This window comes from Lithobates pipiens, unplaced genomic scaffold, assembly GCF_037356315.1.
Source record: "Lithobates pipiens isolate NorthernLeopardFrog02 unplaced genomic scaffold, aLitPip1_a1.2 Scaffold_13, whole genome shotgun sequence".
Classification (NCBI taxonomy): Eukaryota; Metazoa; Chordata; class Amphibia; order Anura; family Ranidae; genus Lithobates; species Lithobates pipiens.
The window spans coordinates 537,056,698-537,128,786 of NW_027507718.1; the positions used below are offsets into that span (position 1 = coordinate 537,056,698).

General features: G+C 52.0%; 1 protein-coding gene and 1 long non-coding RNA gene across 2 annotated transcripts in view; one reads left to right on the plus strand and one right to left on the minus strand.

Annotated features, from left to right (window-relative positions):
* Positions 1 to 27,344: 27,344 nt before the first annotated feature.
* LOC143975737 (uncharacterized) lies at positions 27,345 to 39,066 on the plus strand. Its single transcript, XR_013272412.1, has 4 exons — positions 27,345 to 27,675; positions 30,958 to 31,358; positions 32,220 to 32,303; positions 38,654 to 39,066. It is a non-coding gene; the product is annotated as an uncharacterized LOC143975737 (long non-coding RNA).
* Positions 39,067 to 62,495: 23,429 nt separating this feature from the next.
* Positions 62,496 to 72,089, minus strand: part of LOC143975739 (uncharacterized) — a 165,285-nt gene continuing 155,691 nt past the window's right edge. Inside the window, exons 8-11 of the mRNA XM_077478239.1 lie at positions 69,190 to 69,379; positions 68,715 to 68,877; positions 63,348 to 63,459; positions 62,496 to 63,239 (exon numbers count right to left, since the gene is read on the minus strand). Coding sequence (XP_077334365.1) covers positions 62,820 to 63,239; positions 63,348 to 63,459; positions 68,715 to 68,877; positions 69,190 to 69,379 — 885 coding nt within the window. The 3' untranslated portion in view covers positions 62,496 to 62,819. The remainder of the gene's footprint in view (positions 63,240 to 63,347; positions 63,460 to 68,714; positions 68,878 to 69,189; positions 69,380 to 72,089) is intronic.

Consider the following 72,089-nt stretch of genomic DNA (forward strand, 5'->3'; position numbering starts at 1 on the left):
CTTGGGGGTAGATGAGTGGGTGTAGCGGAGCCTGAGAGGCATTTTGACCCTTGGGGGTAGATGAGTGGGTGTATTGGAGCCTGAGAGGCATTGCCACCCTTGGGGGTAGATGAGTGGGTGTAGCGGAGCCTGAGAGGCATTGCCACCCTTGGGGGTAGATGAGTGGGTGTAGCGGAGCCTTAGAGGCATTGCCACCCTTGGGGGTAGATGAGTGGGTGTAGCGGAGCCTGAGAGGCATTGCCACCCTTGAGGGTAGATGAGTGGGTGTATTGGAGCCTGAGAGGCATTGCCACCCTTGGGGGTAGATGAGTGGGTGTAGCGGAGCCTGAGAGGCATTTTGACCCTTGGGGGTAGATGAGTGGGTGTAGCGGAGCCTGAGAGGCATTGCCACCCTTGGGGGTAGATGAGTGGGTGTAGCGGAGCCTGAGAGGCATTGCCACCCTTGAGGGTAGATGAGTCGGTGTAGCGGAGCCTGAGAGGCATTGCCACTCTTGGGGGTAGATGAGTCGGTGTAGCGGAGCCTGAGAGGCATTGCCACCCTTGGGGGTAGATGAGTGGGTGTAGCGGAGCCTGAGAGGCATTTTGACCCTTGGGGGTAGATGAGTCGGTGTAGCGGAGCCTGAGAGGCATTGCCACCCTTGGGGGTAGATGAGTGGGTGTAGCGGAGCCTGAGAGGCATTTTGACCCTTGGGGGTAGATGAGTGGGTGTAGCGGAGCCTGAGAGGCATTGCTACCCTTGGGGGTAGATGAGTGGGTGTAGCGGAGCCTGAGAGGCATTGCCACCCTTGGGGGTAGATGAGTGGGTGTAGCGGAGCCTGAGAGGCATTTTGACCCTTGAGGGTAGATGAGTGGGTGTATTGGAGCCTGAGAGGCATTTTGACCCTTGGGGGTAGATGAGTGGGTGTAGCGGAGCCTGAGAGGCATTGCCACCCTTGGGGGTAGATGAGTGGGTGTAGCGGAGCCTGAGAGGCATTGCCACCCTTGGGGGTAGATGAGTGGGTGTAGCGGAGCCTGAGAGGCATTTTGACCCTTGGGGGTAGATGAGTGGGTGTATTGGAGCCTGAGAGGCATTGCCACCCTTGGGGGTAGATGAGTGGGTGTAGCGGAGCCTGAGAGGCATTTTGACCCTTGAGGGTAGATGAGTGGGTGTATTGGAGCCTGAGAGGCATTGCCACCCTTGGGGGTAGATGAGTGGGTGTAGCGGAGCCTGAGAGGCATTTTGACCCTTGGGGGTAGATGAGTGGGTGTATTGGAGCCTGAGAGGCATTGCCACCCTTGGGGGTAGATGAGTGGGTGTAGCGGAGCCTGAGAGGCATTGCCACCCTTGGGGGTAGATGAGTGGGTGTAGCGGAGCCTTAGAGGCATTGCCACCCTTGGGGGTAGATGAGTGGGTGTAGCGGAGCCTGAGAGGCATTGCCACCCTTGAGGGTAGATGAGTGGGTGTATTGGAGCCTGAGAGGCATTGCCACCCTTGGGGGTAGATGAGTGGGTGTAGCGGAGCCTGAGAGGCATTTTGACCCTTGGGGGTAGATGAGTGGGTGTAGCGGAGCCTGAGAGGCATTGCCACCCTTGGGGGTAGATGAGTGGGTGTAGCGGAGCCTGAGAGGCATTGCCACCCTTGAGGGTAGATGAGTCGGTGTAGCGGAGCCTGAGAGGCATTGCCACTCTTGGGGGTAGATGAGTCGGTGTAGCGGAGCCTGAGAGGCATTGCCACCCTTGGGGGTAGATGAGTGGGTGTAGCGGAGCCTGAGAGGCATTTTGACCCTTGGGGGTAGATGAGTCGGTGTAGCGGAGCCTGAGAGGCATTGCCACCCTTGGGGGTAGATGAGTGGGTGTAGCGGAGCCTGAGAGGCATTTTGACCCTTGGGGGTAGATGAGTGGGTGTAGCGGAGCCTGAGAGGCATTGCTACCCTTGGGGGTAGATGAGTGGGTGTAGCGGAGCCTGAGAGGCATTGCCACCCTTGGGGGTAGATGAGTGGGTGTAGCGGAGCCTGAGAGGCATTTTGACCCTTGGGGGTAGATGAGTGGGTGTAGCGGAGCCTGAGAGGCATTGCCACCCTTGGGGGTAGATGAGTGGGTGTATTGGAGCCTGAGAGGCATTGCCACCCTTGAGGGTAGATGAGTGGGTGTAGCGGAGCCTGAGAGGCATTACCACCCTTGAGGGTAGATGAGTGGGTGTAGCGGAGCCTGAGAGGCATTTTGACCCTTGGGGGTAGATGAGTGGGTGTATTGGAGCCTGAGAGGCATTTTGACCCTTGGGGGTAGATGAGTGGGTGTAGCGGAGCCTGAGAGGCATTGCCACCCTTGGGGGTAGATGAGTGGGTGTAGCGGAGCCTGAGAGGCATTGCCACCCTTGGGGGTAGATGAGTGGGTGTAGCGGAGCCTGAGAGGCATTGCCACCCTTGGGGGTAGATGAGTGGGTGTATTGGAGCCTGAGAGGCATTGCCACCCTTGGGGGTAGATGAGTGGGTGTATTGGAGCCTGAGAGGCATTGCCACCCTTGGGGGTAGATGAGTGGGTGTAGCGGAGCCTGAGAGGCATTGCCACCCTTGAGGGTAGATGAGTGGGTGTAGCGGAGCCTGAGAGGCATTGCCACCCTTGGGGGTAGATGAGTGGGTGTAGCGGAGCCTGAGAGGCATTGCCACCCTTGGGGGTAGATGAGTGGGTGTAGCGGAGCCTGAGAGGCATTGCCACCCTTGGGGGTAGATGAGTGGGTGTATTGGAGCCTGAGAGGCATTGCCACCCTTGGGGGTAGATGAGTGGGTGTATTGGAGCCTGAGAGGCATTGCCACCCTTGGGGGTAGATGAGTGGGTGTAGCGGAGCCTGAGAGGCATTGCCACCCTTGAGGGTAGATGAGTGGGTGTAGCGGAGCCTGAGAGGCATTGCCACCCTTGGGGGTAGATGAGTGGGTGTAGCGGAGCCTGAGAGGCATTGCCACCCTTGGGGGTAGATGAGTGGGTGTAGCGGAGCCTGAGAGGCATTGCCACCCTTGGGGGTAGATGAGTGGGTGTAGCGGAGCCTGAGAGGCATTGCCACCCTTGGGGGTAGATGAGTGGGTGTATTGGAGCCTGAGAGGCATTGCCACCCTTGGGGGTAGATGAGTGGGTGTATTGGAGCCTGAGAGGCATTGCCACCCTTGGGGGTAGATGAGTGGGTGTAGCGGAGCCTGAGAGGCATTGCCACCCTTGGGGGTAGATGAGTGGGTGTATTGGAGCCTGAGAGGCATTGCCACCCTTGGGGGTAGATGAGTGGGTGTAGCGGAGCCTGAGAGGCATTTTGACCCTTGAGGGTAGATGAGTGGGTGTAGCGGAGCCTGAGAGGCATTGCCACCCTTGGGGGTAGATGAGTGGGTGTAGCGGAGCCTGAGAGGCATTGCCACCCTTGGGGGTAGATGAGTGGGTGTAGCGGAGCCTGAGAGGCATTGCCACCCTTGAGGGTAGATGAGTGGGTGTAGCGGAGCCTGAGAGGCATTTTGACCCTTGGGGGTAGATGAGTGGGTGTAGCGGAGCCTGAGAGGCATTGCCACCCTTGGGGGTAGATGAGTGGGTGTAGCGGAGCCTGAGAGGCATTGCCACCCTTGGGGGTAGATGAGTCGGTGTAGTGGAGCCTGAGAGGCATTGCCACCCTTGAGGGTAGATGAGTGGGTGTAGCGGAGCCTGAGAGGCATTGCCACCCTTGGGGGTAGATGAGTGGGTGTAGCGGAGCCTGAGAGGCATTGCCACCCTTGGGGGTAGATGAGTCGGTGTAGCGGAGCCTGAGAGGCATTGCCACCCTTGGGGGTAGATGAGTGGGTGTAGCGGAGCCTGAGAGGCATTGCCACCCTTGGGGGTAGATGAGTGGGTGTAGCGGAGCCTTAGAGGCATTGCCACCCTTGGGGGTAGATGAGTGGGTGTAGCGGAGCCTTAGAGGCATTGCCACCCTTGAGGGTAGATGAGTGGGTGTAGCGGAGCCTTAGAGGCATTGCCACCCTTGAGGGTAGATGAGTGGGTGTAGCGGAGCCTGAGAGGCATTGCCACCCTTGGGGGTAGATGAGTGGGTGTAGCGGAGCCTTAGAGGCATTGCCACCCTTGAGGGTAGATGAGTGGGTGTAGCGGAGCCTGAGAGGCATTGCCACCCTTGGGGGTAGATGAGTGGGTGTATTGGAGCCTGAGAGGCATTTTGACCCTTGGGGGTAGATGAGTGGGTGTATTGGAGCCTGAGAGGCATTGCCACCCTTGGGGGTAGATGAGTGGGTGTATTGGAGCCTGAGAGGCATTGCCACCCTTGGGTGTAGATGAGTGGGTGTATTGGAGCCTGAGAGGCATTTTGACCCTTGAGGGTAGATGAGTGGGTGTATTGGAGCCTGAGAGGCATTTTGACCCTTGGGGTAGATGAGTGGGTGTAGCGGAGCCTGAGAGACATTGCCACCCTTGGGGGTAGATGAGTGGGTGTAGCGGAGCCTGAGAGGCATTGCCACCCTTGGGGGTAGATGAGTGGGTGTAGCGGAGCCTGAGAGGCATTTTGACCCTTGGGGGTAGATGAGTGGGTGTAGCGGAGCCTGAGAGGCATTGCCACCCTTGGGGGTAGATGAGTGGGTGTAGCGGAGCCTGAGAGGCATTTTGACCCTTGGGGGTAGATGAGTGGGTGTATTGGAGCCTGAGAGGCATTGCCACCCTTGGGTGTAGATGAGTGGGTGTATTGGAGCCTGAGAGGCATTTTGACCCTTGGGGGTAGATGAGTGGGTGTATTGGAGCCTGAGAGGCATTTTGACCCTTGAGGGTAGATGAGTGGGTGTATTGGAGCCTGAGAGGCATTTTGACCCTTGAGGGTAGATGAGTGGGTGTATTGGAGCCTGAGAGGCATTTTGACCCTTGGGGTAGATGAGTGGGTGTAGCGGAGCCTGAGAGGCATTGCCACCCTTGGGTGTAGATGAGTGGGTGTATTGGAGCCTGAGAGGCATTGCCACCCTTGGGGGTAGATGAGTGGGTGTATTGGAGCCTGAGAGGCATTTTGACCCTTGGGGTAGATGAGTGGGTGTATTGGAGCCTGAGAGGCATTGCCACCCTTGGGTGTAGATGAGTGGGTGTATTGGAGCCTGAGAGGCATTGCCACCCTTGGGTGTAGATGAGTGGGTGTATTGGAGCCTGAGAGGCATTTTGACCCTTGGGGGTAGATGAGTGGGTGTAGCGGAGCCTGAGAGGCATTTTGACCCTTGGGGTAGATGAGTGGGTGTATTGGAGCCTGAGAGGCATTGCCACCCTTGGGGGTAGATGAGTGGGTGTATTGGAGCCTGAGAGGCATTGCCACCCTTGGGGGTAGATGAGTGGGTGTATTGGAGCCTGAGAGGCATTGCCACCCTTGAGGGTAGATGAGTGGGTGTAGCGGAGCCTGAGAGGCATTGCCACCCTTGGGGGTAGATGAGTGGGTGTATTGGAGCCTGAGAGGCATTGCCACCGTTGGGGGTAGATGAGTGGGTGTAGCGGAGCCTGAGAGGCATTTTGACCGTTGGGGGTAGATGAGTGGGTGTAGCGGAGCCTGAGAGGCATTGCCACCCTTGGGGGTAGATGAGTGGGTGTATTGGAGCCTGAGAGGCATTGCCACCCTTGGGGGTAGATGAGTGGGTGTATTGGAGCCTGAGAGGCATTGCCACCCTTGGGGGTAGATGAGTGGGTGTAGCGGAGCCTGAGAGGCATTTTGACCCTCGGGGGTAGATGAGTGGGTGTAGCGGAGCCTGAGAGGCATTGCCACCCTTGGGGGTAGATGAGTGGGTGTAGCGGAGCCTGAGAGGCATTGCCACCCTTGGGGGTAGATGAGTGGGTGTAGCGGAGCCTGAGAGGCATTGCCACCCTTGGGGGTAGATGAGTGGGTGTATTGGAGCCTGAGAGGCATTGCCACCCTTGGGGGTAGATGAGTGGGTGTATTGGAGCCTGAGAGGCATTGCCACCCTTGGGGGTAGATGAGTGGGTGTAGCGGAGCCTGAGAGGCATTGCCACCCTTGGGGGTAGATGAGTGGGTGTAGCGGAGCCTTAGAGGCATTGCCACCCGTTTTGGGTCTGGGGAGGGGCAGTTGATCTAGAGGAAGGCGAAAAACCCCCAGCATAGCGTGAGCCAATGTGCTACAGCTGGGGGAAAATTCCTTCCTGACCCCTCCGAGAGGCGATCGGCTATTCCCTGGATCATCACCCAGACAGGTAGGTGGGGCTTGGGGTAAGGAGGGGGGTGGGCAATTGGAGCCACACCCTCGGTGGTAGGTAGGTGGGTGGGGATGTGGGTGTCAGTGTGTGGATAGCGGGGGAGGAGGGACCATCCCCCACACAGAGCTCCGGGGGAGGAGCCATTGGACTACAGCCGGGTCACGTGGTGTCTGTGTGTCGGGGAACCTGCTGCCTCTGCTCAGGATCTGAGGAACTACAACTCCCAGCATGCACTGTGTAAGTGACGGGGGTTCAGCTCCCGGCCTGGAATAGGACGCTGTGGGACTACATATCCCAGCATGATTTTCTCTATGGAGATATTACAGGTGCCAGTGATCTCTACATACCCCAGTCCGCTCCCCTCCCCCTCCCCAGGGGGAATTGCACCGCCTCCAGCCCCCCCTCCCCACTCATCTCCCAACACCCATTCTTCCCCCCTCAGGCCCAACCCGCCCACCTCTAACCCGGGGGGGTAAGAGACCCACCACCGCTTGTGGGAGATGAATGCGGGGTGCGATTACGCCTGAGGAGGGGGAGGGGAGAAGGCTGGGGTATGTAGAGATTGCTGGCACTTGTAGTACATCTATAGAAGAAATCATGCTGGGATATGTAGTCCTGTAACATCTTATTCCAGGCTGGGAGCTGAAACCCCATTGCTTACACAGTGCATGCTGGGAGTTGTAGTTCTTCAGATCCTGAGCAGAGGCAACAAGTTCCCCGGACCCACAGACACCACGTGACCCCGCTGTACTCCGGACAATAGCTCCTCCCCCAGAGCTCTGTGTGGGACGTGTTTCCTCTTCTGTGCTCTCTAGTGATGTCCAGTTCATGAACGGATCGTTCTTTTGAACCGGTTCTTTTTAGTGAACTGATTCTTTTGAAACATTTCACTATGACCTCAGTACATAGCAGAGCAGCAGAGCTGGCAGTGGTAATATGATCCTAGAGTGAGAGCTCCGCCCCTCCCTGCAACCAATTAGCTGACTCTAAGCACAGTGACACTCAGGAACTGGATACAAACTTAAAACAAGAGCCAGGAGTACACAGCACACCGAGTTAAAGAATCGTACTTGTTACCGAGTTAAAGAATCATACAAGTTACCGAGATAAAGAATCGTACAAGTTACCGAGATAAAGAATCGTACAAGTTACCGAGATAAAGAATCGTACAAGTTACCGAGATAAAGAATCGTACAAGTTACCGAGATAAAGAATCGTACAAGTTACCGAGATAAAGAATCGTACAAGTTACCGAGATAAAGAATCGTACAAGTTACCGAGATAAAGAATCGTACAAGTTACCGAGATAAAGAATCGTACAAGTTACCGAGATAAAGAATCATACAAGTTACCGAGATAAAGAATCGTACAAGTTACCGAGATAAAGAATCGTACAAGTTACCGAGATAAAGAATCGTACAAGTTACCGAGATAAAGAATCATACAAGTTACCGAGATAAAGAATCGTACAAGTTACCGAGATAAAGAATCGTACAAGTTACCGAGATAAAGAATCGTACAAGTTACCGAGATAAAGAATCGTACAAGTTACCGAGATAAAGAATCGTACAAGTTACCGAGATAAAGAATCGTACAAGTTACTGAGATAAAGAATCATACAAGTTACCGAGATAAAGAATCGTACTTGTTACCGAGTTAAAGAATCGTACTTGTTACCGAGATAAAGAATCGTACAAGTTACCGAGATAAAGAATCGTACAAGTTACCGAGTTAAAGAATCGTACTTGTTACCGAGATAAAGAATCGTACAAGTTACCGAGATAAAGAATCGTACAAGTTACTGAGATAAAGAATCATACAAGTTACCGAGTTAAAGAATCGTACTTGTTACCGAGTTAAAGAATCGTACTTGTTACCGAGATAAAGAATCGTACAAGTTACCGAGATAAAGAATCGTACAAGTTACCGAGTTAAAGAATCGTACTTGTTACCGAGATAAAGAATCGTACAAGTTACCGAGATAAAGAATCGTACAAGTTACCGAGATATAGAATCGTACAAGTTACCGAGATAAAGAATCGTACAAGTTACCGAGATAAAGAATCATACAAGTTACCGAGATAAAGAATCGTACAAGTTACCGAGATAAAGAATCGTACAAGTTACCGAGATAAAGAATCACACAAGTTACCGAGATAAAGAATCGTACAAGTTACCGAGATAAAGAATCGTACAAGTTACCGAGATAAAGAATCGTACAAGTTACCGAGATAAAGAATCGTACAAGTTACCGAGATAAAGAATCATACAAGTTACCGAGTTAAAGAATCGTACAAGTTACCGAGTTAAAGAATCGTACTTGTTACCGAGTTAAAGAATCGTACAAGTTACCGAGATAAAGAATCGTACAAGTTACCGAGATAAAGAATCGTACAAGTTACCGAGATAAAGAATCGTACAAGTTACCGAGATAAAGAATCGTACAAGTTACCGAGATAAAGAATCGTACAAGTTACCGAGATAAAGAATCGTACAAGTTACCGAGATAAAGAATCGTACAAGTTACCGAGATAAAGAATCATACAAGTTACCGAGTTAAAGAATCGTACAAGTTACCGAGATAAAGAATCGTACAAGTTACCGAGATAAAGAATCGTACAAGTTACCGAGATAAAGAATCGTACAAGTTACCGAGATAAAGAATCGTACAAGTTACCGAGATAAAGAATCGTACAAGTTACCGAGATAAAGAATCGTACAAGTTACCGAGATAAAGAATCATACAAGTTACCGAGATAAAGAATCGTACAAGTTACCGAGATAAAGAATCGTACAAGTTACCGAGATAAAGAATCGTACAAGTTACCGAGATAAAGAATCATACAAGTTACCGAGATAAAGAATCGTACAAGTTACCGAGATAAAGAATCGTACAAGTTACCGAGATAAAGAATCGTACAAGTTACCGAGATAAAGAATCGTACAAGTTACCGAGATAAAGAATCGTACAAGTTACCGAGATAAAGAATCGTACAAGTTACTGAGATAAAGAATCATACAAGTTACCGAGATAAAGAATCGTACTTGTTACCGAGTTAAAGAATCGTACTTGTTACCGAGATAAAGAATCGTACAAGTTACCGAGATAAAGAATCGTACAAGTTACCGAGTTAAAGAATCGTACTTGTTACCGAGATAAAGAATCGTACAAGTTACCGAGATAAAGAATCGTACAAGTTACTGAGATAAAGAATCATACAAGTTACCGAGTTAAAGAATCGTACTTGTTACCGAGTTAAAGAATCGTACTTGTTACCGAGATAAAGAATCGTACAAGTTACCGAGATAAAGAATCGTACAAGTTACCGAGTTAAAGAATCGTACTTGTTACCGAGATAAAGAATCGTACAAGTTACCGAGATAAAGAATCGTACAAGTTACCGAGATATAGAATCGTACAAGTTACCGAGATAAAGAATCGTACAAGTTACCGAGATAAAGAATCATACAAGTTACCGAGATAAAGAATCGTACAAGTTACCGAGATAAAGAATCGTACAAGTTACCGAGATAAAGAATCACACAAGTTACCGAGATAAAGAATCGTACAAGTTACCGAGATAAAGAATCGTACAAGTTACCGAGATAAAGAATCGTACAAGTTACCGAGATAAAGAATCGTACAAGTTACCGAGATAAAGAATCATACAAGTTACCGAGTTAAAGAATCGTACAAGTTACCGAGTTAAAGAATCGTACTTGTTACCGAGTTAAAGAATCGTACAAGTTACCGAGTTAACGAGTGAAAGAATCATATCAGTTTTTAGAACACAGTACACTAAAAGAACCATGAGTCACCACCAGTAGAGAACACTACACTAAATCAATGATCAGCTAGCAGTAGTACACTTACAGACTGCTTTATAGACAGAGAGGACAGAGTCAGGATAAGAAGATATCCTCATTCAGATTAATTATTTAACCCTTTAATATTTAGTTGGTTTATGCTAAAGAAGATATTCATGTTAAGAAGGACAGGAATGCCTTCTGGGACATGTGTCTAATTTAGTAGCTATATAACTGAATGAGAGAGCTGTCTAATTTTTATAACACAAAAATACATTTTATCCTGCTTTATGGTAATATTTTTCTGCGTTCTAGTCCTGAGATTTCTATGCCCCCTGGATCCTTAGATTATTATTTATTTTTTTTAATTCCTCCAACCATGACCATTTTTTAAATAGTGGTATAAAAAATAACACAGACAAAATAGGAAAAAAATCAACAGTTTTTAATAGAACAATATAAAACTATTTGAAAGTACTGGAATAATTACGATAAAAAAAAACATTTATTCACATGCAGATATCAGGGTTGGTGGGGATGGTTTTAGTTTTTATTTTATAAATTTTTCACTTAACAAGCCCCTATGTGATCGTTTGTTGAAGTGACAGGTTCTCTTTATTGCATATGGGGTCTGGTATATGATTATATGAGTATAGGATTGTGCTCAGTGACCTGGGTAGCAGGTGTTCTGTCAGATCAAGCGATCTATAGGAGCAGCCAATATTGCGACTTTCGGTGATGCACAAACAGTCGTGTAAATGAAAAGCGTGTTTTTGTGTGTATTTTCTGCATTCTGATGGGCCAACTTCACAGGTAAGATTGCTAGCTATCAGATTTGTCCGTAGTCTTTACAGTGCATAATGAGGCTCCTTTTACACTTGTGTGACTTATCATGCAACTTGGGACTACAAAGTCGCATGACAAGTCGTACCCCAAGATTTCCAATGAGTACCGTTCATATCTGTGGGTCTTCCAGTCACAGCGACTTCAAAGTAGTTACTGCACTACTTTGGTACGATTTTGATGCGACTTGAGGCAGAGACCTCAAGATTACATAAGTATTCCTTCAAGTCACATCAAAATCGCATCAAAGTCACGGTAAAAATCGTGGCAAAAATTGCATGACTTTCAAGTCGCACAAGTGTGAAAGGAGCCTAACGATTGGATTTTACTACCGTGGACACTTCGCCTGCACGCGGAAGTAAAATACAATCATTTTTCCTGTGAATGCGCTGTAAAGAGAACGGAAAAATATGTCTAGCAATGTTAACTGTGTAGTTAGCCCATCATATGCACAAAAATCCGCTTTTCATTTTCACAGCTTTATGTGTCACCAAAATTGATGACGCGGCTGATCTGACAGAATAATAGGATTGTGCTACTAGCAAGGAACTAAATGCAAATAAACCTCCCAGGACCTGCCAACCTTCTGAGAAGAATCATTCTTTTGATTCTAATCATTTAAGAAGGCTGAGTCAGAGCTTCAGTTCTCTTGCTTGTCAGTAGACTCAGCAAGTGAACCGAAGAACCGAAGAATCGGTTCATTGAATCCGTTCATTTCACTGAGTAGTTCGAAATGAACCGATTCAGTTAAAAGATCCGGACTTCCCATCACTAGTGTCCAAGATGGCTACTATACCCCTTGACCCTTGGCATCACTCCTGGGTGGAGCCAGCCTTAAAGTGGCAGTACATGTGGAACCCTTCAGGTATAACACTGTTCCTCCTCCCACTGGCCACCAGTGATGGGGCACTGTTCCTCCTCCCACCGGCCAACAGTGATGGGGCACTGTTCCTCCTACTGGCCACCAGTGATGGGGCACTGTTCCTCCTCCCACTGGCCACCAGTGATGGGGCACTGTTCCTCCTCCCACTGGCCACCAGTGATGGGACACTGTTCCTCCTACTGGCCACCAGTGATGGGGCACTGTTCCTCCTCCCACTGGCCACCAGTGATGGGGCACTGTTCCTCCTCCCACTGGCCAACAGTGATGGGGCACTGTTCCTCCTCCCACTGGCCACCAGTGATGGGGCACTGTTCCTCCTCCCACTGGCCACCAGTGATGGGGCACTGTTCCTCCTCCCACTGGCCAACAGTGATGGGGCACTGTTCCTCCTCCCACTGGCCAACAGTGATGGGACACTGTTCCTCCTCCCACTGGCCACCAGTGATGGGGCACTGTTCCTCCTCCCACTGGCCACCAGTGATGGGGCACTGTTCCTCCTCCCACCGGCCACCAGTGATGGGGCACTGTTCCTCCTCCCACCGGCCACCAGTGATGGGGCACTGTTCCTCCTACTGGCCACCAGTGATGGGGCACTGTTCCTCCTCCCACTGGCCAACAGTGATGGGACACTGTTCCTCCTCCCACTGGCCACCAGTGATGGGACACTGTTCCTCCTCCCACTGGCCAACAGTGATGGGACACTGTTCCTCCTCCCACTGGCCACCAGTGATGGGACACTGTTCCTCCTCCCACTGGCCACCAGTGATGGGGCACTGTTCCTCCTCCCACTGGCCAACAGTGATGGGACACTGTTCCTCCTACTGGTCACCAGTGATGGGGCACTGTTCCTCCTCCCACTGGCCAACAGTGATGGGACACTGTTCCTCCTCCCACTGGCCACCAGTGATGGGGCACTGTTCCTCCTCCCACTGGCCACCAGTGATGGGGCACTGTTCCTCCTACTGGCCACCAGTGATGGGGCACTGTTCCTCCTCCCACTGGCCAACAGTGATGGGACACCGTTCCTCCTCCCACTGGCCACCAGTGATGGGGCACTGTTCCTCCTCCCACTGGCCAACAGTGATGGGACACTGTTCCTCCTCCCACTGGCCAACAGTGATGGGACACTGTTCCTCCTCCCACTGGCCACCAGTGATGGGACACTGTTCCTCCTCCCACTGGCCACCAGTGATGGGGCACTGTTCCTCCTCCCACTGGCCAACAGTGATGGGACACTGTTCCTCCTACTGGTCACCAGTGATGGGGCACTGTTCCTCCTCCCACTGGCCAACAGTGATGGGACACTGTTCCTCCTCCCACTGGCCACCAGTGATGGGGCACTGTTCCTCCTCCCACTGGCCACCAGTGATGGGGCACTGTTCCTCCTACTGGCCACCAGTGATGGGGCACTGTTCCTCCTCCCACTGGCCAACAGTGATGGGACACCGTTCCTCCTCCCACTGGCCACCAGTGATGGGATACTGTTCCTCCTCCCACTGGCCACCAGTGATGGGGCACTGTTCCTCCTCCCACTGGCCAACAGTGATGGGGCACTGTTCCTCCTCCCACTGGCCAACAGTGATGGGACACTGTTCCTCCTCCCACTGGCCACCAGTGATGGGACACTGTTCCTCCTACTGGCCACCAGTGATGGGGCACTGTTCCTCCTCCCACTGGCCAACAGTGATGGGACACTGTTCCTCCTCCCACTGGCCACCAGTGATGGGGCACTGTTCCTCCTCCCACTGGCCACCAGTGATGGGGCACTGTTCCTCCTACTGGCCACCAGTGATGGGGCACTGTTCCTCCTCCCACTGGCCAACAGTGATGGGACACTGTTCCTCCTCCCACTGGCCACCAGTGATGGGGCACTGTTCCTACTCCCACTGGCCAACAGTGATGGGGCACTGTTCCTCCTCCCACTGGCCACCAGTGATGGGGCACTGTTCCTCCTACTGGCCACCAGTGATGGGGCACTGTTCCTCCTCCCACTGGCCAACAGTGATGGGACACTGTTCCTCCTCCCACTGGCCACCAGTGATGGGGCACTGTTCCTCCTCCCACCGGCCACCAGTGATGGGGCACTGTTCCTCCTCCCACCGGCCACCAGTGATGGGGCACTGTTCCTCCTACTGGCCACCAGTGATGGGGCACTGTTCCTCCTCCCACTGGCCAACAGTGATGGGGCACTGTTCCTCCTCCCACTGGCCAACAGTGATGGGGCACTGTTCCTCCTCCCACTGGCCAACAGTGATGGGGCACTGTTCCTCCTCCCACTGGCCAACAGTGATGGGACACTGTTCCTCCTCCCACTGGCCACCAGTGATGGGACACTGTTCCTCCTACTGGCCACCAGTGATGGGGCACTGTTCCTCCTCCCACTGGCCAACAGTGATGGGACACTGTTCCTCCTCCCACTGGCCACCAGTGATGGGGCACTGTTCCTCCTCCCACTGGCCACCAGTGATGGGGCACTGTTCCTCCTACTGGCCACCAGTGATGGGGCACTGTTCCTCCTCCCACTGGCCAACAGTGATGGGACACTGTTCCTCCTCCCACTGGCCACCAGTGATGGGGCACTGTTCCTACTCCCACTGGCCAACAGTGATGGGGCACTGTTCCTCCTCCCACTGGCCACCAGTGATGGGGCACTGTTCCTCCTACTGGCCACCAGTGATGGGGCACTGTTCCTCCTCCCACTGGCCAACAGTGATGGGACACTGTTCCTCCTCCCACTGGCCACCAGTGATGGGGCACTGTTCCTCCTCCCACCGGCCACCAGTGATGGGGCACTGTTCCTCCTCCCACCGGCCACCAGTGATGGGGCACTGTTCCTCCTACTGGCCACCAGTGATGGGGCACTGTTCCTCCTCCCACTGGCCAACAGTGATGGGGCACTGTTCCTCCTCCCACTGGCCAACAGTGATGGGGCACTGTTCCTCCTCCCACTGGCCAACAGTGATGGGGCACTGTTCCTCCTCCCACTGGCCACCAGTGATGGGGCATTGTTCCTCCTCCCACTGGCCACCAGTGATGGGGCACCGTTCCTCCTCCCACTGGCCACCAGTGCTGGGGCACCGTTCCTCCTCCCACTGGCCACCAGTGATGGGGCACCGTTCCTCCTCCCACTGGCCACCAGTGCTGGGGCACCGTTCCTCCTCCCACTGGCCACCAGTGCTGGGGCACCGTTCCTCCTCCCACTGGCCACCAGTGCTGGGGCACCGTTCCTCCTCCCACTGGCCACCAGTGATGGGGCACTGTTCCTCCTCCCACTGGCCACCAGTGATGGGACACTGTTCCTCCTCCCACTGGCCACCAGTGATGGGACACTGTTCCTCCTCCCACTGGCCACCAGTGATGGGACACCGTTCTTCCTCCCACTGGCCACCAGTGATGGGACACTGTTGCTCCTCCCACTGGCCACCAGTGATGGGACACTGTTCCTCCTCCCACTGGCCACCAATGATGGGACACCGTTCCTCCTCCCACTGGCCACCAGTGATGGGGCACTGTTCCTCCTCCCACTGCCCATCAGTGATGGGACACTGTTCCTCCTCCCACTGGCCACCTATTACGGGCTACTGCTCCATCTGACAAATATTAAAGCAGATTCCTAACATGAATGGCGCCTCCGCTGTGAGTCCAGGTTCACGCCCCACCATCCAAGTGGACATAGAGTTAGAATAAAAAGAGCCGAGCGCAGCGAGGTCGTGCCCGAAGCATGGTGAGCAGCCCTCTAATATGTGCAGCCCTATGTCCACTTGGATGGTGGGGCTTGCACCTGGACTCACGGCACAGGTGCCATTCATCTTTGGAGATTTTCTGAATCTCCTTGTGCTCCGCACTGCGCCTGCGCAATACACAGCGGACACTATTCGATAGGCGGACATTTTTGGACAGAACACCGGTTTGAAACAGATTCAGCCGAACTCGAACAATTTCTAACGCACATCAGTGTGAACCTGGGCTCAATTTCATGACTGCTTAGTGTACACGATCGGACTTCAAACAAACTTTCCCGCGGATTTCTGTCCAAAGGGCGTTGGCCATGAACTTGTTTTGCATACACACGGCAGGACTTTTCCAGCCAACCTTCACCAAATCATGCAGTTTTTCTGCTCTTTACCGCCACTCTTTGGTCAACTTCCATATTGTTGTCTGATCTTTTGCATTGGTTCTGAGCATGCGTGTTTGTACTTTGTCCGATGGTTTTATGTACACACGATCAGACTTTGCTCTGTCTGACTTTTGTTGCCATTAAGTTTGTTTGCAGAGCGAACTTTTGTCCGCTGAAAACCGAAAAAGTTTGTCTGATGGAGAGTACACACGGTCGGATGTTGCCTTAAAACAGCTCATTTGCATGTTGTCAACTGAGGCCATCAATGGCGATATGCCACGCGTGTCGGCTCCCATTCGGGGAAGCGGCGAGACCCACCGAGAAGATGGATGCGCCGGACTACAGGGGACAGCGGTGACTTCGCTGGCTCTTGTGTCAGGTAATGCCGCGTACACACGATCAAACAATCCGGTGGAAAAGTCCGGCAAACTCAAGTCCGCCGGACAATCCCCCCGTGTGTAGCCTCCGGCATACTTTTTTGACCCGAAAGTACGGCGGACTTAGAATGCCGTGTTGCACACCAATCTGCCCGCCGGACTCGCATTTCGGCGGACAATCCGGCCGTGTGTATGCCAGTCCGCCGTACTTTTGAAATGAGCGGACTTTTCCCGCCCGGAGAAAAGTCCACTCATTTTGAGCGGGTCTCCAGGTAGGCGGGGCCCGCGAAGGAGACGTTGCTGGCCCCGCTGCCTGGTATGGACTTAAAGGGGAACCCCAACGCCGAAAAAAATCGGCGTGGGGGTCCCCCCCAAGTCCACAACAGACCCTTGTCCAAGCACGCTACCCGGCCGGCCAGGAAAGGGGGGGCGAGCGAGCGCCCCCCCCCCTCCTGAGCCGTACCAGGCCGCGTGCCCTCAACATTGGGGGTGTCTTGGGGAAAGGGGGGCCGCCCCGGCCCACCCACCCCAAAGCACCTTGTCCCCATGTTGATGAGGACAAGGGCCTCTTCCCGACAACCCTGGCCGTTGGTTGTCGGGGTCTGCGGGCGGTGGGCTTATCGGAATCCAGGAGCCCCCTTTAATAAGGGGGCCCCCGGATACCGGCCCCCCACCCTATGTGAATGAGTATGGGGTACAATGTACTCCTACCCATTCACCTGTAAAATAAAAGTACAAAAAAAAACACAACACACGAGATAAAATACTTTATTGCACAGCTCCGGGGGTCTTCCGTCTTCGGGGGTCTTCTCGCCGGACTCCTCTGCTATCTTCTTGTAGCTCTTTTGCTAGCGGAGGAGTCCGGCTTTCTTCCTCGCCGCCGGCCTCTTCTCCCGACTTCGGGGGTCTTGTCCCCCTCTTCGGTTCTTCTGCCGGGCCACCGCGCCTTCTTCTAGCTCTTTTACAGGCGGTGGCCCGGTCTTCTGTTGCATGATGCATAGTACTCCATTATGCTTTACCTTTGCAGGGAATCAAAGAGGAAGTGACACTCATCAGGGTTTACTTCCTCTTTAATAATAAATATATACACAGTATCTCACAAAAGTTAGTACACCCCTCACATTATTGTAAATATTTTATTATATCTTTTCATGTGACAACACTGAAGAAATGACACTTTGCTACAATGTAAAGTAGTGAGTGTACAGCTTGTATAACAATATACATTTGCTGTCTCCTCAACACACAGCCATTAAACTGCTGGCAACAAATGTCAGTACACCTCTAAGTGAAAATCTCCAAATGGGGCCCAAAGTGTCAATATTTTGTGTGGCCGCCATTATTTTCCAGCACTGCCTTCACCCTCTTGGGCATGGAGGTCACCAGAGCTTCACAGGTCACCACTGGAGTCCTCTTCCCCTCCCCCATGATGACATCACAGAGCTGGTGGATGTTGGAGTCCCCCACCTTCTGTTTGAGGATGTCCCACAGATGATCAATAGGGTTTAGGTCTGGAGACATGCTTGGTCAGTCCATCACCTTTACCCTCAGCTTCTTTAGCAAGGCAGTGGTCATCTTGGAGGTGTGTTTGTGGTCGTTATGTTGGAATACTGCCCTGTGGCCCAGTCCTTGAAGGGAGGGGATCATGCGCAGTACATGTTGGTCCCCTCAATGATCTGTAGCCCCCCCAGTGCCGGCAGCACTCATGCAGCCCCAGACCATGACACCCCCACCACCATACCTGACTGTAGACAAGACACACTTGTCTTTGTCCTCCTCACCTGGTTGCCCCCACACACGCCTGACACCATCTGACACCAAATACGTTTATCTTGGTCTCATCAGAGCACAGGACATGGTTCCAGTAATCCATCTCCTTAGTCTGCTTGTCTTCAGCAAACTGCGGGCTTTCTTGTGCATCATCATTGGAAGAGGCTTCCTTCTGGGATGACAGCCATGCAGACCAATTTGATGCAGTGTGCGGCGTATGGCCTGAGCCCGGGTGCCAGGTCGCATTAGCGACCTGGGGCAGCACAGCTGGGGGGTATCCTGTCTCCGTGCACACCCCCTCCCCCCCCAGCGTGATCGCGTTGGGCCGTGCCGCCCGGTAATTGAGGCCCCGGCTTTGAGGCCTTCTGTGGTCCTATGCTTCCTTCTGGAATCTGGCACCCTCTTGTGGTGGCCATTGGTATGACAACCAGCAATGCTAATGAAGCTTCCCCTGCCTGTTTTGACTGCCCACCTATCTGCTTCCCTTTACTTAGAACTCCTAAATATTATATATTTTTTTTATGCTAACACCCTAGAGAATAAAATGGTGGTCGTTGCAATACTGTCTGCCACATTGTATTTGCGCAGCGGTCTTACAAGCGCACTTTTTTGGGGAAAAATAATTTAATTAAAAAATAAGACAACAGTAAAGTTAGTCCAATTTTTTTTTATTGATATTGTCAAAGATAATGTTACGCCGAGTAAATTGATACCTAACATGTCACGCTTCAAAATTGCGCCCCGCTTGTGGAATGGCGACAAACATTCACCCTTTAAAATCTCCATAGGCGACGTTTAAAAAAATTCTACAGGTTGCATGTTTTGAGTTACAGAGGAGGTCTAGGGCTAGAATTATTGCTCTCGCTCTACAGATCACGGCGATACCTCACATGTGTGGTTTGCACATGTGACGGGGCGCATTTAACCACTTGCAGACCGGACCATTTTGCTGGTCAAAGACCAGACCACTTTTTGCGATTCGGCACTGCGTCGCTTTAACTGACAATTGCGCGGTCGTGCGACGTGGCTCCCAAACAAAATTGACGTCCTTTTTTTTCCCACAAATAGAGCTTTCTTTTGGTGGTATTTGATCACCTCTGAGGTTTTTATTTTTTGCGCTATAAACAAAAATAGAGCGACAATTTTGAAAAAAACGCATTCTTTTTTACTTTTTGTTATAATAAATATCCCCCAAAAATATATAAAAAAAACTTTTTTTCCCTCAGTTTAGGCCGATACGTATTCTTCTACAAAAAAAAAAAAAAAATCGCAATAAGCGATTATTGATTGGTTTGCGCAAAAGTTATAGTGTTTACAAAATAGGGGATAGTTTTATAGCATTTTTATTAATAATTTTTTATTATTTTTTTTTTTACTAGTAATGGCGGCGATCAGCGATTTTTATTGTGACTGCGACATTGTGGGGGACACATCGGACATTTTTGACACATTTTTGGGACCATTGTCATTTATACAGTAATCAGTGCTATATAAATGCAGTGATTCCTGTGTAAATGACACTGGCAGTGAAGGGGTTAACCAGTGGGTGACAGTGTAGGGGTTAAGTGTTCCTAGGGGTGTGTTACTAACTGTGGGGGGGTTGGGCTTTCATTTAGTGAACACTGATCTCTGCTCCAATCACATGGAGCAGAGATCAGCGTCACTAGTTGCTAGGCAGAATGGAGAAATGTTGTTTATACAGCATTTCCTCCATTCGGCCGCTCCGTGAGACGATCGCGGGGATGCCCGCGGCGATCGAGTCCGCGGGTCCCGCGACCGGACTCACGGGGGTCCCGACCAGCGCGGGAGCGCGCCGCCGGAGGCGCGCTCCCGATGGCAGGGCGGCATTGAATATTGGACGTACCTGTACGCCAATATGCCTGCCCGTGCCATTCTGTCGACGTACATCGTCGTGCGCCGGTCGGGAAGTGGTTAAAATTATCATTTTTTTCTTATTTATTTTAACTTTTATTTTTAATTTTTTCTCTTTGCTTTAAAAAAAATGGTGTCACTTTTATTCCTATTGCAAGGAATGTAAAAATCCCTTGTCATAGAAAAAAGCATGACAGGGCCTCTTAAATATGAGATCTGGGGGGTCAGAAAGACGTCAGATCTTTTTTTTTTTTTTTAGAAATTATTTTTATTAATTTGCAAGTAAACAATAAAACAACCTACAGCCTATTGGGCATACCCAGGCTGATTACTACAAAACCCCCCTGAGTCAAACAATCAGGGAACAACCAAATAACCCTCCCCCTCCCCCCCACCCGACACACCGCCACCGGCGTGTGTCTCCAAACAGAAAAATAAAAAGAGGAACCCCCCCTCCCCCTGTACGCTCCAGCACCACTGCACATTACTCAGGACAGTTACTTAATTCACCAATGCTCCACCGCAGTCCACACTCAGACCCAGGAAAAAATATGCATGCATCACCCTTCACCTACCAATCCCCTATTGCCCACTGAATAATGACCCAGGGATACATGAATATCACACAACTCAGAACTCTTCTGTTAAGCATTAATGAAACTCCATCAGTCCGGATTCAAGTCAGCGTTGGTGTCACGCGACTCCGTCCAAATGCCCCATACTTTATGAAATTTAGTGCCACAGCCTCGCGAAAGGTAGGTGGCCCTGTAAAGAGGGAGAGCCGTATTCACTAAGTGCTTCCAAAAATTAATAGAGGGGGCTACCGGGGCCTTCCATTTGAGAACAATCGACTTACGGGCATAGTACAGCAATAAGCCCAGGAGTGTTCTGAGCGCTCGGCGTGGAGCCAGCGGCTCGACCAGTCCTAAGAGGCATATCTCGACCGATAAAGGTATGTTAACGGTGGTAACCGCCAGAATAAAATTAGTCACCTCCACCCAAAACCCAGCTATCTGAGGACAGCTCCAGAACATGTGTATGAAATCCGCCGAAGGTGAGTTGCATCTCCAACAAGAATCAGGGACAGATGGATAGATTCTGTGAAGACGTTGCGGAGTGTAATATACACTATGTACTATTTTGAATTGCACCAATCTATCTCTGGCTGACACTAACTGTAGAAAAGGATACTCCCATACATCTTCCCAGTCCTCCGTATCCAAGGAGGGAAAATCAGCTTCCCACCTTGCCCTTTGGAGTTCCAAACCGGTATGGACACCTGGGAGTAACACCTTGTAGATAGCAGACAACGGTTTGGACAGATCAACATCTCGGAGCAGAGATTCCAACCTTGAGGTGTAAAATGCGACAGGGGCATTTCCAAACTGCGTTCGAAAGGCATGATTAAGTTGTAAGTATCTGAATAAGTGTGAGTTGGGCAGTGTATACTGTTGTTTCAGCCTATCAAAGGTCTGTATTTTGCCCTCAACACAAGGTTGATCAATATATTTGATACCTCTGCTTGCCCATACACTAGGGTCGGGAATAGAGCCAAATTCCGGTAAATTCGGGTTGAACCAAAGAGGACTATGCGGGGAGATGTGTCCCGAGGGTACGGGGCGCAGAAGATTGGCAACATTCCATGCCCTTATAACTGCCCTCATTGCAGCAGTAAGAAGAAAGGGGGCCCGTAGACCGCGATACACCAAGTGTCTTAGTGCCTCATACGACCCCAACCACGCCGCTTCCAGGACCACCGCCGCATTGGACTCGTCTGAAACCAGCCAATTATGAGCATGGGACAGAAGAGCCGCCACATAATAGGAGTGCAAATCCGGGCAAGCTAACCCACCCTCCCCCCAAGGCCTCTGCAATACCGTGAGCTTAAACCGTGGCTGACCAGCGCCCCAGAGAAAGGACACCAAAAGAGAATTTATCGTGCGAAATATTTTTTTAGGTATCCAGACTGGAGCGTGTCTGAGAACATAGAGAAAAGCAGGCAAAAGCTTCATCTTAAACAAATTAATTCTCCCAATCAAAGTGAGAGGGAGATGCGACCATGCCTTCAGTCTAGTCCTCATCCTCCGCACCAGTGGATCCAGATTGAGGGCACAAAAATCAGAGGTAGAGGGGGAAATGTACATCCCAAAGACGTCAGATCTCATATTTACACTGACATGCAATTTGAAAAAATTTAAAATAAAATGTCCCTCTAAGAGCTATGGGCAATGACTTGGAGACGGGGGGGGGGGGGGGGGGGCACCATCTTCCCCTCACTTGTTTCCATGTCAGGCCAGGGACAGGTCCGGATCGCCGTTACTGACCCGGCTCCTAACTTTTTAGCTGGCTCCCAGATTCCAAGCAAATTTGTCAAGCCCTGGTCTGAGCACTGACAGGCTGAGCCCCCCCCCCCCCCACACCCCTACAACCTCTGCAGCTCTCATATGTCTATTTCCCAAAGACAACCTCTGGAGATGACGCTGATCACGTGCCCTCAACTCCTTTGGTGGACCATGGCGAGGCCTGTTCTGAGGGGAACCCGTCCTGTTATACCGCTGTATGGTCTCGGCCACCGTGCTGCAGCTCAGTTTCAGGGTCTTGGCAATCTTCTTATAGCCTAGACCATCTTTATGTAGAGCAACAATTCTTTTTTCTTTTTTTTTTTTTGGAGCCTAGCTGCGTACGGGCCCCCGAAAACCAACCACCGCTGTAAGGATTTCTAAGGGCGTAACTTATTGATTTCGCTCCTCACTACCTATCACAGCTTTGAAGGCCATAAAATGCCAAGATAGCCAAACCCCCCCTCCCCCAAATGTCCCCATTTTGGAAAGTAGACACCCCAGGCTATTTGCTGAGAGTCTTGGTGACTACTTTGCAGATCTCATTTGTTTTTGCAATTTTCAAAACTTTGTGACAAAAAACAGCGAGGTCTGCAAAATACTCAACATACCTCTCAGCAAATAGCTTCATGGACTCGACATGCCTCTCAGCAAATAGCTTGGGGTGTCTACTTTCCAAAATGGGGTGATTGGGGGGGGGGGGGGTTTCCCCACAACTTGTGTAAGAATATAAAATATTCCATGGACTCGACATGCCTCTCAGCAAATAGCTTGGGGTCACAAATGGGGTCATTTGGGGGGTTGGACCTGTCCTGGCATTTTATGCACAACATTTAGAAGCTGATGTCACACGTCATCCACTCTTCTTACCACTTGAAGAAAAAGCTCTTTCTGACACTTTTTGTTTACATGAAAACATTTTTTTTTTTTGCAAGAAAATTATACATTATACATTAAATTAAATTAAACAAAAACATTATATATATATATATATATTAAAGCAAAGGCCGTACAGATTAAAATTGGTATCACGTTTTTATTTTTTTCACACAGTATTTGCGCAGCGATTTTCCAAATACATTTTTTTCTGGGAAAAACGCACTTTTTTAAAATTTGAATGCAATAAAACACATTATATTGCCCAAATGTTTGATGAAATAAAGATGATCTTAGGCCGAGTACATGGATACCAATGATGGGGCACTATTCCTCCCGGGAACACCAATGATGCAGCATTATTCCTCCCAGGAACACCAATGATGGGGCACTCTTCCTCCCGGGAACACCGATGGGGCACTATTGCTACCACTGATACCAATGATGGGGCATTATTCTCCCCCCAGTCTGCCCAATCTCGCCTGTTTACACAATCCCCCTCCCCCAGTTTGCACAATTACCCCCTCCCCTAGTCTTCACAATTACCCCCCCCCCTCCCCCCAATCTGCACAATTACCCCCTCCCCCGGTCTGCACAATTATCCCCCCTCCCCCCCCCCAGTCTGCACACAATTACCCCCCCCCCCCAGTTTACACAACCCCCTTTCCCCCCTCCGTGCACAAACCCTTCCTCCTAACTCAAATCCCCCCTATTACCCAAATCTCCCCAACCTCTCCTAGCTTAAACCCCCCTCCCTTTAGCCCAATTCCCCCTAAATTCCTCCTCCCTGCTCAAATCCCTCCTAACTCAAATCCCCCCCCCCCACCCTCTCCTAGCTCAACACCCCCTCTCCACTTAGACAAAGTCCCCCTAAATTCCCCCTCCCTGCACAAATCCCTCCTCACTCAAATCATCCTTATTAGCCCAACTCTCCCCACCCCCTCCTAGCTCCAATTCCCCCTAAACCCCCCACCTGCACAAATCTCCCTACTAGCCCATAGCCCCCTACCTCCTCCTAGTACAAATCCTTCCCAAAGTAGAACAAATCCAAGGGTCCCCGCTGTCAGAATACAGTGGTGCAGAAGGGGGGATTGCCACCTCTACCTCAAATGTGTTTGTTTGTTTTTTTTCATTCAGTCCTACCAGACAGTGTGCTGCAAATCAGAAATAGAAACATTCCCACATTGACGTCATAGTGGAGAATCTCCATCGTAGGCGTGTCGCTGTGATAAGCTTGTAATATGTCGATAATTGGGATCATATGACGCCTTGTGTCTGAATTGACACGTATGTTTTCACCAACACGCATTATATAAATGGATTCCCATTTCATTTCGCTGAATTCCCCGCGTGTGTTCACTATGACGCCTTTCTGAAATAGCTCCTTTGCGCTGAAAAAAGCCTGATCTTCCGCATAATAGATCTTCTGCTCCTCTCCATCAATGCCTGACTTCCCACTGAACAAGTACTCTATACAGTTTTTCCTAAACGTTTTGTAAACGTCTATCTTCTTCTGTAGCTGTTCCAAGGTCCTCTTGACATCCGCTAATGCCTGCTTGCTGGCTTCTATCTCTGAATTTCTTTTGGGACGTAGCAGATGTTTGTTTTTGATTTCTTCGGCAAGTAGGTTGAAGAACTCTTGCTCGTTAACCGCCTTTGTGAAGTAGCCAGCTTTTCTTAAAATCGCCAGGCGTTCCTCGCGTATTTGTGCTTCCTGGGCGGCTGCCTCCTCTTCACTTGTAGGGGGTTTTTTTTTCTTCTTTGCTTGTTCAGCACTGGTGGAAGTTGTACTTTCTGTTGTTTCTTGTGCTAGCGTCAGACTCTCGAGGATTTTGGTTTTAGGCTGTTTAACCAAAAGTTCTAGGGCTATTTTTAGGCTGGAAATCTTGGCTTTCTCCGTTTCAACGTCCAAATCTTCCAGTGGAGAAACTTTGGTGAGTAAACACAGCGAGAATTTCGTTTTTGTGCTTTTCTCATCGTAGTAGGCTCCATCCGTGTCCTCAAGATCCTTAAGAAGTGGCACCGGTCCAATACCCTTATAGATTCGGTACATTATCTGTGTGGTTGGAATATGCCCGTTGTCGCAAAACACAAACTTCTCATATTTAGAAAGCAGAGAATGTATATTGATGATGTCCTCTGCATTCATGGTTAGCTTAGGAACCTGTACGGCGTCCGTGTATTTGGTAAAGCCGAATTCTATCTCCGGATCTGGAGTGTCCAGAACTCGCCTAAAGAATGCCCTGAGCTTTGGGGAGATGCGCTTGATATATTGATCCAACCCCGGTGATTGGAATCTATAAGGAGCAAAGGAGTTGATAGCCGTGCGGAAGATTTGAGACAGAAACGTGAAGTTCCACTTCTGGTTTGATCTCTTATAAATCCGGTAGCCAAATTTATTTGGTTCCTCTATGGCTGTGCGGAAGAACTCGGAGAAGAAATACCCAACCGGCCACAACAGTGAGTCTTTACTCTCATACGGAAACTTTTTCCGCAAAGATTCATGTAGGACTTTTATGAGGTATTGCAGCCCATAAGGAATCCTGTGCACAGCGGAGAATACGGACTGTACAAATGAATTTGTTAGGTTGTATAAATAGCCTCTTCTATTTTTGGGCCTCCTGAAAATTCCTTGAAACAAGCCCCGTAGAGTGTTATTCACCACCGGAAAGCTCAGTCTTTCATTGACAAAGAATACCTGATTAATTGCGCCACGCAATGCTTTGACAATGCTCTTGTACGATGGTCCCTCGGTGTAATAATGTTTGATGATGCCTAAAACCTTTAATTTGTCAAGCGATATCTCCTCAATGTGCTCAATATTTTTCTCCACTTCATCACGGAGAGCAAATTCCATTAATTTAATGAAATGGTACTCTTCTCGTGGCGTTTCACAGTGATTGAATAGCGGCAAGAGCACCGCATCGTGAAATGTTTTTCTTTCCTCGAGGGTTTGGACCCCTTTCATGATTCCGGTCAGGTACACTGGATTGGTCTGCAGATAGTAGAAGAGCTCTCCATAGGAATCCAGCCTCTCCCTCTTCATTCTGGCCTCACAAGCCTCCTGTCTCTGCTTGGCTACGGCCCTCTTCATTTGTTCCCTATTGAAACGTTTTCTTTTTTTGAATCGGGACACCAGATGTTGTTGAGCCCTACTGCACTTCGTTAGAACCCCGATGTCTTTATCTAAATCCTCCTGCTGCTGCCAAAGTTGACGGAGACTTTTACATTTTGTTGTTAACTCCAAACTCAACTTATTCAGCTGAGACTGTAGACTGAAGGTCGGGTCATCGGGGCTCAGGCAATGAGCAAACTGGGCGACCAAGCTCTGAGAGGGATTCTCCGTGGTTAGAAACGCATCGAGTCGCTTTTTTGCTATTGCGCATTTGGCCGATGCCTGCATATTTATTAAGACTTGAGCTTTCCGCCTCGCCTGCGCTTTTTCCCGCTCGCGTCTTTCCTCTTCAGTCTCAAGCAGCTCTGTATAGTAGCAGTCCAATGTGTCGTCCATGTCATCGAACAATCTGTCTCTGTATGCATCTATATTGCCTCCTTCAAGGCATGACTCCAGCCAGTCAAGTAATGGACATTCACACATGAAGACCCCTTCGGTATTTGTCCCCTCTCTGGCGTCTCTCCTCCTCCTTCTTCTATCCTTTTTGCTGTTCTGCATCGTTGCTGCTATCAGTAGAATACAGCAAGAATTTATATTAGTAGTATATACCGTGTGTTAGATCGGTATATATATATATATATAATAAAGTATTAAGTGTAGTATTAAGTATTAATATTAACTAGTATTAAGTGTAGATAAGTATTAATACACTAATATAAGTATTAATACACTAGTATTAAGTGTAGATAAGTATACAGATTATCGGTCTGTATCAAAGTCGCTCTGTGCTATGGTTATGTCTGTTCACTTCCAAAGCCAGGTTCAGACTGACTGTGCCTGTCCCAGAATCTAAATTTATATTGTAGGTGCCACTGCGGTTCTAACTGTGATGTCACACTGTGATGTCACCTGTGATGTCACAATGCTGACAAGAAGCCTGATTGGTTGCTGCAGATTTCCAGTGAGCTGATTGGCTGGTGCAGAATTTTTTTTTTTTTTTTTTTTTAAACTGACATACGCGGTATCCTAGCAACAGGGTGGGGGGCGGGTATATTCCCGCCCCCCCCCCCCCCCCCCCCCCCCCCCACCCTGTTGCTAGGATACCGCGTATTTCAGTTTGAAAAATAAAAAATAAAATTCTGCACCAGCCATATATTAGGATGATGTAATACTGTTAATTTTCCACTAGATGGCAGTGATTGTATTGTACAGCACAGGGAAGGACAGACAGGGGAAGGGCCGTTTGGAGGATTTATTTACTATCTAAACTAAAATGAAAAGGTGGGGGGCATGTCCGGTAGTGGGCGGAGACGGACGGTTCCAAACCGGGCCAGCACAGTCCCCTGAGACCCCCGGGGACGCATCGGGACGAAATTGTAGCAGATTGCGGGCGGCGCTCGGCTGGATCGGACTCTCAGCCCTCCGCGGCCATCTTGCTACACCCGGGCCGCCGCCATCTTGCGGCCCAGAAGCCTGCCGGAGCCGACAGCGCGGAAACGGAGGTAGGGGTCCCTTCCCTAACTCCCTGTGTGTGAGCGGAGGGTGGTGGAGCGCGCCCTGAAGGCCTCGCTGGGGCCCGTGGACGCGGCGGTCCGCTCGGGCCTAGCGCGGCCTACACATCCCCACTGTTGTGGCGTGTCCGGATGTGAGCGGCGGAGACGCTCATAAATCTTCCTATCCCTCTGGGCAGTCCCTCCTGAGTCCCCCGGTGGTTCGGATGACCCTCGAGGTGGAAAATAGAGGCCGCGGATCGTTCCGGCCTAGTGAAGCCTACACATCCCCGGACTTTCCTACGGCGGCCGCCCGCGGAGGTCCATCGCGGCCGCCTCCCTCTCCTGTCTGCCAGACCCCCTCCCCCTCTCTTCTTCTCTGCCAGACTTGCCCCCTCTCTTCTTCTCTGCCAGACTTGCCCCCCTCTCTTCTTCCCTGCCAGACTTGCCCCCTCTCTTCTTCTCTGCCAGACTTGCCCCCTCTCTTCTTGTCTGCCAGACTTGCCCCCCTCTCTTCTTCTCTGCCAGACTTGCCCCCCTCTCTTCTTCTCTGCCAGACTTGCCCCCCTCTCTTCTTCTCTGCCAGACTTGCCCCCCTCTCTTCTTCTCTGCCAGACTTGCCCCCCCTCTCTTCTTCTCTGCCAGACTTGCCCCCCTCTCTTCTTCTCTGCCAGACTTGCCCCCCTCTCTTCTTCTCTGCCAGACTTGCCCCCCCTCTCTTCTTCTCTGCCAGACTTGCCCCCCCTCTCTTCTTCTCTGCCAGACTTGCCCCCCCTCTCTTCTTCTCTGCCAGACTTGCCCCCCTCTCTTCTTCTCTGCCAGACTTGCCCCCCTCTCTTCTTCTCTGCCAGACTTGCCCCCCCTCTCTTCTTCTCTGCCAGACTTGCCCCCCTTCTCTTCTTCTCTGCCAGACTTGCCCCCCCTCTCTTCTTCTCTGCCAGACTTGCCCCCCCTCTCTTCTTCTCTGCCAGACTTGCCCCCCTCTCGTGTCTCTCTGCCAGACTTGCCCCCCTCTCTTCTTCTCTGCCAGACTTGCCCCCCTCTCTTCTTCTCTGCCAGACTTGCCCCCCCTCTCTTCTTCTCTGCCAGACTTGCCCCCCTCTCTTCTTCTCTGCCAGACTTGCCCCCCCTCTCTTCTTCTCTGCCAGACTTGCCCCCCCTCTCTTCTTCTCTGCCAGACTTGCCCCCCTCTCTTCTTCTCTGCCAGACTTGCCCCCCCTCTCTTCTTCTCTGCCAGACTTGCCCCCCCTCTCTTCTTCTCTGCCAGACTTGCCCCCCCTCTCTTCTTCTCTGCCAGACTTGCCCCCCCTCTCTTCTTCTCTGCCAGACTTGCCCCCCCTCTCTTCTTCTCTGCCAGACTTGCCCCCCCTCTCTTCTTCTCTGCCAGACTTGCCCCCCCTCTCTTCTTCTCTGCCAGACTTGCCCCCCCTCTCTTCTTCTCTGCCAGACTTGCCCCCCCTCTCTTCTTCTCTGCCAGACTTGCCCCCCCTCTCTTCTTCTCTGCCAGACTTGCCCCCCTCTCTTCTTCTCTGCCAGACTTGCCCCCCCTCTCTTCTTCTCTGCCAGACTTGCCCCCCCTCTCTTCTTCTCTGCCAGACTTGCCCCCCCTCTCTTCTTCTCTGCCAGACTTGCCCCCCCTCTCTTCTTCTCTGCCAGACTTGCCCCCCCTCTCTTCTTCTCTGCCAGACTTGCCCCCCCTCTCTTCTTCTCTGCCAGACTTGCCCCCCTCTCTTCTTCTCTGCCAGACTTGCCCCCCCTCTCTTCTTCTCTGCCAGACTTGCCCCCCCTCTCTTCTTCTCTGCCAGACTTGCCCCCCCTCTCTTCTTCTCTGCCAGACTTGCCCCCCCTCTCTTCTTCTCTGCCAGACTTGCCCCCCCTCTCTTCTTCTCTGCCAGACTTGCCCCCCCTCTCTTCTTCTCTGCCAGACTTGCCCCCCTCTCTTCTTCTCTGCCAGACTTGCCCCCCCTCTCTTCTTCTCTGCCAGACTTGCCCCCCTCTCTTCTTCTCTGCCAGACTTGCCCCCCCTCTCTTCTTCTCTGCCAGACTTGCCCCCCCTCTCTCTTCTCTGCCAGACTTGCCCCCCTCTCGTGTCTCAGAGACCGGTCTCTAAAGGGAATCTGAATTCTTTTTGTGGAGTAAGATACTTGGAAAAAAAAAAAAAAAAACACGTTTATTGCACAGCAACACGATATAATACCCAAGTGTTTTCTGTAAAAGATGTCATGTGACGCTTTCATATTGCGTGCGGCTCGTGCGGTGGCAACAAACAATGTCCATTTTACCCATAAGCAACGCATTGAAGGCCTTTACACCGCGGATCTGCAATTCACGGACCTCCAGCTGTTACAAAAACTACAAGTCCCATCATGCCTCTGGGTGTCATGCTTGTGGAGAGTCTTGCTGTGCCTCATGGGACTTGTAGTTCTGCAACAGCTGGAGGTCGGCTGATTGGATATCCCCGCTTTACAGGTTGTCCCTTTGGCTGTACACAGGAGGTCTGGTGCTGGAATTAGTGCCTGTGATCTGACGTTTGCAGTCATAGCTGTGTGGGGACGATCGCTGTGTGTGTGCGGGGCTGACACATGCATTCCCCTTTGTGCACAACACACGGGGGTGGGGGGGCACTTTTACTTTTATTTTTTTATTATTATTATTTATTCTTTTACACTTTTTTTATTACATTTTTATTTTTTTTTTTTTTTTTCAGCACTTCAATTGTTATCACAGGGAATATAAACATCGCCTCGACCCCAAATCTCCCCGCCTGCCTTTTAAAAAACATCTGATCGCTCCAAGATGTTGCTCTCCTCCTTTTTTTTTTTTTTTTGTATTATTTTTTTTTTTTTTTTTTGTATTATTTTTTTTTTTTTTTATGGCACCGTTTACATGCGGGGGGGTGGGGGGGGAGAATCAGAAGTGATGAATGCTCAGCGCTTCCCGTTTTTCCTATATAGAGGTGATCGGAGCCGTTTCGGTCTCTGATTACCTCCTATGATCAGCCGGTGGAAGTGTGGGCTGATTGCTCGGGTCCCCTGGTGGGACGGGTGGGGCCCCAAAAAAAAAAAGCTTTGGAAAGAGACAATACGTCCCCCTCCCCCACTGCTTACTAAAGCAATCCAGCGGCTAGTTGGCCAGAGATGGCAGCTGGCTCTAAAAAACAAAAGAGAAGTATATATATATATATATATATATATATAGGGATTGTATGACCACTCAAAGTCCGGCAATGTACTGGTATATATCGCTGGGGCTGAAGTGCTGGACACAAGAGCTAACACTCAGTCTGTTTTTCAGATGGAGAAGTGTTGGGAGAAGAGGACTTGCAGCTCGTTGTTGGGGACGGTAAGAACTTGTATGATGGGAGTACTTTATGCTGCTATCAGGGGATGGGATTGTAATTCTGCAGCTGCTGTCATGGCACATCCTTGGTCATGGCCATCGTCATCCGATGGTTCTCATCTCTTTATAGAGAGCAGGGAATTGTAGGCTCTTGTTTATTTTCTGGACCCGATTTCCCTGATTCTCCTGATTTTAATGGACCCCTCTGTCTGTCCTTCCCTCCCGCACAGGTGCGGTCACCTTCCACGATGTGGCCGCCTGCTTCGAGGAAGAGGACTGGGAGCTTATGGAGCAATGGCAGCAGGATCTGTAGCGGGACGCCATGAAGGAGATTCACTCTGCTTTGCACAATCTGGGTGAGTGAGGGGGCACGAGGGCATGGGATGGTGGGGGGTGGGAAATGTAGAGGAGGGAGAATACAACCTCACACGTACAATGGTTTCTGAAGAGCATTTGGCAGACAGTGGAGAGGTATTTCATCACCTGCTTGCCATCTGCTTGAACCCCTTGGACTCTGTAAATGCATTGTTATGCTACGCCCGCTGAAAGCGATAGGGGGGGGTATACCTTCTGTTGCAAAATAGATATTTGCCAGCACACCGCGGATCGACGCAAAGTAGCGCCCAAACGGATCGTTTATTGCATGATCACAACACAAGGAGAGTGCAACATTTCGGAGTCACGCAGGACCCCTTCGTCAGACATGTGATCATCACGTGCCTCCGAAAAACATGGGTGATGTCTGTATCATGTGATCTGGCTAGCTCTGAGGACAAGAAACGGTTTTCTCTCCAGCATAAAAGACACAACTGAGCACGTGCAAGTTGGCTGGCTTTCCCCAGATAGACATTGCAAGGAGGGGGAGGATCTATGCATACAGGATCAAACAGCCATTTTTTACACAATGTAGAGGATTAACCCTTTACGTTCCACAGTGAGTATAACAAGCATGCTATGACGTGTATATACAGACCGATTTTACTGTTGTGGGTTTAGTAATACTTTCATGGCTGTGTGTTGAGTTATTTTGAGGGGACAGCGAATTGACACTGTTATACAAGCTGTACACTCACTTCTTTACATTGTAGCCAAGTGTCATTTCTTCAGTGTTGTCACATGAAAAGAAAGAATAAAATATTTACAAACATGTGAGGGGTGCACTCACTTTTGTCATAATGTAGATTGTGTTCTCCCTGCCCCCCCCCCCCCCCCCCCAGGGTACCGGATCCTCAACCCGTATCTCCTGGTGAAGATCGAGAAACACAGAGAACGTTTCCGGAACAACCACAGCCAATCAACAAGTGAGCTCTGCCCCCCCTCACTGTGACATAGTTCTGTGTTTTGGTCAGTCCTTACACTTTCTTTCACCAGCTTGTGTTTTATAAAGAGCTAGTTCACCCCCCCCCAACAAAGAAAATTGTGTACACACACCTTTTGACAGGAAGTCTGTGATCTTCTGCATAGTCTAGGACTGTATATGGAGATGGGCACTATCTGTCTCTTTGTGTCCCTTTTACTGATACTGGCTTAGGCCCCTTTCACACTGGTGCGGGAGCGGTTTTAACCCCCGCTAGTGGCCGAAAAAAAGGGTTATAACCACCCGCAAATTGCCGCTGCAGCGCTTTCAATGGGCAGGAGGGGTGAAGGAGGGGTGTATACACCCCTCCTTCACCACTCCAAAGATGCTGCTTGCAGGAGTATTTTTAACGTCCTGCCAATGCACCGCTGCAGTGTGAAGCCCCCGGGGTTTTCACACTGGAGACACAGAAGAGGCTGTTTCAGGGCGCTTTGCAGGCACTATTTTTAGTACTGTAATGCCTGCAAAGCGCCCCCCCCGGGGGGAAAGGGGCCTTACTCATAGAAGGACTTCTGTAAGGACATTTAGGGACAGAGCAGTGAAAGGTTAGAGCCTCTGCCTGGTTTTATTTCTTTTATTCCTTCCTCTACTGGCACCTTATTTATCAGGGTGGGGAAAGTTATCACTAGGGTAATATTTCCAGTCGTGTATTGAGACTGGTATTTTCCTCTCATTGGACAGTGATGGCAGATGGTGGAGTTTGGCCATCATATCAGGAAAACTCACACCCTAGTAATAAAGTGACAGTAAATCAGGGTCATAAGCCCCATACACACTCAGATTTTCTGCTGGATTTTATTTATTTTCCTTTAGATTTACCAAAACCATATAATAAGGTCAAACCTGTAGGAGTTTCAGTGTGTATGCAACCAGGCAGGCCCTTGTACTATATGGTTTTGGTAAATCTGAAGACAAAAATCAGCAGAAAATCTGATAGTCTGTATGGATATAGAAGGGGGACTTTCTGACTAATCACATGCGGTCATATAGGACAGTGTTTCTCAACTCCAGTCCTCAAGGCGCCCCAACAGGTCATGTTTTCAGGCTTTCCAATATTTTTCACAGCTGATTTGATCAGTTTCACTGCCTTAGTAATTACCACAGCTGGTTCATTTGAGGAAATGCTGAAAACATGACCTGTTGGGGCGCCTTGAGGAGTTTAGTTGAGAAACACTGATATAGGCGACCAGACAACACCCCCCCCTTTCCAAATCCCTACTACTTGTGTAAAGTCTAAGGCACAGCTGGAGGGGACTATAAGCATGCCATGGCAAATATAATGCAGCTTGTCAAGTCAAAGGGGCTGCTCTGCAACTGCAAGCCCAACGTCTGGCTCGTGTTTGCAGTGCGCAGTAAATTGCAGGAAAATGCAACCACGCATCCGGGAGGCAGTCCTATGTGGTTCTGGCCAGCCTCTGATCCACCACATATTGCTTTTTCAGAGAGACGGCCGCTAGCCTTTGGCCAGATGTTTTACTTTTGTTTGTTTACAATTGAGTAAAGTTATATTTAAAAAAACAAAGAAAAAAAAAACCCTTTTAATAGCAAACATGTCAAACGTGCCTGCTTTGTGCACTGAGGTCCTCCTCTTCTCGGGTCCCCGCTGGCATGCCTCCTCTTCTCTAAATGAAGTGCCTGCTATGGGGGGGATATGTGTGTGTGTGTAGGCGCTCGCTCGCTCCTGAGCCCCACTCTGTATGTCTATTAACCACTTCAGCCTCGGACCAATAAACGCCCTAAGGACCAGAGGTCTTTTTACAATTTCGCACTGCGCTGCTTTAACTGGTAATTGCGCGGTCATGCAATGTTGCATCCAAACGAAATTTGCGTCCTTTTCTTCCCACAAATAGAGCTTTCTTTTGGTGGTATTTGATTGCCTCTGCGATTTTAATTTTTTGCGATATAAATGGAAAAAGAGCGAAAATTTTGAGAAAAAAACATATATTCTACTTTTTGTTATAAGAAAAATCTAATAAACTCAATTTTAGTCATACATTGAGGGCAAAATGTATTCAGCCACATGTCTTTAGTAAATAAAATGTCAATAAGCGAATATTTTTTGGTTTGCGCAAAAGTTATAGCGTCTACAAACTAGAGGACATTTTCGGGAATTTACACAGCTTTTAATTTATGACTGCCGATCTCATTTCTTGAGGTGCTAAAATGTCAGGGCAGTACAACCCCCCCCCCCCCCCCCAAATGATCCCATTTTGGAAAGTAGACACCCCAAGGAAATTTCTGAGAGGCATGTTGAGCCCATTGAATATTTTTATTTATTTATTTTTTGTCCCAAGTGATTGAATAATGACACAAAAAAAAAAAAAAGTTTACAAAAAGTTGTCACTAAATGATATATATTGCTCACACATGCCATAGTTATATGTGGAATTGCACCCCAAAATATATTCTGCTGCTTCTCCTGAGTACGGGGATACCACATGTATGGGACTTTTTAGGAGTCTAGCCGCGTACGGCACCCCGAAAACCAATCTCTGCCTTCAGGATTTCTAAGGGTGCAAATTTTTGATTTCACTCCTCACTACCTATCACAGTTTCGAAGGCCATAAAATGCCAAAATAACACAAAACCCCCCCCCCCCCAAATGACCCCATTTTGGAAAGTAGACACCCCAAGCTATTTACTGAGAGGCATGTTGAGTCCATGAAATATTTTATATTTTGCCACAAGTTGCAGGAATATAAATTTTTTTTTTTTTTATTTTTTTTTGCACAAAGTTGTCACTAAATGATATATTGCTCACACATGCTATGGGCATAAGTCAAATTACACCCCAAAATAAATTCTGCTGCTTCTCCTGAGTACGGGGATACCACATGTGGGGGACTTTTTGGGAGCCTAGCCACGTACGGGACCCCGAAATCCAAGCACCGCCTTCCGGATTTAAATATAAAACGTTACAGAAAAACCTGTTGGCGATGGCAGGGATCAGGCCTGACTCTGCGATCGCTGCAGTTATGTGTTTAGTGTTTTGTAAGTGACAGTGATCGATCGATACTGCACTTGGGTGGGCTGGGCAGAGGGGCAAAACGCAGGTGCCAGCAGGTATCTGGGCTTATCCCGCTAACAATGCATTTTTTTGGAACCCTAAACTGCTGGGGACGCTAGTATAGATCTGATCAGATCAGATATTGATCTGTTCAGATTCTATACCACTACGGGAGGTGTATGCTTTGCACGTGGGTATTAGCGGGACTGGCACTAACCTAGCGCTGCCTGGGGCGACGCAGACCCTGACCCTAAAACCTAATTGATATCACCCACCGGGTGATCAGGAGGTTAAACCTTTATTGGGTAATAAATGGTGGGTGCCCTGATGCTATAAAAAGCAAACTAACCAGAGTCACCCGTAACACTTATACGGTGATCACTGGTGAAAGGGTTAACTAGGGGCAATCAGGGGGTTCAAATTTTTATTAGGTAGTATATGGGGGTCCCTGGCGCTATATAAAAACCTGACGACGGGAACCTAAATAACTAACTGGCTATCCAGCGTCACCAGTGACACTTATACTGTGATCGCTGGTGAAAGGGTTAACTAGGGGCAATGGGGGGGGGGGGTTAAAACCATTATTTGGTAGTATATTGGGGTACCTAGCGCTATAAAAACCTGGCGGTGAACCTAAAAAAAATAACTAGCTACCTAGCGGCATCAGTGAATTTTGTGAGCATGCCGATGTAACTGAAAAGGCCGGGGTGACAAACCAGTTGACTGGCCAAAAGTATGTGAGACCCTGGGCCAGAAGCTCAACTCCCCTGGCCTTAGGAACCATAAAAGTCCAGATATTGTGCTGCCTGAGCGCCAAGCTGGTAAACAATGCCAAAGGAGACCTAGTGAGGATGTCAGATATGTCACGCAAAAAATATGACTCACGATGGGAAGTCTGCTGAGCACAGTAGGAGGGCTACACTTCTGGATCCCTGAGGATGCTTAACTAGAGTGCGTAGAAAATAAAGAAAGGCCTATCGGGTTCTTCCAACAACATGAAATGCTGAGTCTCAGCCACATACGGCCCCGATAGTGCTGTAGACCAATATGAGTTGGAAGTGGCAAAAAACAGAAAAGCAAATAGGAATTGGATGTTAACCGTCAGGACTAGGAAACCTTGACCAGAGAGCCTGGAAAACATCCCAAGCAGTGTCATGAGTCTTCCAGGTATACAAAAAAAATAAAGATTTATCGATCAAGGCTGCTGCGTCAGCCCAATGGACCCTAACCCATCACAAATGCTGGAAACCGAAGAAAAGGCATCTGCGTCCGAGACCTGGGCCTACTGGTACCGGCCTAAGCACCGAGAGGGTTCCGGAATCCACGAAAGCCCCTGAGCCCGTAGAAGCCGCTGAAGCTGCAATAGGTTGACTTACCATTAGCTCCATACTATTGCGCAACTCCTGGCCAGATGTAGCTAGGAAATTAAGGTAGTGTGGAAATGACACACAACTGGGTCAAGTAACATAAGCTGTGAGAAAAACGTGAGCAGACTGAGAAATCTATGACAGGAATGTAGCTGCGTGAAGGAACGTGACTGAACGAGAAACAAGAGTAGCGCGAGCTGATGAAAACGTGAGCAGCATAAGAACTGAGGCTGCAAGAAAAACGCATGAGAGACGCAGGTTGCACAAGAATGTGAATTGATGAACATAAGAAATGAGAGAAACCTGTGAAAAATGAGAGAAACCTGAAAACGTGAGTTGGCATAGAAACAAAATATTGCATGAGAAACGTGAATGACATGAGAAACTAAAATTGCATGAGAAACGTGAGTTTTGTACGAAATATGTGAGCAGCGTAAGAACAGATGAGGAGACTTGCCACCGAACAAGCCAATTTAAAACCGATCACCTCAATCTGTTAAACCCATAGACGTGATGGGTAACCTGCAGTGGAAGAACACGGACAACCCAGCTGTGTGAAAACGACCAGAGAACATAACAGACAACCAGCCCCTGACATAACACCCCTGGTACCTGACAAGTATGAGGATGTGGGTGCAATAATGACAAGACCAACAACGCATGAATGTGAACCTAATGACAACACCACCCTACTGTATGCAGCAAGTGAGCCCGAGCAACCTGCAGCGCCAAGACAGGAAATTTAAAAATGAACACTCAGGGCTGAGGTACCCACAGAGAAGATGTGAGAAACATTGGAAGTGTGAGAAACATTGGAAGTGTGAGAAACATTGGAAGTGTGAGAAACATTGGAAGTGTGAGAAACATTGGAAGTGTGAGAAACATTGGAAGTGTGAGAAACATGGGAAGCGTGAGAAACATGGGAAGCGTGAGAAACATGGGAAGCGTGAGAAACATGGGAAGCGTGAGAAACATGGGAAGCGTGAGAAACATGGGAAGCGTGAGAAACATGGGAAGCGTGAGAAACATGGGAAGCGTGAGAAACATGGGAAGCGTGAGAAACATGGGAAGCGTGAGAAACATGGGAAGCGTGAGAAACATGGGAAGCGTGAGAAACATGGGAAACGTTAGAAACATGGGAAACGTAAGAAACCTGGGAAAAACGTGAATGAGGCATGAGAACCATAACTTGCATGAGAAACCGTAACTTGCATGAAAAACATAAATTGCCTTAGCCCTTGTACACACGGTCGGAGAATCCGTCGGAATGAGTCCTATCGGACCGCTTCGTCAGATAATCCGACTGTGTGTGGTATGAATCGGAATATCTGTCGGACCCAATTTTACAACTTGTTGGAAATATTTTCTGACCAACTGGGCCGATTGGACATACTCCGATCATGTGTAGAGAATTTTGATCGGACCAAGTGCCACGCATGCTCAGATCAAATTCCAACATCAAAGCTATTGGCTACTAGCCTGAACGTAGTCCCATTGTAAAGAAATTACGTCATCACGTTCTGAAAGATCGGATTTTTCAACAACTTAGTCCGACCCGTGTGTATGCAACAGTTTCGGACAAAATCCGACGGATTTGGTTGGCAGAATGTCTGACCCGTGTGTACAAGGGCTTAGAAACATAAATTGCATGAGAAAAGAGAAGCACGGATTAAGGAATGCAATGACATAAAGAGTGCTGGGCATGACGGTGTGTATGAGGGACACACGGGGTTAAGCTGGATGGGTGGAGCTGAGAACAAAGGTTGGCAGGAAGCAAGCTCAGTGTAGGGGAGGGGCCATATAAAAGGGAGGGGTGGGGCCTTAGGGGATCATTCGGATCCCAGCGTGACACAGAGGAGGCAGTTTTTCCCGCCCTAATGTTATGTGTCGTTTTGTTGCTGGTCTTTTCTTCTTTTGCAGGTTTCGTCGGTTGTCGGGACAGCTGAAGGTTTTCCTGTTTGGCGGTGTGTTTTCTGGTGGTTTCTGACGGTAGACAGGTACTCAGAAGGGATCTGAGGGTGTGGGGGGCTCATCAAACGATCGGCCCCTCTGGGTATTCCTGAACGTTGGAGGGAATACGGTTATGTTCACTGGCGGAAGTTGTCTCCGACCGGTCACAGGTGGAGGCCTTTGGGAAGTTGGTCAGGTGTACCGCAGTGATTAGGTATTGGCTTAAGTGGGGTCACCGTCAGAGATCACCAGAATGGGCAGTCAATGTTATTTAATGTTGTTTAATGTTAATAAAGTTATTTATATATTTTCATATTTACAAGTTATTGGAGTGAATTTTTGAGTTATGTTTAATAAAGGCTGTTGTGGCCAGTTTACTCCAACCTATGGTGTGGTCTCGTTTCTAATATGGGAAGGTATTGGTAAGGAATAATATAAGGGGAACATTCAGACTACACTAGTCATGTTCTAGAACCATGCAGCCCCCAAGGACCCCCACAGACTGATGAGATGACAGGCGACAAGCAAGTGTCATGTCAACTCCGCAGCCTGAATTAACCCCTGAAAACCCATACTTATCGTGCGTGCCTAGTACGTAGTAACAGGGCACTAGCAGCGTGGCCCCAATCAGGTTAAATGGCAGCACACCAGGGGCCACCCTGACTGCTAAATGTACTACCACGGAACCCCCATCCACAGCCTTATGGCATGAGGTGGGAGCGAATGGTCTGTGTGATGAATGCCCATTGAGCTCAGGAGGAGGGAGGGGAACCCACCACATGGGGCTCAGGAGGGGGGGACCCACCACATGGGGCTCAGGAGGATGTGGAGCTCAGGAGGGGGAGGACCTACCACATGGAGCTCAGGAGAATGTGGAGCTCAGGAGGGGGGACCCACCACATGGGGCTCAGGAGGATGTGGAGCTCAGGAGGGGGAGGACCCACCACATGGGGCTCAGGAGGATGTGGAGCTCAGGAGGGGGAGGACCCACCACATGGGGCTCAGGAGGGGGAGGACCCACCACGTGGAGCTCGTGGGGGGGAGAACCACCATAAGGAACCTAGGAGGGAGGAGACCCTGCCCATACATGTTGTAACTGCTGCAATAAAACAAAGGCATCTCCGCACCTCCCCACAAGTACACGACCAGCCGGTGGTGACAGACCCCAAATACCAAAATCACTAATGCAGCCATGATCGTCCCTAGTCCAGCCAACTCTGACACCAGAGACTCCCAGCCCCCCAAGAAACAGCAGAGCCAGCCAGAGTGCAGCCTGATGCCCAGAGTGAGCCCCGGGGAGGAGTGAGCGGGGCGGGTGGTGGTCCCCCCACGCTGCATGGCGAGCAGGATGAGCCGGCGTGCGGCCCTCCTTCTGATGAAAATAGACGATGCAACAAACCCTGGCAAAGACAGTCATCTCCACTGTACACACATGTACACATGGACTCAAATGCTTCCAGCAGCCAGCATATGACCGAGATCAGCTCAAAAACACCAATGTGACCAACCTGACCACACATCCTCGATCGGTCCCCGGCAAGGTGCACATCCCAAGCGGACCACTTACGCTCCTCCCTTAGCCCCTGTACACACGGTCGGAGATTTCCACAACCAAATCCGTCGGATTTTGCCCGTTGGATTTAGCCCCACGGATTGTGTCCGAAACTGTTGCATACACACGGTCGGGCCAAGTTGGTAAAAATCCGATCTTTCAGAACGTGATGACATAATTTCGTTACGATGGGACTACATTCAGGCTAGTAGCCAATAGCTTTGATGTAGGAATTTGATCTGAGCATGCGTGGCACTTGGTCCGATGAAAATGCTCTACACATGATCGGATTAGGTCCGTCCGGCCCAGTTGGTCAGGAAATATTTCCAACATGTTGGAAAATTGGGTCGAACGGATATTCGGACGGAATCAGTCCGATGCATACCACACACAGTCGGATTATCTGACGACTCATTCCGACAGATTATCCGACCGTTTGTACAAGGGCTTAGTGTCTAGCACCCAGCAATCAGTGTTTGCGCGAACCACCCACCGAACTGCTAGGAATATGCCACCATCTCAGCCCTGGAAGGAACACATACATCTGATGACGCTGGCGGTCGAATTCCCCCCCCCCCCCTCAGGAAACACCGGGAGAGAGAGGTGGGCAGGGAAAGCGGCTCCCTGGAGGAGACAGGAGCTTCCGGTGGGCAAACCCCCCCCCCCCCCCCTCCGCCGGAAGAAACACAGGGGGGAAGCCTGTGGCTGAAACCTCCCTTCCCTCTGGCAGAGGCAGTGGGAGAAGGAGGCGGGCGGGAGAAGCGGCTCCCTCCGGCAGAAACACGGGTGAAGCCAGCGGCCGAACCTCCCTCCTCCCCCCTCCCCTCTGCCAGAGGCAACGGGAGAAGGAGGCGGGTGGGAGAAGCGGCTCCCTCATGGCGACAGGAGCTGTTAGGCAGTGGAACCCCCCTCCCCCGGCAGAAACGCCGGACGTGAGAAACATGCAGGCGGGCGGGAGAAGCAGCCCTCCGGAGACCGAGGAGTCGTCAGGCGGCTGAACACACCCCCCCCCCCCCACACACGAGCTTGAGACAACGACAGCCAACTGACTGCCAGCAAGGACCCGGAAATGACATCACACGAAAGCCTACGACCACAAGGGAGGAGGAAAAGAAGAGCGGGCTTTATGCAGCCTGACTCCTACAAATACAGCCTTACACGTTTCATTATACATTACATTCACATACGAACAAAACATTTCCCCAAGACTAAACCTGCGCAGAGCGCTGCACATAAACTCATGGGAGACGCGGTCAAAGGCCTTCTCCTGGTCAAGACTGACCAGGGCCGCGTGCACACGGCGGCCATGAATGTACTGGACCGTGTCCCGGACAAGCGCAGGGCTGTCCACAATCCTGCGACCAGGAATGCCAGAAGTTTTGATCCGGGTGGGTGATCTGTCTGATGACAGACTTCAGCCTGTTGGCCAGAACTTTGGCGAGGATTTTGTAGTCCACGTTCAGAAAAGAGATCGGGCGCCGATTTTTCAGGTCCGATCTCTCCCGTTTGCACTTTTACAAAATTGTGATAATTCCTTCCCTCAGTGTCAGAGGCATTCTGCCCTCCACCACCATCTCCCCATACAGCTCGAGCAGGTCCGGGCCCACGAGATCCCACAGCATTACATAAAGCTCAACTGGGAGACCATCGCAGCCCGGGGTCCTGCCCCGCCTAAAGGATTTAGCGAAAGAGTGAAGCTCCTCCAACACCACGGGGGACGTTGACGGCTGATGAACCTGCAGGATCAATTAGGTTAGAGATACCTGACAGGAACCTGTCGGCTGCCTGTGTGTCTGTTGTTTTCGGGGGAGTAGAGGTTGGTGTAGTAGTCGCTGACCACTTGCATCACAGCCTCCTTTCCCTTCTGGAGTGTTCCGGTCTCGTCACGCAGCTCAGACAAGGGTGTGTGTCCTGAGTGGAGTTTCATGAAAAAGAAAGAGTTACACTTCTCACCTTTCTCAAGGTTCTCCACCTTGGCACGGAAGACAATGTGCCTGGATTCTTCCTCAAAGTGCCCTTTCAGGCTCTTCTTGGTGTCCTCCGGGTCCTGCCTAACGTCCCAGCCACAGTGGTGAAGGGACTGCAGCTGACGTTGCAGTCTCCTGAGTTCCTTCTTCCTGGCACACACTTGCTGGGGTCCCCTTGCCTGAAAGAAGCTGCACAGCTTGACCTTCACAAACTCCCACCAGTCACTTACCCTTCCGAAGAATCGATTTTCCTCCGTCCAGGTGGCATAGGCCTCCCGGAGTTCCCCCATCAATTCCTCATTTTCCAGCAGGGTACTATTCAGCTTCCAGGAGCCTGGTCCGCGGGCAAAGCCCTCGCCCAGGTCACCCCGAAAGTGAATAGCCCTGTGGTCAGAGAAAAAGCAGGGGATCATGGAGAAATCGCGATGCTGGACTGCTCTTGAAGTGAACACAAAGTCGATCCTGGAACGCACTGATCTATCAGGTCGGCACCATGAGTAGTTCACGGTACCTTTCCCTATGGATCCTACGGCGTCCTGCAAGGATGCCTCCGATATCCTCTCCTTGAGCATCCTAGACGTAGCATCTAGTTTTGCGTACATGCTGGAGCTGCGCTCCCATCCTCCTCTATCGGACAGTTAAAATCACCGCCGATTACTACTGCCCTGGTGGTGACGAATCGGGTCCGCAGGGTCTGGAAAAGTTCCAGCCGCTCACTCTTATCTAGGGGGGGCGTACACGTTGATGAGCCTAATTGGCTCTCCCACCAAAGAGCCGTCTATGACCAGAGGACGGCCACAGACTAGCTCATGGATGGAATCAACCGTGAAGCGCCCACCCCTGACAAGAATGGCTACTCCTACGGACTTACAATCGCCACCCCCGGACCAGTAGGAGGGACCAAGGGTCCACTGGGAGGTCAGGTGAGTGTACCTCCTCAGGGTAGGAAGAGCGCACTCCTGGAGCATGTAGACAGAAATGTCAGTGCCGCTTGCCTTCTAGATGTATCCTTGATACTCCTCACATTAATGGAAAGGGGTATGAGGTCTAATCAGCAAGGGACCGAACTTACCTCCCTACTGCTTACTTGATTTTATAAATGTAACCACACTCACCAACAGAGGGGAGAGAGTCTATAGAATACATCTCCCGAGTAGACAGGATACGGCATCAAATTATCCTCAAGAAGGGCATTGACACCAAAGATGTTGATGAGGCCCGTCTGGACCGTCTGAAGAGAACTCAGGTGGTACCCACCTATCCTAAATTGATAAGGGAGGTATGAGAGGAAGAGGCTCTGTTGGAAGAAAAAAAAGTGAACGATCAAGAGAATTGAACTCTCCTGCTGGGAACAATAGAGAAAGGGGTGGCCCGAGCTGTCCATGCAGACATTTTATTCTCAGATGAGGATAGTGGAACTCCCTGACATCCATAAACCAGTAGCAGAACTCAGGCCAACAAAACTGACGGCTCAAACCCAAATGTATCATGTTCTGATGGAAGTGATGGAGACCCAAGCGAAGGTCCAGGAGCCAGGGACTCATTCAAGTGAACATAAAGAGTACCCAGAGCGAGAAGAGAGATGTTATGGATGCATTTCAGAGATAAGTTCCCTAGATCTGACATTAGCCCTCAATTACTCACCCAAGTCCTAAGAGCCTTACAGAAATAGCTTTTCCCAAAGCCGGCGGAAAACTTCAAGGGACCTCATTGAAGGAGCTAGTTGAGAATCCCAAGGGAAAACTGTGCTCCAAAGACAAGAAAAGAGACAAGAAGAGAGACAAAGATAAGGGGGGACGCAAGCCCCCCTGTCCCCTCTAACACCTTGGTACCTAAGCATGCCACAGAAAAATAATTCTTGGAGAACGGAAGATGGTGACAAGAAATCAATGCACACCTTGCCAACCGAGTAGTTAAACCAACTCCACACAGTGGTGTTTTTAGGTTTTGTGCCGCCCTAGGCCTGACTAAGCTCGCGCACCCCCTACTTTAAATAGGACACACCCCTTCCTGTCAAGGCCACACCCCTTCCTTTTTAAGATCTGCCCTGTTATCTTCATGGGAGGAGGACAGAAGGATGCTGCAGGAAGAAGACGGGGGGACAACGCGGGAAGAGAACAGAGATGGATGTGGCATCTTTTCATTTGGGAGTAAAGCCCCATACACACGGTCGGACTTGTACAAACTTTTCCGTGGACTTTTGTACAAAGTGTGTTGTCCACAAGTTTGTATTGCATACACACGGTCGGACTTTTTGACAACAAACACGAACGTAATGACGTCACAACGTACTGACGCCGCTTCAAAAGAGGACGTTCAATGACTCCTGCGCCACCTTTGGTCAACTTCTGTATTGTAGTCTGATCGTTTGCATAGGCTCTGAGCATGCGTGTTTGTACCTTGTACAAAAGTCCGATGCCTTTGCATACACACGGTCGGACTTTGCTCCTTCGGACTTCTGTTGTCAAAAAGTTTGTCCGTTCGCAGAGCCAACAAAAGTCCGATGAAAACAGAAAAAGTTTGTCCGATGGAGCGTACACACAGTCGGATGTTGCTCCAAAACAGCTAATTTGCATGTTTGTTGTCAAAAAGTCCGACCGTGTGTACGGGCCTTAAGGGGATATGTGCTGGGTACTTTGGGAGGAGAGGATCAGACCCCCCCCCCCACTAGCACATATCCTCTCCCCTCCCAAAGCATCCAGGACATATCCCCTTACCCCTTCCCCTCACTCCATGTGTGCATCTGTTATCTGCACCCCCTTCCCGGTTACTGTGTCCCTTTTCACTGTAAATTATACACAGACCTCAGACCAGCAGCGTGGCTCTTGCACTGAAGTCGTGTCCCTCCTCTGTGGCTCCTCCTCCTGGCTGTGTACACTAGAACATTGGAGCCGAGTTTTTGTGGCTTAGAGTGGGAAGAGAGAAAGCTGATTGCCGCTTGTGGGACCCCGGGTGGCAGATGTCCTGGGTGCCCACACTAACGCACCCCTGTCTGGCCAGTTACTGAAGCTCAGTGCCAGAACTTGTTGTGGGCTTCAGGACAGTGGCGTCACTAGGGCTGGTGTCACATGGTGTGGTAAAAATGGTGTCCCCCACCCTAATTTTTGAACTGGAGGCCCAGCGTTGGAGCTCGTTGTGGCGGTCAATAAGGCCTAGAGGATATCCGGTTAGGCACTTCCTAATGGCTCAGTCCCTGGGAACAGTAATGGATAATGGCCACCAGAGCTGGTGAAACTGCAACAGTGATCCCTCCAGCTGGAGGTTCACTCACTCTGGGTTACCCAGGCTGACTCTAGTCAGTAGTTTTGCATGTCTGTACCCTGGCAGTGGCTTCATCTTTCTCCCCCCTGGTGGTTTCGGTACAGTGTGCCTCTCTCTCTGGTGGTGCGGGTACAACATGGCTCTCTCTCTGGTGGGGCAGGAACAGCGTGGCTCTCTCTCTGGTGGTGTGGGTACAGCGTGGCTTTCTCTCTGGTGGTGCGGGTACAGCATGGCTCTCTCTCTGGTGGTGTGGGTACAGCGTGGCTTTCTCTCTGGTGGTGCGGGTACAGCGTGGCTCTCTGGTGATGAGGGTACAGCGTGGCTCTCTGGTGGTGTGGGTACAGAGTGGCTCTCTGGTGGTGCGGGTACAGCGTGGCTCCCTCTCTGGTGGTGCGAGAACAATGTGGCTCTCTCTCTGGTGGTGCGGGTACAGCATGGCAATCTGGTGGTGCATGTACCGTATAGTGTGGCTCTCTGGTGGTGTGGGTACAGCGTGGCTCTCTCTCTGGTGGTGCGGGCACAGCGTGGTTCTCTGGTGGTGCATGTAAAGCGTGGCTCCCTCTCTGGCTTCCCCCAGCACAGTACTCTATTTTTCTCCTCCTGTAACACCCCTCCCCCTCAGCAGAGTGCATGCTGAGGGCCATAGGATGATGTCTGTGGACACAATGGGGCTGCCACTCTCCAGGGGCTACTTTTCACATGATGCCCCCCAGAGTCTTCTGATTGGCCAATCATGGGGAGGGAAGCTGGGCGGTGGCATGACGAAACCAATTAGAGCCGCTCTCTCTCTTCTCCTTTTTTTCTGACAGATGGGGGGGCAGCGGGGGTGATACACAGAGAGTCCGCAGCTCTGCTGCTCCATTTACCAGAGAACTCCCCGCTCGCCCCCTCCCCTTTCTGTCAGCCGAAGGGAGAAGAGAGAGCGGCTCTAATTGGTTTCGCTGTGCCGTGGCCCAGTTTCCTGCCCGCTGTTTCTCTCCCCATGATTGGCCACAGCAGAGGGCCATTCAGAGAGGGAATCATGGCTTTACGGGGGGCTGGCTTGATGGCTCCTACTTAAACTTCTTTCTGGCCCTCTCCTCACCCGTGATGCCACTGCACTCCTAAGCTGTACTCCCCTGATGGTGGCCCTGCTGTACGGGAGTCGGGAGGAGGGCGCGGGTGCCATTTTTGTGGGGGGGGGGGGCTGCTTTTTTGCTGCCCCGCACAAAGTGCCAGCCTGGGCCTGGGCCTTGTCGGCCTAGACCAAAACACAGCACTGGCGGCACGCATGAGCACCCAAGCATGCTGTGTCCTGTGGTAGGGACATACCCCGGTAAAGTGCATTGAATAGGAGGTAAGTACAATCGCTCAGTAGATAGAACGAAAGAGAAAAGTCCTGTAGGGAGAAATTCAATGAACCTGACCACTGTCCGCTTGTCAGGGTTGGGTCCTCCCCATGATTGTAGAAGGATGTTGTGTGTCTACAGGGCACTTAGACAGTAGCCATTCAAGCCACGGCAATAGGCAGTATAGAAGCAGCATACACGTTAGCTGTGCCACGTGTGGCTTGTAGATGGATAGTAACCAGAAAGCAGAATAGTGGGAATACACTCGCTGAACGTGGATATCCGGAACAGTCCATCTAAGGAAAAGGCAAACTTTGTGGATTCAACAAAATAGCCGGAGCTAGATGTCACCCTTCGCCATTCTCAGGTCAATATCGAGTTCATTCTGGTCCACCCATAAGGCCACGTCCTGTGCCTTTCTGGCCGTTACTCTGAGTTTGGCTGAGAACAGCATAGCGTACAATAACTGGAGCCTCAGCAAACTTTGATCTTCTGCATTGCACCTCAGCAGAAAAATCGGGAAAGAAGAATACTTCAGTGCCATTGTATGGTATGGTACCCTTTTCCCTAGCCAAACGCAACACAATTTCTCGGTACCTATAATTCAGGAGCCCAGCCAGTATTGATCTAGGAGGACTGCTTGGCGGGAGAGGCCGCGGAGGTACCCTGTAGGCCCATTCCACTGTGTATAAAGGAGTGAAGGCCTCCTTACCGAACACCTCCTGTAGCCAGCCATCAACGAACGCGGTGGGGTCCCAACGCCCTCCACCTTTTCAGTGAGAGTCATTATATGGATATAGACGGTGGGGACTGGTGGGTTTTTCTTTTGGGGAGCGGCAAACAACCACCTCCCTGGATGGCACTGACAGCAGCCTGGGCGGTCGGTGGGGCAGCACCAACAGCAACCCCCCAGGGGGCCGGCGGGTGGTCCGGCACTTACCCAATTGTGTGCTGGGCTGTAGTCTCCTCTCTTCCACCTAAGTGCTAGGCATCCAACAGGATCACCTGACGCTTTGGCCAATTGGGAAAAAGGTCTCACAACCTGGCTCTAATCACGTGCTTTAAAACCCCCCTATTGGAATCCATAGTCCGGGAAACCCTGATATGTAGATCAGGGGGCCAGACACATGGCTGGGGGGGGGTGGGGGGCAGCGCCTGTGCGCCCTCTATGGATGGGCCACCACTGGCCTTAGGCCGCGTACACACGCGCGGACTGTTCGCCCAACTTTGTCCGTCCAACAGTTTCGGCAAACAGTCCGCTCAAACTTAGCATGGACGGACATGGCCACACACGACGGACGAACAGTTTGCTGAAACCGTGCGCGATGACGTGAACGGCACGTACGACGGGACGAAAAATACGACGTCCTATACACTGCAATGCAACCTTCCGACGTGGAAATCCTTTCTGAGCATGCGCAAGACTTAGTTGGCCGAACAAGCCTACACACGAGCGAACAGTCCGCTGAAACCTTGTTTCAGCGGACAGTTTTTCGGAATTTCCGTAAGACCTTGTTCGTCCAACTGTCCGCTGAAACTGTCCGCTGAAGCCCCACACACGAGCGGACTGTCCGCCCAAACACTGTTCAGCGGACAAGGTTGGGCGAACAGTCCGCGCGTGTGTACGCGGCCTTAGTCTTATTTCTATGTCATTTACTATGGGCTTGGAATGCTTGTTGTGTAACAATTCTCACATGCCTAGGGGGCATCTGATCCTGTATCTCCACTCAGCCCCCCACAGCAGTGTTTCTCTCCCTGATCTTCTGGAGGTCCCGGCAGAGGAGGGACACAGTCTCCATCAGCACCCAAAGCGCTCCTTCAGATCATCTACTGAAGCAGTACACTTGTGAGCTGTGTGCAGAATTTCACTGAGTGTGGGCTGAGGACTGTCCTCTATGGGCATATCAAAAATGTTATGGATGGGATCAGGCGGAGCCTATGGTGTCATCCAGCAGGTTTGCATCCTCCTGATCAACAGGCTCAGGAGATGTAGCTATGAGCAGGGCATCAGCCATAGGGGGGCAGCTGGAGCCACACAGCTTTTGGGTATAATAAAGCATTTCTCTAGGCTGCTCCTTAGGCTTGGTGTATTTGTGCGACTTACCCCCTACACCTTCAGCGTCTCCGTGACTTGTGGGGTCCATTGTGGCTGAGATTGCCATCTTGAGACTTCAAGGCCGCTGCCTCTCCATGGATCATCATCGGCTTGGGATGGCTCTCACATAGATCAAGGTATGGCAAGAGAGCAGCGGGTAAAGATTGTGATGAATTCCGGGCAGGAACAGCAGCGAGGGAAGAATTGTAGACTCCACTGGCCTCCATTCAGTGTCCTCTTCCACCCCTCTATGCCAATCCCTCCACTGGCCTCCATTCAGTGTCCTCCACCCCTCTCTACCAATCCCTCCACTGGTCTCCATTCAGTGTCCTCCACCCCTCTCTACCAATCCCTCCACTGACCTCCATTCAGTGTCCTCCACCCCTCTCTACCAATCCCTCCACTGATCTCTATTCAGTGTCCTCCACCCCTCTCTACCAATCCCTCCACTGGTCTCCATTCAGTGTCCTCCACCCCTCTCTACCAATCCCTCCACTGGTCTCCATTCAGTGTCCTCCACCCCTCTCTACCAATCCCTCTACTGGTCTCCATTCAGTGTCCTCCACCCCTCTCTACCAATCCCTCTACTGGTCTCCATTCAGTGTCCTCCACCCCTCTCTACCAATCCCTTCACTGACCTCCATTCAGTGTCCTCTTCCACCCCTCTCTACCAATCCCTCCACTGGTCTCCATTCAGTGTCCTCCACCCCTCTCTACCAATCCCTCCACTGACCTCCATTCAGTGTCCTCCACCCCTCTCTACCAATCCCTTCACTGACCTCCATTCAGTGTCCTCTTCCACCCCTCTCTACCAATCCCTCCACTGGTCTCCATTCAGTGTCCTCCACCCCTCTCTACCAATCCCTCCACTGACCTCCATTCAGTGTCCTCCACTCCTCTCTACCAATCCCTCCACTGACCTCCATTCAGTGTCCTCCACCCCTCTCTACCAATCCCTCCACTGACCTCCATTCAGTGTCCTCCACCCCTCTCTACCAATCCCTTCACTGACCTCCATTCAGTGTCCTCCACCCCTCTCTACCAATCCCTCCACTGGTCTCCATTCAGTGTCCTCCACCCCTCTCTACCAATCCCTCCACTGGTCTCCATTCAGTGTCCTCCACCCCTCTCTACCAATCCCTCCACTGACCTCCATTCAGTGTCCTCCACCCATCTCTACCAATCCCTCCACTGGTCTCCATTCAGTGTCCTCCACCCCTCTCTACCAATCCCTCCACTGACCTCCATTCAGTGTCCTCCACCCATCTCTACCAATCCCTCCACTGGTCTCCATTCAGTGTTCTCCACCCCTCTCTACCAATCCCTTCACTGGCCTACATTCAGTGTCCTCCACCCCTCTCTACCAATCCCTCCACTGACCTCCATTCAGTGTCCTCCACCCCCCTCTACCAATCCCTCCGCTGGTCTCCATTCAGTGTCCTCCACCCCTCTCTACCAATCCCTCCACTGACCTCCATTCAGTGTCCTCCACCCCTCTCTACCAATCCATCCACTGGTCTCCATTCAGTGTCCTCCACCCCTCTCTACCAATCCCTCCACTGACCTCCATTCAGTGTCCTCCACCCCTCTCTACCAATCCCTCCACTGATCTCCATTCAGTGTCCTCCACCCCTCTCTACCAATCCCTTCACTGACCTCCATTCAGTGTCCTCCACCCCTCTCTGCCAATCCCTCCACTGGTCTCCATTCAGTGTCCTCCACCCCTCTCTACCAATCCATCCACTGGTCTCCATTCAGTGTCCTCCACCCCTCTCTACCAATCCCTCCACTGGTCTCCATTCAGTGTCCTCCACCCCTCTCTACCAATCCCTCCACTGGTCTCCATTCAGTGTCCTCCACCCCTCTCTGCCAATCCCTCCACTGACCTCCATTCAGTGTCCTCCACCCCTCTCTACCAATCCCTCCACTGGTCTCCATTCAGTGTCCTCCACCCCTCTCTGCCAATCCCTCCACTGGTCTCCATTCAGTGTCCTCCACCCCTCTCTACCAATCCTCCCACTGGTCTCCATTCAGTGTCCTCCACCCCTCTCTGCCAATCCCTCCACTGGTCTCCATTCAGTGTCCTCCACCCCTCTCTGCCAATCCCTCCACTGACCTCCATTCAGTGTCCTCCACCCCTCTCTACCAATCCCTCCACTGGTCTCCATTCAGTGTCCTCCATCCCTCTCTACCAATCCCTCCACTGACCTCCATTAAGTGTCCTCCACCCCTCTCTACCAATCCCTCCACTGGCCTCCATTCAGTGTCCTCCACCCCTCTCTACCAATCTCTCCACTGGTCTCCATTCAGTGTCCTCCACTCCTCTCTGCCAATCCCTCCACTGACCTCCATTCTGTGTCCTCCATCCCTCTCTACCAATCCCTCCACTGACCTCCATTAAGTGTCCTCCACCCCTCTCTACCAATCCCTCCACTGGTATCCATTCAGTGTCCTCCACCCCTCTCTACCAATCCCTCCACTGACCTCCATTCAGTGTCCTCCACCCCTCTCTACCAATCCCTCCACTGGTCTCCATTCAGTGTCCTCCACCCCTCTCTACCAATCCCTCCACTGGTCTCCATTCAGTGTGCTCCATCTCTCTCTGCCAATCCCTTCACTGGCCTCCATTCAATGTCCTCCACCCTCTCTACCAATCCCTCCACTGGTCTCCATTCAGTGTCCTCCACCCCTCTCTGCCAATCCCTCCACTGGTCTCCATTCAGTGTCCTCCACCCCTCTCTACCAATCCCTTCACTGGCCTACATTCAGTGTCCTCCACCCCTCTCTACCAATCCCTCCACTGACCTCCATTCAGTGTCCTCCACCCCCCTCTACCAATCCCTCCGCTGGTCTCCATTCAGTGTCCTCCACCCCTCTCTACCAATCCCTCCACTGACCTCCATTCAGTGTCCTCCACCCCTCTCTACCAATCCATCCACTGGTCTCCATTCAGTGTCCTCCACCCCTCTCTACCAATCCCTCCACTGACCTCCATTCAGTGTCCTCCACCCCTCTCTACCAATCCCTCCACTGATCTCCATTCAGTGTCCTCCACCCCTCTCTACCAATCCCTTCACTGACCTCCATTCAGTGTCCTCCACCCCTCTCTGCCAATCCCTCCACTGGTCTCCATTCAGTGTCCTCCACCCCTCTCTACCAATCCATCCACTGGTCTCCATTCAGTGTCCTCCACCCCTCTCTACCAATCCCTCCACTGGTCTCCATTCAGTGTCCTCCACCCCTCTCTACCAATCCCTCCACTGGTCTCCATTCAGTGTCCTCCACCCCTCTCTGCCAATCCCTCCACTGACCTCCATTCAGTGTCCTCCACCCCTCTCTACCAATCCCTCCACTGGTCTCCATTCAGTGTCCTCCACCCCTCTCTGCCAATCCCTCCACTGGTCTCCATTCAGTGTCCTCCACCCCTCTCTACCAATCCTCCCACTGGTCTCCATTCAGTGTCCTCCACCCCTCTCTGCCAATCCCTCCACTGGTCTCCATTCAGTGTCCTCCACCCCTCTCTGCCAATCCCTCCACTGACCTCCATTCAGTGTCCTCCACCCCTCTCTACCAATCCCTCCACTGGTCTCCATTCAGTGTCCTCCATCCCTCTCTACCAATCCCTCCACTGACCTCCATTAAGTGTCCTCCACCCCTCTCTACCAATCCCTCCACTGGCCTCCATTCAGTGTCCTCCACCCCTCTCTACCAATCTCTCCACTGGTCTCCATTCAGTGTCCTCCACTCCTCTCTGCCAATCCCTCCACTGACCTCCATTCTGTGTCCTCCATCCCTCTCTACCAATCCCTCCACTGACCTCCATTAAGTGTCCTCCACCCCTCTCTACCAATCCCTCCACTGGTATCCATTCAGTGTCCTCCACCCCTCTCTACCAATCCCTCCACTGACCTCCATTCAGTGTCCTCCACCCCTCTCTACCAATCCCTCCACTGGTCTCCATTCAGTGTCCTCCACCCCTCTCTACCAATCCCTCCACTGGTCTCCATTCAGTGTGCTCCATCTCTCTCTGCCAATCCCTTCACTGGCCTCCATTCAATGTCCTCCACCCTCTCTACCAATCCCTCCACTGGTCTCCATTCAGTGTCCTCCACCCCTCTCTGCCAATCCCTCCACTGGTCTCCATTCAGTGTCCTCCACCCCTCTCTGCCGATCCCTCCACTGGTCTCCATTCAGTGTCCTCCACCCATCTCTGCCAATCCCTCCACTGGTCTCTATTCAGTGTTCTCCACCCCTCTATGCCAATCCCTCCACTGATCTCTATTCAGTGTCCTCCACCCCTCTCTACCAATCCCTCCACTGACCTCCATTCAGTGTCCTCCACCCCTCTCTACCAATCCCTCCACTGGTCTCCATTCAGTGTCCTCCAACCCTCTCTACCAATCCCTCCACTGGTCTCCATTCAGTGTCCTCCACCCCTCTCTACCAATCTGTCCACTGACCTCCATTCAGTGTCTTCCATCCCTCTCTGCCAATCTCTCCACTGGTCTCCATTCAGTGTCCTCCACTCCTCTCTGCCAATCCCTCCACTGGTCTCCATTCAGTGTCCTCCACTCCTCTCTGCCAATCCCTCCACTGGTCTCCATTCAGTGTCCTCCCCCCCTCTCTACCAATCCCTCCACTGACCTCCATTCAGTGTCCTCCACCCCTCTCTACCAATCCCTCCACTGACCTCCATTCAGTGTCCTCCACCCCTCTCTACCAATCCCTCCACTGGTCTCCATTCAGTGTCCTCCAACCCTCTCTACCAATCCCTCCACTGGTCTCCATTCAGTGTCCTCCACCCCTCTCTACCAATCTGTCCACTGACCTCCATTCAGTGTCTTCCATCCCTCTCTGCCAATCTCTCCACTGGTCTCCATTCAGTGTCCTCCACTCCTCTCTGCCAATCCCTCCACTGGTCTCCATTCAGTGTCCTCCCCCCCTCTCTACCAATCCCTCCACTGACCTCCATTCAGTGTCCTCCACCCCTCTCTACCAATCCCTCCACTGGTCTCCATTCAGTGTCCTCCACCCCTCTCTACCAATCCATCCACTGGTCTCCATTCAGTGTCCTCCACCCCTCTCTACCAATCCCTCCACTGACCTCCATTCAGTGTCCTCCACCCCTCTCTACCAATCCCTCCACTGGTCTCCATTCAGTGTCCTCCACCCCTCTCTACCAATCTGTCCACTGACCTCCATTCAGTGTCTTCCATCCCTCTCTGCCAATCTCTCCACTGGTCTCCATTCAGTGTCCTCCACTCCTCTCTGCCAATCCCTCCACTGGTCTCCATTCAGTGTCCTCCCCCCTCTCTACCAATCCCTCCACTGACCTCCATTCAGTGTCCTCCACCCCTCTCTACCAATCCCTCCACTGGTCTCCATTCAGTGTCCTCCACCCCTCTCTACCAATCTCTCCACTGGTCTCCATTCAGTGTCCTCCACTCCTCTCTGCCAATCACTCCACTGGTCTCCATTCAGTGTCCTCCACCCCTCTCTACCAATCCCTCCACTGACCTCCATTTAGTGTCCTCCACCCCTCTCTACCAATCCCTTCACTGGTATCCATTCAGTGTCCTCCACCCCTCTCTACCAATCCCTCCACTGTTCTCCATTCAGTGTCCTCCACCCCTCTCTACCAGTCCCTCCACTGGTCTCCATTCAGTGTCCTCCATCCCTCTCTGCCAATCCCTCCACTGGTCTCCATTCAGTGTCCCCCCCCCCCTCCTCTCTACCAATCCCTCCACTGGTCTCCATTCAGTGTCCTCCAACCCTCTCTACCAATCCCTCCACTGGTCTCCATTCAGTGTCCTCCACCCCTCTCTACCAATCTGTCCACTGACCTCCATTCAGTGTCTTCCATCCCTCTCTGCCAATCTCTCCACTGGTCTCCATTCAGTGTCCTCCACTCCTCTCTGCCAATCCCTCCACTGGTCTCCATTCAGTGTCCTCCCCCCCTCTCTACCAATCCCTCCACTGACCTCCATTCTGTGTCCTCCACCCCTCTCTACCAATCCCTCCACTGGTCTCCATTCAGTGTCCTCCACCCCTCTCTACCAATCCATCCACTGGTCTCCATTCAGTGTCCTCCACCCCTCTCTACCAATCCCTCCACTGACCTCCATTCAGTGTCCTCCATCCCTCTCTACCAATCCCTCCACTGGTCTCCATTCAGTGTCCTCCACCCCTCTCTACCAATCTGTCCACTGACCTCCATTCAGTGTCTTCCATCCCTCTCTGCCAATCTCTCCACTGGTCTCCATTCAGTGTCCTCCACTCCTCTCTGCCAATCCCTCCACTGGTCTCCATTCAGTGTCCTCCCCCCCTCTCTACCAATCCCTCCACTGACCTCCATTCAGTGTCCTCCACCCCTCTCTACCAATCCCTCCACTGGTCTCCATTCAGTGTCCTCCACCCCTCTCTACCAATCTCTCCACTGGTCTCCATTCAGTGTCCTCCACTCCTCTCTGCCAATCCCTCCACTGGTCTCCATTCAGTGTCCTCCACCCCTCTCTACCAATCCCTCCACTGACCTCCATTTAGTGTCCTCCACCCCTCTCTACCAATCCCTTCACTGGTATCCATTCAGTGTCCTCCACCCCTCTCTACCAATCCCTCCACTGTTCTCCATTCAGTGTCCTCCACCCCTCTCTACCAGTCCCTCCACTGGTCTCCATTCAGTGTCCTCCATCCCTCTCTGCCAATCCCTCCACTGGTCTCCATTCAGTGTCCTCCACCCCTCTCTACCAATCCCTCCACTGACCTCCATTTAGTGTCCTCCACCCCTCTCTACCAATCCCTTCACTGGTATCCATTCAGTGTCCTCCACCCCTCTCTACCAATCCCTCCACTGTTCTCCATTCAGTGTCCTACACCCCTCTCTACCAGTCCCTCCACTGGTCTCCATTCAGTGTCCTCCATCCCTCTCTGCCAATCCCTCCACAGTGTCTCCCCCCCCCCCTCCTCTCTACCAATCCCTCCACTGATCTCCATTCAGTGTCCTCCACCCCTCTCTACCAATCTGTCCACTGACCTCCATTCAGTGTCTTCCATCCCTCTCTGCCAATCTCTCCACTGGTCTCCATTCAGTGTCCTCCACTCCTCTCTGCCAATCCCTCCACTGGTCTCCATTCAGTGTCCTCCCCCCTCTCTACCAATCCCTCCACTGACCTCCATTCAGTGTCCTCCACCCCTCTCTACCAATCCCTCCACTGGTCTCCATTCAGTGTCCTCCACCCCTCTCTACCAATCTCTCCACTGTTCTCCATTCAGTGTCCTCCACTCCTCTCTGCCAATCCCTCCACTGGTCTCCATTCAGTGTCCTCCACCCCTCTCTACCAATCCCTCCACTGACCTCCATTTAGTGTCCTCCACCCCTCTCTACCAATCCCTTCACTGGTATCCATTCAGTGTCCTCCACCCCTCTCTACCAATCCCTCCACTGTTCTCCATTCAGTGTCCTCCACCCCTCTCTACCAGTCCCTCCACTGGTCTCCATTCAGTGTCCTCCATCCCTCTCTGCCAATCCCTCCACTGGTCTCCATTCAGTGTCCCCCCCCCCCTCCTCTCTACCAATCCCTCCACTGATCTCCATTCAGTGTCCTCTACCCCTCTCTACCAATCCCTCCACTGACCTCCATTCAGTGTCCTCTACCCCTCTCTACCAATCCCTCCACTGACCTCCATTCAGTGTCCTCCACCCCTCTCTACCAATCCCTCCACTGGTCTCCAGTCAGTGTCCTCCATCCCTCTCTGCCAATCCCTTCACTGGCCTCCATTCAGTGTCCTCCACTCCTCTCTGCCAATCCCTCCACTGACCTCCATTCAGTGTCTTCCATCCCTCTCTGCCAATCTCTCCACTGGTCTCCATTCAGTGTCCTCCACTCCTCTCTGCCAATCCCTCCACTGGTCTCCATTCAGTGTCCTCCCCCCTCTCTACCAATCCCTCCACTGACCTCCATTCAGTGTTCTCCACCCCTCTCTACCAATTCCTCCGCTGACCTCCATTCAGTGTCTTCCACCCCTCTCTGCCAATCCCTCCACTGGTCTCCATTCAGTGTCCTCTACCAATCCATCCACTGGCCTCCATTTAATGTCATCCACCCCTCTCTACCAATCTCTCCACTGGTCTCCATTCAGTGTCCTCCACCCCTCTCTACCAATCCATCCACTGGTCTCCATTCAGTGTCCTCCACCCCTCTCTACCAATCTCTCCACTGGTCTCCATTCAGTGTCCTCCACCCCTCTTTGCCAATCTCTCCACTGGTCTCCATTCAGTGTCCTCCACCCCTCTCTACCAATCCCTCCACTGACCTCCATTCAGTGTCCTCCACCCCTCTCTACCAATCCCTCCACTGACCTCCATTCAGTGTCCTCCACCCCTCTTTGCCAATCCCTCCACTGGTCTCCATTCAGTGTCCTCTACCCCTCTCTGCCAATCCATCCACTGACCTCCATTCAGTGTCCTCCACCCCTCTCTACCAATCCCTCCACTGGTCTCCATTCAGTGTCCTCCACTCCTCTCTGCCAATCCCTCCACTGGTCTCCATTCAGTGTCCTCCACCCCTCTCTACCAATCCCTCCACTGGTCTCCATTTAGTGTCCTCCACTCCTCTCTACCAATCCCTCCACTGGTCTCCATTCAGTGTCCTCCACTCCTCTCTGCCAATCCCTCCACTGGCCTCCATTCAGGGTTCTCCACCCCTCTCTACCAATCCCTCCACTGACCTCCATTCAGTGTCCTCCACCCCTCCCTACCAATCCATCCACTGGTCTCCATTCAGTGTCCTCTACCCCTCTCTACCAATCCATCCACTGGCCTCCATTTAATGTCCTCCACCCCTCTCTACCAATCTCTCCACTGGTCTCCATTCAGTGTCCTCCACCCCTCTCTACCAATCCCTCCGCTGGTCTCCATTCAGTGTCCTCCACCCCTCTCTACCAATCCATCCACTGGTCTCCATTCAGTGTCCTCCATCCCTCTCTGCCAATCCCTTCACTGGCCTCCATTCAGTGTCCTCCATCCCTCTCTGCCAATCCCTTCACTGGCCTCCATTCAGTGTCCTCCACCCCTCTCTACCAATCCCTCCACTGATCTCCATTCAGTGTCCTCCACCCCTCTCTACCAATCCCTCCACTGGTCTCCATTCAGTGTCCTCCACCCCTCTCTACCAATCCGTCCACTGACCTCCATTCAGTGTCTTCCATCCCTCTCTGCCAATCTCTCCACTGGTCTATATTCAGTGTCCTCCACCCCTCTCTACCAATCCCTCCACTGACCTCCATTCAGTGTCCTCCACCCCTCTCTACCAATCCCTCCACTGACCTCCATTCAGTGTCCTTTACCCCTCTCTACCAATCCCTCCACTGACCTCCATTCAGTGTCCTCCACCCCTCTCTACCAATCCCTCCACTGGTCTCCTTTCATTGTCCTCCATCCCTCTCTGCCAATCCCTTCACTGGCCTCCATTCAGTGTCCTCCACCCCTCTCTACCAATCCCTCCACTGACCTCCATTCAGTGTCCTCCACCCCTCTCTACCAATCCATCCACTGGTCTCCATTCAGTGTCCTCTACCCCTCTCTACCAATCCATCCACTGGCCTCCATTTAATGTCCTCCACCCCTCTCTACCAATCTCTCCACTGGTCTCCATTCAGTGTCCTCCACCCCTCTCTACCAATCCCTCCGCTGGTCTCCATTCAGTGTCCTCCACCCCTCTCTACCAATCCATCCACTGGTCTCCATTCAGTGTCCTCCACCCCTCTCTACCAATCTCTCCTTTGGTCTCCATTCAGTGTCCTCCACCCCTCTCTACCAATCCCTCCACTGACCTCCATTCAGTGTCCTCCCCCCCTCTCTGCCAATCCCTCCACTGGTCTCCATTCAGTGTCCTCCACCCCTCTCTACCAATCCCTCCACTGGTCTCTATTCAGTGTCCTCCATCCCTCTCTGCCAATCCCTTCACTGGCCTCCATTCAGTGTCCTCCATCCCTCTCTGCCAATCCCTTCACTGGCCTCCATTCAGTGTCCTCCACCCCTCTCTACCAATCCCTCCACTGATCTCCATTCAGTGTCCTCCACCCCTCTCTACCAATCCCTCCACTGACCTCCATTCAGTGTCCTCCACCCCTCTCTACCAATCCATCCACTGACCTCCATTCAGTGTCTTCCATCCCTCTCTGCCAATCTCTCCACTGGTCTATATTCAGTGTCCTCCACCCCTCTCTACCGATCCCTCCACTGATCTCCATTCAGTGTCCTCCACCCCTCTCTACCAATCCCTCCACTGGTCTCCATTCAGTGTCCTCCACCCCTCTCTACCAATCCCTCCACTGGTCTCCATTCAGTGTCCTCCACCCCTCTCTACCAATCCCTCCACTGATCTCCATTCAGTGTCCTCCCCCCTCTCTACCAATCCCTCCACTGACCTCCATTCAGTGTCCTCCACCCCTCTCTACCAATCCCTCCACTGACCTCCATTCAGTGTCCTCCACCCCTCTCTACCAATCCCTCCACTGATCTCCATTCAGTGTCCTCCCCCCTCTCTACCAATCCCTCCACTGACCTCCATTCAGTGTCCTCCACCCCTCTCTACCAATCCCTCCACTGACCTCCATTCAGTGTCCTCCACCCCTCTCTACCAATCCCTCCACTGGTCTCCATTCAGTGTCCTCCACCCCTCTCTGCCAATCCCTCCATTCAGTGTCCTCCACCCCTCTCTACCAATCTCCACTGGTCTCCATTCAGTGTCCTCCACTCCTCTCTTCCAATCCCTCCACTGGTATCCATTCAGTGTCCTCCACCCCTCTCTACCAATCCCTCCACTGGTCTCTATTCAGTGTCCTCCATCTCTCTCTGCCAATCCCTTCACTGGCCTCCATTCAGTGTCCTCCACCCCTCTCTACCAATCCCTCCACTGATCTCCATTCAGTGTCCTCCCCCCTCTCTACCAATCCCTCCACTGACCTCCATTCAGTGTCCTCCACCCCTCTCTACCAATCCCTCCACTGATCTCCATTCAGTGTCCTCCCCCCTCTCTACCAATTCCTCCACTGACCTCCATTCAGTGTCCTCCACCCCTCTCTACCAATCCCTCCACTGACCTCCATTCAGTGTCCTCCACCCCTCTCTGCCAATCCCTCCACTGGTCTCCATTCAGTGTCTTCTACCCCTCTCTACCAATCCATCCACTGGCCTCCATTTAATGTCCTCCACCCCTCTCTACCAATCTCTCCACTGGTCTCCATTCAGTGTCCTCCACCCCTCTCTACCAATCCGTCCGCTGGTCTCCATTCAGTGTCCTCCACCCCTCTCTACCAATCTCTCCACTGGTCTCCATTCAGTGTCCTCCACCCCTCTCTACCAATCTCTCCACTGGTCTCCATTCAGTGTCCTCCACTCCTCTCTGCCAATCCCTCCACTGGTCTCCATTCAGTGTCCTCCACCCCTCTCTACCAATCCATCCGCTGGTCTTCATTCAGTGTCCTCCACCCCTCTCTACCAATCCCTCCGCTGGCCTCCATTCAGTGTCCTCCACCCCTCTCTACCAATCCCTCCACTGGTCTCCATTCAGTGTCCTCTACCCCTCTCTACCAATCCATCCACTGGCCTCTATTTAATGTCCTCCACCCCTCTCTACCAATCTCTCCACTGGTCTCCATTCAGTGTCCTCCACCCCTCTCTACCAATCCCTCCGCTGGTCTCCATTCAGTGTCCTCCACCCCTCTCTACCAATCTCTCCACTGGTCTCCATTCAGTGTCCTCCACTCCTCTCTGCCAATCCCTCCACTGGTCTCCATTCAGTGTCCTCCACCCCTCTCTACCAATCCATCCGCTGGTCTCCATTCAGTGTCCTCCACCCCTCTCTACCAATCCCTCCGCTGGCCTCCATTCAGTGTCCTCCACCCCTCTCTACCAATCCCTCCACTGGTCTCTATTCAGTGTCCTCTACCCCTCTCTACCAATCCATCCACTGGCCTCTATTTAATGCCCTCCACCCCTCTCTACCAATCTCTCCACTGGTCTCCATTCAGTGTCCTCCACCCCTCTCTACCAATCCCTCCGCTGGTCTCCATTCAGTGTCCTCCACCCCTCTCTACCAATCTCTCCACTGGTCTCCATTCAGTGTCCTCCACTCCTCTCTGCCAATCCCTCCGCTGGTCTCCATTCAGTGTCCTCCACCCCTCTCTACCAATCCCTCCGCTGGCCTCCATTCAGTGTCCTCCACCCCTCTCTACCAATCCCTCCGCTGGTCTCCATTCTGTGTCCTCCACCCCTCTCTACCAATCCATCCACTGATCTCCATTCAGTGTCCTCCACCCCTCTCTGCCAATCCCTCCACTGGTCTCCATTCAGTGTCCTCCACCCCTCTCTACCAATCCCTCCACTGACCTCCATTCAGTGTCCTCCACCCCTCTCTGCCAATCCCTCCACTGGTCTCCATTGAGTGTCCTCCACCCCTCTCTACCAATCCATCCACTGGCCTCCATTTAATGCCCTTCACCCCTCTCTACCAATCCCTCCACTGACCTCCATTCATTGTCCTCCACCCCTCTCTGCCATTCCCTCCACTGACCTCCATTCAGTGTCTTTCACCCCTCTCTACCAATCCCTCCACTGGCCTCCATTCAGTGTCCTCCACCCCTCTCTACCAATCCATCCACTGGTCTCCATTCAGTGTCCTCCACCCCTCTCTACCAATCCCTCCACTGACCTCCATTCAGTGTCCTCCACCCCTCTCTACCAATCCCTCCACTGGTCTCCATTCAGTGTCCTCCACTCCTCTCTACCAATCCCTCCACTGGTCTCCATTCAGTGTCCTCCACCCCTCTCTGCCAATCCCTCCACTGGCCTCCATTCAGTGTCCTCCACCCCTCTCTACCAATCCATCCACTGGTCTCCATTCAGTGTCCTCCACCCCTCTCTACCAATCCCTCCACTGACCTCCATTCAGTGTCCTCCACCCCTCTCTACCAATCCCTCCACTGGTCTCCATTCAGTGTCCTCCACTCCTCTCTACCAATCCCTCCACTGGTCTCCATTCAGTGTCCTCCACCCCTCTCTACCAATCCCTCCACTGACCTCCATTCAGTGTCCTCCACCCCTCTCTGCCAATCCCTCCACTGGTCTCCATTGAGTGTCCTCCACCCCTCTCTACCAATCCATCCACTGGCCTCCATTTAATGCCCTTCACCCCTCTCTACCAATCCCTCCACTGACCTCCATTCATTGTCCTCCACCCCTCTCTGCCATTCCCTCCACTGACCTCCATTCAGTGTCTTTCACCCCTCTCTACCAATCCATCCACTGGTCTCCATTCAGTGTCCTCCACCCCTCTCTACCAATCCCTCCACTCAGTCTCCTTACCCCCCCCCCCCCAATCCCTCCAATGGCTTCCATTCAGTGTCTTCACCCCCCACCCCCCTTATACATTTCTCCAATGGCCTCCAATCACTCAATGAATAAAATTTCAAAATAGTAACAACATACAAAGCCATCCACAACAAGTCTGCCCCCAGCTACATCACTGACCTCTTCTCACACTGCTCCTCCCAGGTATTACAGTCTTTTCCTCTACCCCCAGACGTAACAAGCATTTAACCCTTGCAGTACAGGAGCCCCAATAAAAGGGCATTTTTTATTTTAATCAGGTTTAAATAGAAGACAGTCAGAGAAAAAGCAAAACAGATGTCATTGGGAAGAAGATCACTTATGGGGACACAGCATGTTTGTATTTATTACTCGTATAAAACAAAGTATATCTAATAATAAAAAAAGCCAACATTACAAATTCTTGTAATGAGGGGAAAGTGGAGTGCTGAATGGATTGCAGGGCACAGAGAAGTCTGTTAGGGACTGCGAAGGTCTCACGGGGGACTTGGTAGAGCAGTAGATGTTGAAATGGAATTGGACTGGTATCTTTGGGGAAGGTGACTAGGGCTGCACATGGTTTGCAGGAAGGGCGCTGCTATTAGAGGGCTCCTGAACATAAGCTGGACAAGTGGAGGTGACGGTAGGTGTGGTGGACAGATGCATCCGAGGGGGTGGAAGGTCTCTCCGTTGAGTAGAAATGCATGCTGTAAGGTAGGTATATATATCTTCCTTGGCCTGCATCTCGCGGTCATCAGGGAGACGCTGTAGGAGTGGTAGGAGACTGCGGCAAAACACCACCCGGGGGTCATTGAGGTTCCGGAAAATATCATTGTCTGGCTGTAGAGATGTTTGCCGCTCTGTCAGTTCCTTCACAAGTCGCAGGATTTGGTCATTACAGGAAAGAGACGTCCTCTGCTGACGGCGGGCACATCGAAGGCCGGATGTCGCTGGCTGTCTGGCCTTTTGTACTCTCTGTGGAGTCTAGAGAAATAAAGCGATTTCTATAGATTTGTCTGGATAGAGACAGATGGAAAGACAAGAAGAGACGTAGAGAGATGAGATGGAGAGGCGAGAGCTATATTGATATACCTGCGGTGTGCATGGAGCAGAGCTTGAAGCCTCCTCTGGCTCAGTCGGTGTCCCTGGATTGGAGTGCCCAGCCTTGCTTTCCTCCTCTTCTCCAGTCAGGTTGGACGTTGCTCTGTATTAATAAAAGTTCCAAGGAAAGGTCACAAAAAAATATCAGGGCACCAATCATGTAAATGGAAGCCTTATCCTGCCTTTGACCAACTGCTGTCTCTATAGAATAAATGGGCTGCGCAGACACCTAGAGGTGCACTCGGACGGGGTAGGGGGTGACCTTCAAGGTGGGGGCATGGGGTGAGCTGCAGGAAATGAGAAAGTATGAGCTGCAAGAAAGGGGAGGGGGTGAGCTGCAGGAAATGGGTTTGGAGGGGATATGCAAGAAAGGGGCAGGAATAAACTACAAGGGGTGGGGGAGCAGCAAGGAAGGGGTGGGGTGAACTGCAAGCAAAAGGGGGTGTGGGGTGAGGTACAAGAAAGGAGCATGGGTGAGCTGCAAGGAAGGAGAGTTGAGAGAGCTGCAGTAAAGTGGCATTGGGGTGAGCTGCAGGAAAGTGGCAGGGTCAGCTGCAAGGAAGTGGAGTGGGGTTAGCTGCAGGAAAAAGACATGGTGTGAGCTGCAAGAAAGGAGTGGGGATGAGCTACAATGAAGGGATGAGCTGCAAGGAAGTGGCAGGGATAAGCTGCAATAAAAGGATGAGCTACATGGAAGGGGCGGGTGTGAGCTGCAAGGAAGCGGAGGGGGTGAGCTGCAATAAAGGGGAGGGGTGAGCTGCAAGAAAGCATCAGGGATGAGCTGCAAGGAAGTAAAGGGGTTGAGCTGCAAGGAAAGGGCGAGATGAGCTGCAAGAAAGTGACAGGGAGGAGCTGCAAGGAAGCGGAGGGGGTGAGCTTCAAGGAAGTGGAGGGGTGAGCTGCAAGAAATCGGTAGGCATGAGCTGCAAGGAAGCAGAGGGGGTGAGCTGCAAGGAAGCGGAGGGGTGAGCTGCAAAGAAGCAGAGGGGGTGAGCTGCAAGGAAGCGGAGGGGTGAGCTGCAAGGAAGCGGAGGGGTGAGCTGCAATAAGAGCTGCAAGGAAGCGGAGGAGGTGAGCTGCAACGAAGGGGTGGGGGTGAGCTGCAATGAAGGGGTTGGGGTGAGCTGCAAGGAAGCGGAGGGGGTGAGCTGCAATGAAGGGATGGGGTGAGCTGCAAGGAAGCAGAGGGGGTGAGCTGCAAGGAAGCAGAGGGGGTGAGCTGCAAGGAAGGGGCAGGGTGAGCTGCAAGAAAGGAGTGGGGATGAGCTGCAATAAAAGGGTGAGCTACATGGAAGGGGCGGGGGTGAGCTGCAAGGAAGCGGAGGGGATGAGCTGCAAGGAAAGGGCGGGGGTGAGTTGCAAGAAAGCGTCAGGAAAGAGCTGCAAGGAAGTGGAGGAGGTGAGCTGCAATGAAGGGGTGAGCTGCAATGAATGGGTGGAGGCAAGCTGCAATGAAGGGGTGGAGGCGAGCTTCAATGAAGGGGTGGAGGCGAGCTTCAATGAAGGGGTGGGGGTGAGCTGCAAGGAAGCGGAGGGGGTGAGCTGCAAGGAAGCGGAGGGGGTGAGCTGCAAGGAAGCGGAGGGGGGTGAGATGCAATGAAGGGGTGGGGGTGAACTGCAATTAAGGGGTGGGGGTGAGCTGCAATGAAGGGATGGGGGTGAGATGCAATGAAGGGGTGGGGGTGAGCTGCAATGAAGGGGTGGGGATGAACTGCAATGAAGGGGCGGGGGTGAGCTGCAATGAAGGGGTGGGGATGAGCTGCAATGAAGGGGTGGGGGTGAACTGCAATGAAGGGGTGGGGGTGAACTGCAATGAAGGGGTGGGGGTGAGCTGCAATGAAGGGGTGGGGGTGAGATGCAATGAAGGGGTGGGGGTGAGATGCAATGAAGGGGTGGGGGTGAGATGCAATGAAGGGGTGGGGGTGAACTGCAATGAAGGGGTGGGGGTGAGATGCAATGAAGGGGTGGGGGTGAGATGCAATGAAGGGATGGGGTGAGATGCAATGAAGGGGTGGGGGTGAACTGCAATGAAGCAGAGGGGGTGAGCTGCAATGAAGGGGTGGGGGTGAGCTGCAATGAAGGGGTGGGGGTGAGCTGCAATGAAGGGGTGGGGGTGAACTGCAATGAAGGGGCGGGGGTGAGATGCAATGAAGGGGCGGGGGTGAGATGCAATGAAAGGGTGGGGGTGAACTGCAATGAAGGGGTGGGGTGAGCTGCAATGAAGGGGTGGGGGTGAACTGCAATGAAGGGGTGGGGGTGAGATGCAATGAAGGGGTGGGGGTGAGATGCAATGAAGGGGTGGGGGTGAACTGCAATGAAGGGGTGGGGTGAGCTGCAATGAAGGGGTGGGGATGAACTGCAATGAAGGGGTGGGGGTGAGATGCAATGAAGGGGTGGGGGTGAACTGCAATGAAGGGGTGGGGTGAGCTGCAATGAAGGGGAGGGGGGTGAGATGCAATGAAGGGGTGGGGATGAACTACAATGAAGGGGCGGGGGTGAGCTGCAATGAAGGGATGGGGGTGAGCTGCAATGAAGGGGTGGGGGTGAGCTGCAATGAAGGGGTGGGGGTGAACTGCAATGAAGGGGTGGGGGTGAGATGCAATGAAAGGGTGGGGGTGAACTGCAATGAAGGGGTGGGGTGAGCTGCAATGAAGGGGTGGGGGTGAACTGCAATGAAGGGGTGGGGGTTAGATGCAATGAAGGGGTGGGGGTGAACTGCAATGAAGGGGTGGGGGTGAGCTGCAATGAAGGGGTGGGGATGAACTGCAATGAAGGGGTGGGGGTGAGATGCAATGAAGGGGTGGGGGTGAGATTCAATGAAGGGATGGGGGTGAGATGCAATGAAGGGGTGGGGTGAGATGCAATGAAGCAGAGGGGGTGAGCTGCAATGAAGGGATTGGGGTGAGCTGCAATGAAGGGGTGGGGGTGAACTGCAATGAAGGGGTGGGGGTGAACTGCAATGAAGGGATGGGGGTGAGCTGCAATGAAGGGGTGGGGGTGAGCTGCAATGAAGGGATGGGGGTGAACTGCAATGAAGGGATGGGGGTGAGCTGCAATGAAGGGGTGGGGGTGAGATGCAATGAAGGGGTGGGGGTGAGCTGCAATGAAGGGGTGGGGGTGAGATGTAATGAAGGGGTGGGGGTGAGATGCAATGAAGGGATGGGGGTGAGATGCAATGAAGGGGTGGGGGTGAGATGCAATGAAGGGGTGGGGGTGAGATGCAATGAAGGGGTGGGGGTGAGATGCAATGAAGGGGTGGGGGTGAGATGCAATGAAGGGGTGGGGGTGAGCTGCAATGAAGGGGTGGGGGTGAGCTGCAATGAAGGGGTGGGGGTGAGATGCAATGAAGGGGTGGGGTGAGATGCAATAAAGGGGTGGGGGTGAGCTGCAATGAAGGGATGGGGATGAGATGCAATGAAGGGGTGGGGGTGAGCTGCAATGAAGGGGTGGGGGTGAGCTGCAATGAAGGGATGGGGGTGAGCTGCAATGAAGGGGTGGGGGTGAGATGCAATGAAGGGGTGGGGGTGAGATGCAATGAAGGGGTGGGGGTGAGCTGCAATGAAGGGATGGGGGTGAGATGCAATGAAGGGGTGGGGGTGAGCTGCAATGAAGGGGTGGGGGTGAGATGCAATGAAGGGATGGGGGTGAGATGCAATGAAGGGGTGGGGGTGAGCTGCAATGAAGGGGTGGGGGTGAGATGCAATGAAGGGATGGGGGTGAGATGCAATGAAGGGGTGGGGGTGAGATGCAATGAAGGGATGGGGGTGAGATGCAATGAAGGGGTGGGGGTGAGATGCAATGAAGGGGTGGGGGTGAGATGCAATGAAGGGGTGGGGGTGAGATGCAATGAAGGGATGGGGGTGAGATGCAATGAAGGGATGGGGGTGAGATGCAATGAAGGGGTGGGGGTGAGCTGCAATGAAGGGGTGGGGTGAGATGCAATGAAGGGATGGGGGTGAGATGCAATGAAGGGGTGGGGGTGAGATGCAATGAAGGGATGGGGGTGAGATGCAATGAAGGGGTGGGGGTGAGCTGCAATGAAGGGGTGGGGTGAGATGCAATGAAGGGGTGGGGGTGAGCTGCAATGAAGGGGTGGGGGTGAGATGCAATGAAGGGATGGGGGTGAGATGCAATGAAGGGATGGGGGTGAGATGCAATGAAGGGGTGGGGGTGAGATGCAATGAAGGGATGGGGGTGAGATGCAATGAAGGGGTGGGGGTGAGCTGCAATGAAGGGGTGGGGGTGAGATGCAATGAAGGGATGGGGGTGAGCTGCAATGAAGGGGTGGAGGTGAGATGCAATGAAGGGGTGGGGGTGAGATGCAATGAAGGGATGGGGGTGAGCTGTAATGAAGGGGTGGGGGTGAGATGCAATGAAGGGGTGGGGGTGAGATGCAATGAAGGGGTGGGGGTGAGCTGCAATGAAGGGGTGGGGGTGAGATACAATGAAGGGGTGGGGATGAACTGCAATGAAGGGGTGGGGGTGAGCTGCAATGAAGGGGTGGGGGTGAGCTGCAATGAAGGGATGGGGGTGAGATGCAATGAAGGGATGGGGGTGAGATGCAATGAAGGGATGGGGGTGAGATGCAATGAAGGGATGGGGGTGAGATGCAATGAAGGGATGGGGGTGAGATGCAATGAAGGGGTGGGGGTGAGCTGCAATGAAGGGGTGGGGGTGAGCTGCAATGAAGGGATGGGGGTGAGCTGCAATGAAGGGGTGGGGGTGAGATACAATGAAGGGGTGGGGATGAACTGCAATGAAGGGGTGGGGGTGAGCTGCAATGAAGGGGTGGGGGTGAGCTGCAATGAAGGGATGGGGGTGAGATGCAATGAAGGGGTGGGGGTGAGCTGCAATGAAGGGGTGGGGGTGAGCTGCAATGAAGGGGTGGGGGTGAGATACAATGAAGGGGTGGGGATGAACTGCAATGAAGGGGTGGGGGTGAGCTGCAATGAAGGGGTGGGGGTGAACTGCAATGAAGGGGTGGGGGTGAGATGTAATGAAGAGGCCGAGTCATTGAAGTTGCCTACAGGGAGGATTTGTAAAACATGCGCCCCGCTGTGGAGCTACGGAGCTCTGACACCATCGCTTGAGGTATTTAGGACTTTGCAAACATTGATTTTATCACATGAGATGACATGGGGCCATCCATGGTTTCACATAATCTTCATTCAGAGGGGGCCTAGTCCTCGATTGAGGGGTCCACACAAACATCCCAGGGCTACAGGATCCCATTACCATTACAGTGTGGGAGGAAACCAGTTGGGAGAACATACAAACCACATGCAGATAGAATCCAGGAGGAGTTCAGACCCAGGACTCCAGTGCTACAAAGCATACGCTGTACTTGATTAGACTCACTCCCTCGTCTCCATGGCTCTCCGCAGAAAAGCCAGCTCTCTGGCATACGGATGCCTCTTCTTTGTACGGATTGGAGTTCCATTCTGCACCGCCAGGCGTTCCTCGGTCAGTTCCCGCCGATAACGGTCGCGCAGTGAGCGCCATCGTGTGCTCAAATCCTTCCCTGAAATAAAGACAATCTTATCTTAGACTGTGAAATGCCGGGACCCTCGTGGCTCACTTACCTCAACACAGGCCGGTAATGCATCGCTCAATACACTGCAGGCTGATTTCAGTGACAGACCAATCAGCAGAGGGGATCTGTATCCTTCACTGAGCGGTCTGTACTGTCAGTCCTCACCGGACACTTACCTCTGTTCTCCTGGCACTAAAGGACATGAAAACATGGGCTGTGCGTTATCGTATCCCGTGGTCAGACGTGGCCAGGCTCAGGGTTCTCTATACAACATGCTGACATACCAAGGTGTGTACTTACCTCTATTCTCCTTCTGCTTTCTACTCAGAAGGTCCCAGTTCGGTGTCAGGCTCTTAAAGATCTCCTCCCATGCCTTCTTCTTCTGGACGCGGTCGGAGTATCTGGGAAACTCGGGGTCCCACAGTTCCGGCTTCTTCTGCACTGCCGCTATCAGATCACTTTGGGTCACATCTCTGGCCATGCCGTCCCCCTATCAAGAGACTGATGATCAATAAAAACCAGGACACCCGTCACCTCCCGCCCCCACCAAGTACACCGATCAATAAACACTCCGGGACACTGGCCCCCTTTCCCCACCCCCGCTACACAGATCAATAAAAAACACCAGGACACACGATCACCCCCCCTCCCCCACTACACAGATCAATAAAAACACCAGGACACACGATCACCCCCCCCTCCCCCACTACACAGATCAATAAAAACACCAGGACACACGATCACCCCCCCCCCCCACTACACAGATCAATAAAAACACCAGGACACACGATCACCCCCCCTCCCCCACTACACAGATCAATAAAAACACCAGGACACACGATCACCCCCCCTCCCCCACTACACAGATCAATAAAAACACCAGGACACATGATCACCCCCCTCCCCCCCGCTACACAGATCAATAAAAACACCAGGACACACGATCACCCCCCCTCCCCCACTACACAGATCAATAAAAACACCAGGACACATGATCACCCCCCTCCCCCACTACACAGATCAATAAAAACACCAGGACACACGATCACCCCCCCTCCCCCCCACTACACAGATCAATAAAAACACCAGGACACACGATCACCCCCCTCCCCCACTACACAGATCAATAAAAACACCAGGACACACGATCACCCCCCCTCCCCCACTACACAGATCAATAAAAACACCAGGACACACGATCACCCCCCTCCCCCCCACTACACAGATCAATAAAAACACCAGGACACACGATCACCCCCCTCCCCCACTACACAGATCAATAAAAACACCAGGACACACGATCACCCCCCCTCCCCCACTACACAGATCAATAAAAACACCAGGACACACGATCACCCCCCTCCCCCCCACTACACAGATCAATAAAAACACCAGGACACATGATCACCCCCCTCCCCCCCACTACACAGATCAATAAAAACACCAGGACACACGATCACCCCCCCTCCCCCACTACACAGATCAATAAAAACACCAGGACACACGATCACCCCCCTCCCCCCCCACTACACAGATCAATAAAAACACCAGGACACACGATCACCCCCCCTCCCCCACTACACAGATCAATAAAAACACCAGGACACATGATCACCCCCCTCCCCCCCACTACACAGATCAATAAAAACACCAGGACACACGATCACCCCCCCTCCCCCACTACACAGATCAATAAAAACACCAGGACACATGATCACCCCCCTCCCCCACTACACAGATCAATAAAAACACCAGGACACACGATCACCCCCCCTCCCCCCCACTACACAGATCAATAAAAACACCAGGACACACGATCACCCCCCTCCCCCACTACACAGATCAATAAAAACACCAGGACACACGATCACCCCCCCTCCCCCACTACACAGATCAATAAAAACACCAGGACACACGATCACCCCCCTCCCCCCCACTACACAGATCAATAAAAACACCAGGACACACGATCACCCCCCTCCCCCACTACACAGATCAATAAAAACACCGGGACACACGATCACCCCCCCCCCCCACTACACAGATCAATAAAAACACCAGGACACACGATCACCCCCTCCCCCACTACACAGATCAATAAAAACACCAGGACACACGATCACCCCCCTCCCCCACTACACAGATCAATAAAAACACCAGGACACACGATCACCCCCCTCCCCCCCACTACACAGATCAATAAAAACACCAGGACACACGATCACCCCCCCTCCCCCACTACACAGATCAATAAAAACACCAGGACACACGATCACCCCCCCTCCCCCACTACACAGATCAATAAAAACACCAGGACACACGATCACCCCCCTCCCCCCCACTACACAGATCAATAAAAACACCAGGACACACGATCACCCCCCCTCCCCCACTACACAGATCAATAAAAACACCAGGACACACGATCACCCCCCTCCCCCCCACTACACAGATCAATAAAAACACCAGGACACACGATCACCCCCCTCCCCCCCACTACACAGATCAATAAAAACACCAGGACACATGATCACCCCCCTCCCCCCCACTACACAGATCAATAAAAACACCAGGACACACGATCACCCCCCCTCCCCCACTACACAGATCAATAAAAACACCAGGACACACGATCACCCCCCTCCCCCCCACTACACAGATCAATAAAAACACCAGGACACACGATCACCCCCCCTCCCCCACTACACAGATCAATAAAAACACCAGGACACATGATCACCCCCCTCCCCCCCACTACACAGATCAATAAAAACACCAGGACACACGATCACCCCCCCTCCCCCACTACACAGATCAATAAAAACACCAGGACACATGATCACCCCCCTCCCCCACTACACAGATCAATAAAAACACCAGGACACACGATCACCCCCCCTCCCCCCCACTACACAGATCAATAAAAACACCAGGACACACGATCACCCCCCTCCCCCACTACACAGATCAATAAAAACACCAGGACACACGATCACCCCCCCTCCCCCACTACACAGATCAATAAAAACACCAGGACACACGATCACCCCCCTCCCCCCCACTACACAGATCAATAAAAACACCAGGACACACGATCACCCCCCTCCCCCACTACACAGATCAATAAAAACACCGGGACACACGATCACCCCCCCCCCCCCCCACTACACAGATCAATAAAAACACCAGGACACACGATC